Source organism: Zingiber officinale, chromosome 3B (genome assembly GCF_018446385.1).
Source record: "Zingiber officinale cultivar Zhangliang chromosome 3B, Zo_v1.1, whole genome shotgun sequence".
Taxonomy (NCBI): Eukaryota; Viridiplantae; Streptophyta; class Magnoliopsida; order Zingiberales; family Zingiberaceae; genus Zingiber; species Zingiber officinale.
In genome coordinates this window covers 44095849-44167937 of record NC_055991.1, presented here as the reverse complement: position 1 = coordinate 44167937, position 72089 = coordinate 44095849, and the positions used below count along the sequence as shown (strand labels likewise).

At 37.4% G+C, this 72089-nt stretch overlaps 2 protein-coding genes across 3 annotated transcripts in view; one reads left to right on the top strand and one right to left on the bottom strand.

Moving 5' to 3' along the window:
• Positions 1-27356: 27356 nt before the first annotated feature.
• LOC121968247 (polyamine oxidase 3-like) lies at positions 27357-38731 on the top strand. Of its 2 annotated transcripts, none has more exons than XM_042518705.1 (4): positions 27357-27437; positions 38219-38334; positions 38468-38556; positions 38660-38731. In XM_042518705.1, exons 1-4 carry the CDS (start codon positions 27407-27409, stop codon positions 38727-38729), a joined length of 306 nt encoding a protein of 101 aa, XP_042374639.1. In that variant the 5' UTR covers positions 27357-27406; the 3' UTR covers positions 38730-38731. The 2 variants fall into 2 exon arrangements, 1 of the variants encoding a protein (XP_042374639.1); XR_006108020.1 differs by lacking the exon at positions 27357-27437 and adding an exon at positions 27609-27682.
• A 32020-nt stretch (positions 38732-70751) lies between these two features.
• The window catches only part of LOC122056444 (zinc transporter 4, chloroplastic-like), a 1847-nt gene continuing 509 nt past the window's right edge, over positions 70752-72089 (bottom strand). The window contains exons 3-5 of the mRNA XM_042618404.1: positions 71596-72089; positions 71356-71505; positions 70752-71273 (exon numbers count right to left, since the gene is read on the bottom strand). The exon at positions 71596-72089 is cut by the window's right edge and continues 171 nt beyond it. Of these exons, the coding sequence (XP_042474338.1) occupies positions 70968-71273; positions 71356-71505; positions 71596-72089 (950 nt within the window). The 3' untranslated portion in view covers positions 70752-70967. The remainder of the gene's footprint in view (positions 71274-71355; positions 71506-71595) is intronic.

Sequence of the window (72089 nt, the reverse complement as noted above, 5' to 3'; positions counted from 1 at the left end):
CAGATATTAGTTAATAGACGAGATCCATAGATAAAAATCGGACGATTTTTATGAATCGGCCGAGATAAAGATCACTCAAAATATATTGACCAAAGGCTCATTATAATAAGGCCAATAATATACACTATAATAAAACCCCGTGAGACTCAATTACTATGTGAAAAAAAAAAAAGACATGAAGACACAAGGGTAAACCGGTCGAGTAAAATAAATCGACTAATATTAAGGATAGCATAATAAAGCTGTGTTAAATCGAGCGAGATATGAATAAACTATGAAATATCGGGCGATATTTATCGATCCTAATATATATATCGATCAGTCATCAAGAAACGAGCTGTTGGGAAAGATGGTATGATGACAAACCAAGCAACATTGAACACATTCATACAGAATAGATAACTAGTGAGGGTAAGCCGATCAATTAAAAAAGATCGACCAATATTAGGAATACCATGATAGAAATATGTCCAATCGGGCGAGACATAACTAAGCTATAAAATATCGGGCGGTATTTATCAATCTTAATATATACCAATCGATCATCAAGAAACGACCCGTGGGGAAATGTCGCGTTATGATAAACCAAATAGCATTAGATACATTTACATAAAACATATAGTTATCCTGAGAAAGAGTAAGATTAACAACCCAAAGGGGATAATCAAAGTCACACGAGCTTATCGGATCATCATTACAGAATCTCGATAACTTGAATTTAAGTTAGAGTCAGCCTAGGGTACAGATCAGGGGGTTTGTTCTCAATCAGTCTGCGCCTATTTAAGAAATTAGGAGGAGGGTCACGAGATAAGTAACTCTCTTCTCTTAATTATTGAATTGCCCCTTGAGCTCCTGTAGTAAAAGCAGATAGGATGGATCTCACGATCGGTCTGTTGAATTCGGGAGACTCAATCATGGTCGTGGCTCGTTCCTTGTAACAAACATCCTCGTTCCCCTTGTAGACTACCAGCGCCATCTGAGAGGTTTTTAATTCATCTTCTTTGGCAGAAGCCTCGGCTTTAGCTGAATCAAGGGAGGTGGTCAGAGATGCTACCTCATCCTCTTTCAGTTGCAAGGCTTTGAGCTTCTCAGCCAATTCTGCTTCATAATTATCTTTTAGCTCACCAAGTTTTGAAGTCAGTTCCTGGTTGAGGTCCGTAGCCAGTTTAAATTGTGCTTCAAGACTTTCCATCTGAGCCTCAAGCTGTTTCTTGGCGGCAGCAGAAAACACAGCAGAAGATAACTCAGCAACCTCTTATTTCAGCTTATCATTTTCATATCTCAGCCTCTTATTCTCAGCGTATAGGTTGTGTAATAGTCGAGAAAAACCCATATTTTCTATCCATCGCTGGAAGTACAACGGAAAGCCATAAGATATTAGTTGAAAAATAGAAAATATGCGTTAACAAGCATATACCTGATTCTCCTTATGAGAGAAGCGATCAATTGCCTCAGGAATAGAGAGCTCTTCAAAAAGGGGACGAACTTCGTCCCAAGAATTGGCAAAAGAACCCCCTAATAGTATGGGGAGAACAGGAATGTTGGAGGAACCAGTCGAGAAGGAAGAAGTAGGAATAGAAGGGGGAGCAAAGACTAAATAGGAAGAAGACGAGGAAGGTAAAGATCCAGAAGTTGGTATAGATAGAGGAAAAGTGAAAGAAACATCCCCAGAAGCTCTGGCACTGGAGAAAGGCGAGGCTGGAAAATTGAGAGAAGGATAAAGCTCCGCCAGCGTCGGCTCATCGGAAGGAGTTCGATTACTGGGGTTATCAAGAGATGTGAGTTCGATTACAGGGAGAGCAGTAGAAGAAGAAACGGCAACAGCTGCTGGAGAAGTAACAGTGGGTACAGGATTGGGAAGGATCTCCGCAAAAGGGTCTCTAGGAGCTCCAAGAGCTTCAAGAGCACCCAAAGAACTAGACACTTCAGCCAAAGGAGTTGACTCTTCGATTGGAGGAGGAAGAGCAATTGCAGCCAGAAGTTCAGGCTCCTTGGCGCAAAGTATGCCCTCTTCCACACGTAGTTCTTCGTCAATCAAAGCATCATAAAAGCTATCCACTACAGAAAAAAGAACAACAGTTCAGTCAGTTAAAAATAAGGAGAAAGAAATAGGGTATTACCTAAAGGAACTCGAGTATCAGGTCTGATAGGGCTTAAACCAAACAAGTATAGGAGATCAACCCGTAGCCACTTAAGAATGGAAAGCCGCTGATTTAACAATTTCTCATAATAGAGGGGGAAAGAAGGATGAAGATGAAACTCCTTGACGTCGGGCAAGGGGGGCAAAAAAGATTTCCAAGCATGAGACCAAGGAATAGGTCCTGGAAACTTTAGGAAGAAAAAATGAGATTTCCAAGCTTTGAGAGATGAAGGCATACCCTCAAAAAGAACCAGTTTAGTTCGTGAATGAAACAGGAAAACACCCGGTTCTGAGCACTTGGGATAAGAAAACATGAAGAAATTTTGAGGAGCAGGAGGAATATCCCATAGACGAAACAACATGTAAGTACCGCATAGATAATGAAATGCATTAGGGGCGAACTGCTGCAAAGGAATATCAAAGTACCGACTTATTTCAATCAAGAAAGGAGGAATGGGAAACCTTAAGCCCCCTATCAACTGGTCCCTGAAAAAAGTCACGCAGTCATCAGGGGGACGATGAGGTCGATCATTCGGTGTTGGGATTATGATGCTATATTCCTTGGGAATTTCATATTGGCGTCGGATGGATACTCTAGCATTCTTATCAAAGGAAGAAGACATATGAACATACCAAGGAGCAATTGCTTCCGCAGCCATGAACAAAAGTATAGGCTAGTGAAGCAACAGATTACTTACTGAAGACAAAAGAAGAGATCGTCGAGAAACGGTGAGCCCGGGATATGGTTGAAGGCAGCAGCAAGAAAAGAACTCTAAAGAAGGAAAAAGAAAGGACAAGGTTTAAAAGGAGAAGAAAGGTTTAGGGTTTGGAAGACACACAACCGTCGTTAGATCAAAACATTTTTGCAGCCGGCGCGGAGGATCACAATAGAAAGGCAGAAGACCCACATAACGTGGCGGTCAGAAAAAGTGCGTGTCATACCATCATAAAAACATTTATATCAGAAGTGACAGGTCGGATCATGCTGGGGTTGGTAGCGTCTCGGGGTACATTTTCAACATTCTCTCACCTGAAGAAGAACCAATGACTAGCTAGGAAGTTTCGAAAGAAGACGTGAATAACTGGGTATAATAAAATAAAAAGGACTAAACTTTTGACTAAACTCAGGCTAAAGACAAAAATATTTAAGGATGGAGGTTTAGGCGAGTGACAACTTTTAAATTAATATCTTTATAAAATATGAACTAATATTTATCAAAATAGTTTTATACTGATATAACTATGATTATGCTAGATAAGTATAGTGTTGACTATGATCAATAAGACAATATTGGCTGGTATAACATTAGTTATAATGTGAAGATGTTCCGGCAGTTAAGATAGCCTTAGCTATAATAAATGACACACAAGATATACCAAGGAACGATGAATGCCACATCACAGTTAATCTGGTAAATTACAGAAGGATTCAATAGAACCACTTAATTCGACACAAAAGTTTGTTTTTACACTTAGAATCTGATCAGGGTATACAACATTACATTTTCCCTCAGAACAGTAAAACCTCAGCTAGATAACAAATATTACAAACATAAACTCTTAGAATGTTCAGAAAATTTCAATCCCACTAGATTCAAACTTACCACGGAGCGGAGATAGAGATAGCTCACTTCGTCCAAGCTTATCAAGGCTCATAAGTGGCAATATGCTGCCTAGGACGAAGAAAGCAACAAAAACAGAAAAGCTCAAGGGCGACGAGACAGGGAAACATTTATTCATTCCATGATGGAAAAGTAAATGTAAAAACCACTTCCCCTCTCAAGCCCTAGAGCTCGACAAGTGAAGCAACCAAGTGTAGCCCAAGGGTAACGTGTGTTGTTCCCTTCACACAGCACCCCTGGGTCATTTGGCTGCCCCTCTATGAGTAGCAAAAACCTCTCTGAAGTCCCTTGAGTCCTTCAGAGCATCCGTATCTTTGGATGAAAAATCTGAACTGTGAAGCTTCCTTTCTTAAGACGATCCCTTGAACCCCTGATGTAGCCGAAGCAAAAATCCCAATAAACTCATATATAGATCTCACCTTGTCCGACAAAAGTGGCCCCCAAAGAGGAGAATTCACGACCATGGCCTTAGCAATAAAAGGTGGCAAGGAAGGAAAAGAGTTGAGATGGGTTGTCGATGAAGAGAAGGTTGTAGCCCTATTTAAAGGAGTAAAACGTTCACAGGAGTGCTATACTTGAGTTAGAGGGACAGTTGTACATAAAATCTGTGAGGTCATTTCAATATCTGGAGCAGAGTCACGGGCAGGAAAAGACAAAACCAGACTTATGTCTAGTCAGTCGTCTACACCTCCTTCGACTAGACTTGAAGGGAAGGCTAGTGATATGGTAAGGTTTTATAGGTACCTGATAAGAAGATAAAAGGGGGGTAAGGAAACTAAGAAGATAGGCTAATATCGGCCGAGACATACCTCCCAGGCGAAGTTAGGCTAATATCGGCCGAGACATACCTCCCAGGCGGAGTTAGGCTAATATCGGTCGAGACCTGCCTTCCAAGTGGAGTTAGGTTAATATCCACCAAGACATACCTCCCAGTGTAACGCCCGCCCCTTTATACTACTACCACTCCTGCCTAGTGAGGGCGGGGTTACTTTCTTACCCTTAGACTTAGTAAATTTAAACATTCATACATACATACAGCGGAAGACATACCAAGCATATGAATATGAAATAACATGGTTCAACTTAAATAGTCATAGTATCCATTTCTAGCACATGCATAAGGAATCATAAAAGACATCACATAACATAACATATTATTCTAAGTTTATTTCAGCAGGTCATTTTATTTCTTTAGCCAAGTCACCATCACACATCTCTTGCCCCTTCCCGCTGCTCCTCTAGTTTCTCCATTCTTTACCTTTATCTGTGGTACAAGGAAAAGTATCTGTAAGCACTCAAGGCTTAGTGAGATCCTTTCCTACTCACAAAAACCAACGAAATCATGCAACATCATCAAATCATACATTAGAGTAATTGATGCTCATCTCATCATGAAATTAAAACATATCATATCATGGCATGAATCTCAATAATAACATGACTTAAGGTAGACAACATATTATGGCATAAATCTTATCATAATACATGTAACATCATATCCTAGCATGAATCACATCACAACATAAGAAATCATCATATCATGGTATAGTTCATATCATAGCATGGAGGCACTAACATAACATAAGAAAATCATCATATCATGGTATATATCATATCATAACATAAGTGTACATCATAGCATGAGTAAATCATCATATCATGGTATAGATCATATCATAACATAAGTGTACATCATAGCATGAGTAAATCATCATATCATGGTATAGATCATATCATAACATAAGTGTACATCATAGCATGAGTAAATCATCGTATCATGGTATAGATCATATCATAACATAAGTGTACATCATAGCATGAGTAAATCATCATATCATGGTATAGATCATATCATAACATAAGTGTACATCATAGCATAAGTAAATCATCATATCATGAGCATGGATGCAAGATGTCCTTTAAAACATGAGAAATGTCATGTACAATATGCCTTTCAAAACATGATTTATGTTGGATGTCTTAAAACAATATCATATAGTACTTGAAAATAATCTCAACATGAAAGGGGCCCTGGCTTAGTACCACATACATACATAATGCGCGCATCCTAAGTAGACCCAAGGTAGCTAGTCTTGAACCTACTAGGAAACTAGGCCCGTAGCTCGACCTAGGGGCATGTAAGGAGCCCACCCTTTACTAGGCCCGTAATTCGACCTAGGGGCGCATGAGGAGCCCACCCTTTTGGTACAAGTCATTCAAAGTAAAATACATGTCATATCATATCTCTATCATTTAATAATATAATTATGTCGTTCATAACATATCTTATTCATGTCATTCATAGCATATCATGTTCATGTCATTCATAGCATATCATGTTCATGTCATTCATAACATATCATATTCATGTCATTCATAGCATATCATAATCATGTCATTCATAGCATATCATGTTCATGTCCTTCATAGCATATCGTTGTCATTCGTAATATATCATATTCATGTCATTCATAAGGTATGCATAAATGGGCACATAGCCATGCATACTTGGGCACACAGCCATCATACTTGTCTTGGGCACATAGCCATTTTTAGATATCATTCTCATGCATGGTTCATAAGCATATTCAAATGAGCAATATGACACAAAAAGAAAACATAATCATGCATGGTTCACAAGTTAACTTCTTCTAATTCATGTCATGGCAAGGGAAGTACATATTGAGTCATAACTTAGTCTAAATTCTCAACCCACTAAGGGTGGCCGAAACATGCATAGGCTCACTTAGGTTTCATGAAATCATACAAGCAAATGAACCCACATTCATTTCCATAACATTTAACATAGGGAACATCATAAGCATATGTGATTTTAAGTTCTATGCTTCCTAGGGTTTTAAACCCACCTTGGCTGAAACATACAAGGTTCCAACTAGGTCACATATAGCATGTAAGCATGTGATTCTAAATAAGCATTCACATGAGCATATTAGGTTAAAGTTCAAGCTTCCTAAGTTCACCAATGTAAGTGGCCGAATGCCACCAAAGCATGGATTCTAGACATGTGGGTACTCATAAATTTTATAGCATACATGGAGAGGAACATAAACATGTTAGGGTTGAATTTAGGCTTGCCTAAGCCCTACATTTCATGGTGGCCGAATGTTTAACATGTGAAAAACATAACCCTAAGCAACTTGAAAATTCAAGTGCATAATGTTATCTTCATATCTTTTCATAAGGTAAAACATAAGCAAGCTAGATTTGAGGTTGAGCCTCACTAAGGTATTTAAATCCCTACATGGTCGAAACCTTGCGATAGGGTCCTCCTAGTTCTAAGCAACATACAAGTTATATACAACAAGAGAACATTAACAACATATGGTGAAAAACTTCATACTTAATACCTCTTCTAGAATTTACAAGCATGTGAGTACCTTATGAATTTCATAGCATATCATGGGGAGGAACATAAACATGTTAGGGTTGAATTTAGGCTTGTTTAAGCCTTACATTTCATGTTGGCCGAAAGGTTATCAAGTAAAACCTAACCCTAAACAACATGAATCCCAAGTGCTTTATGTCATTTTTCATATCTCTTCATAAAGAGAAACATAAGCAAGCTAAATTTGAGGTTTAACCTCCTTAAGGTATTAAGTCCCTTCATGGCCGAAACCTTAAAGTAGGGGTCTACTAGTTCTAAGCAACATACAAGTACAAACATCAAGAAAACATTCATATAACATCATAGAATAGGTCATAGACATGTTAGTTTTTAACTTGAGCTTTCCTAGGTTTTTAAACCTCTTCATGGCCGAACCCTAAGGTAGGGTATTACCTAACCCTAAGCCTTATACAAGCATGAAATATCAAGGTTATATTCATAACATATCATGAGGAAAACTTAAGCTTATGGATTTTGGTTTTTAAGCTTCCATAACTTCACAAGCATCATAACCGAAATTTCTAAAGGAGAGCTCTAGGTTAAAATTTCATATAAACTCAAATGAAAACCATAGAACCACTTGTACCACAGGTGAGGGGATACTCACATCCTCTTGCTTGGTCTTTTCCTAAGAGAAGGTACCCTTGGTGAAAAGAAAGAAGAGAGCTCCTCCTCCTAGTGCTCCTTTGTGTTTTTATTGCTTGTGAGAGGTAGATCTTGAGGGTTCCTCCTTGTAGTTTGGTTTTCTTAGGGAGAAAACCTTAGTTAGATTTTTGGGAAAGAAAAGAGGGGGCTCTAGGTCACGGCAAGGTGACGGAAGGGAAGAAAAAATGAAGTCTCTTCTTGATTTTTCCCTTTATGCTAGGTGGAAGTAAGAAGAAAAAAGAGGCTTTGCTTTCCCCTCTTCTTAACTCATCTTTTAGTCTCTTAATGATGAAGAAATGTCTTCATTCATCCCCCTACTTCCTCTCCTCTCCTTCTCTCTTGTTATCCACGAAAATGAAAAGAAGAAGAAGAAGACAATTTGTCTTTTTCTTGCTTTCTTCTCTTAATCATGGTCATACCTTTATCTACAATATCCATCCTCTGTTTAACAATAACTCATGATGGTCTAGTGGTAATTCTATAATTCTTAGCTTAAGAAGGTTCAAGGTTCAATCCTTGACTAATTCTTTATATATATATATATATATATATATATATATATATATTTCTATCTTATTTTCTTTTATTCTAAAAGAAATCTTCACCTACTTAGCTTAAGAAATTCGTGGGTGTTACAGTACCCCATACCTCATAAAAAGTTCATCCTCGAACTTTAAAATAGCGACATCAGGTGGCACCAGACTTCCTGCTGAGTGCATCAGCCACTTTGTTCGCCTTTCCTGGATGATAAAAGATCTCGCAGTCATAGTCTTTGACTAGTTCGAGTCATCTACGTTATCTCATATTCAGGTCTTTCTGTGTGAAGAAGTATTTCAGACTCTGGTGGTCGGTGTAAATCTTACACTGGGCTCCATATAAATAATGTCTCCATGTTTTGAGCGCAAAGACCACGGCTGCTAGTTCTAGGTCATGGGTGGGGTAATTCTTTTCATGCTCTTTAAGTTGTCTAGAGGCATAGGCAATAACCTTGCCGTCTTGCATGAGTACAGCTCCCAATCCTAATATGGAGGCATCGCTGTACATATCGAAGCCCTTGTCACATTCCGGAAGAGTAAGGATCGGCGCACTAGTCAGTCTCCTTTTTAATTCTGTGAAACTCTTCTCGCAATCATCCGTCCATTCATACCTTTTGTTATTTTTGGTGAGGTATGTCATAGGGGTTGCAATTTTAGAAAAATCTTCTACAAATTTCCTATAATAGCCTGCTAGTCCGAGAAAGCTCCGGACTTCGCTGGCATTCTTCGGCCTGTTCCAGTTAATTACAGCTTCAATCTTGCTTGGATCCACCATTACTCCGTCTTTGGAGATAACATGACCCAAGAATGATATTTGATTAAGCCAGAACTCACATTTGGAAAACTTTGCATATAATTGTTTCTCCTGAAGGATCTGTAGAACTGTGTTCAGGTATTCAACGTGTTCTTCTGGGGTTTTGGAATAGACGAGGATATCATCAATGAAGACAATCACAAATTTGTCGAGATACGCCGTAAATACCCGATTCATCAGATCCATAAATGTAGCAGGAGCATTAGTTACGCCAAAGGGCATAACTATAAACTCATAGTGTCCGTATCTTGTTCGAAATGTCGTCCATGGAATATCACCCTGTTTCACTTTCACCTGGTGATAGCCGGATCTCAGGTCAATCTTTGAGAAGACAGTTGCACCCTTCAATTGGTCGAACAAGTCATCGATTCATGGAAGAGGGTACCGGTTCTTGATTGTTACCTTATTTAGTTCTCGGTAGTCTATACACATTCGCATGGATCCATCCTTCTTCTTTACGAACAGTATCAGAGCTCCCCATGGGGAGTGACTAGGGCGAATAAGTCCCTTGTCAAGTAATTCCGATAGTTGTCCCTGTAATTCCTTCAACTCTGCCGGCGCCATTCGATAGGGTGCTTTAGAGATCGGTTTAGTGCCAGGAATCAATTCAATCTCAAATTCTATCTCTCGATCAGGGGCTAATCCTGGTAATTCATCGGGAAACACCCCTGGTAATCCTGGTAATTCTCGATCAGGGGCAGATATTATTCTTCATCGAGGCAGTAGGTTTTTTCCTTCTAGCTCTCCATTTTGTCAAGCTTCTCAGACAGGATCACTTCAGATTAAGCTTACGTCTATTCTGCAATTCTATGGGAGTAAAGAGTTCTGACTTGGAAGTTACTATGTTCACTTCTGTTTCCAGAGTATATCCTAAAAACAAATTTCTAAATAACTCATCATTGATCTAATCATTTCCATAAAAGTCTTATTCCTTCATTCCATTACACCATTCTGTTGGGGTGTACCAGGTGTAGTCAGTTGGGATTGAATCCTGACTACTGATAAGTGACTCCTAAACTTTCCTAAGAGTACTTGCCACTACGATCTCACCATAGTGTTTTGATACTCTTACCTTGACACTTCTCCACATCAGCCTTGTACTCTTTGAACTTATCAAAGCACTTAGACTTGTGGCACATCAAATAAATGCACTCGTATCTTGAATAGTTGTCTATAAAATAGACGAATTATTCGAAACTACCTCTTTCCTAGATAGTCATAGATCCACACAAATCAAAATGAACCAATTCCAACACATCTTTGGCTCTATACCCCTAAGACTTAAAAAGCTTCTAGGTTATTCTTCCTTCCAAGTAAGACTCGCAGGTTGGAAAGGTTTCCACTACCAATGAACCCAAAAGTTCATCGGCTATTATCCTTTGAACCATACTCAAGTTAATATAACCTAGTTTTAGATGCCAAAGATATGATTGATTCAAATCCGAAGGTTGCTTTCTCTTATTAGAGTTAGAAGATGTGCTATTAATTTTCATTTGTTGCATCGTGGGATTTATTGGATTTATAAATTTCCAACCAACGTACCAGAATAGATAACTTCCCTTTTTTTCTTGATAACAACTTTGTTATTAAAAGAGGTAGAATATCAAGTTCTTTGAATAGCTTAGAAACTGAAAACTAGTTCTTTCTAAACTTGATACGTAAAGACAATTTCTCAAAAATCCATGTTTTATTCCTATCGGAGGATAAACATCTCCCACTGCAACAGCTGCTACTTTTGCAGCAGTGCCCATGTAGATGATGATTTATATAGTTGTCGGGTTTCTTAGAACCCCTGCAATGAATTGCAGACATGATCAGTGGTTCCTGTATCTACACACTAGATACCGGTATATAACACCACTAAACATGTTTCAACAACTAATAAAATACACCGTTATTGTTCTCAGTTCTATGAGGATAGTCTACCTTAATGTCCAAGTTTTCCAATTATTATAATTGGGACTACTAAGTCTATTCTATAGTATAACAGGTAGGGGATTTACTAACATTTGAAAACCTAAGAATCACAAAAATATTTGGTCAAGAGCAACATCTCAAAATCCCTGTGAATTTTGTATACCACGATAGTGTGGACGTATATGAATTCTAAAATATTTTATCCATTAATTTTATTATCTTGTCAACCTATGACAAATAAAATTAATAGTTGGTTTGTCTTTGATCAAATATTTGGTCAAGACTCTAAATTTAAAATAATATTGATTCCTCAAACAATACTATTTAAATTTACCAACACCTCAAAACACCGTGAATTTTGCATGCCACGTTAGTGTGGACGTATACAAAATCAACATTTGTAAGAGGAGGGTTTTACCCATTAACTATCTTATCAACCTAAATTTATGACAAATAAAATTACCTCAAACACCGTGAATTTTGTATGCCACGTTAGTGTGGACGTATACAAATTCAAACATTTGTAAGAGGGAGTTTTTACCCATTAATTTTATTATCTTGTCAACCTAGTTTTATAACAAATTAATAGTTGGTTTCCCGTTGGTCACACAAGTAATAGCAGTGACTCCGTTGGGGAGGATACTATTAGATGCATCTAAGTGTATATCATTACTTGATACTAAGTCCATTAAATAGAATTGTGCCCCTTCAGTTGGAGAATATCACACACATCCTAAATAATTTCCTATAACCATCCATAAAGGAAGTTTGATCTAGTGATCCGCAAACAAACACATCCGTTGTGGAGGGAGGCACTCAGAGCCAACACGCAAGCTTGCTACATCACTTACAAACCAGTAATGGAGACCGTGGAATTCATATACAAATCCCTCTCCCACTCAGTTATTTAAAGTGAGGAATTTTAACCAATGCTAGCATACATTACATGTACACACACATCACAGTAAATAAATGTTAGAGTGTATACTAAAAGCCTAGCTTTTGTAAATATCTATTTTTGAAATAAAAGAATCACATTGGTCAAATGTCTATATTTATTTGTTAAATATAGTTGTTCAATTGATTTATAAAGTAGATAACATAGTGTGTGGTGTCACACACAGGAGATCATGTTATCAGCTCTTTATAAATTATAAACATTTGCTCACGATTGAGATGGAAAGGAACAAACCATTGGTATAGTCGTAGTGTAATTAGGTATTAGTTTATCTTGACTAATAAATTACACTAGTACACTCTAAGTGTATTGAGTAGGACCATTTTAGGTAAGTTCTTTTTATACTGACTTAATAAAAGAACTAGACCTTAGTTATTATGGAAGTGTGTACTCTTAATCTTAATATAATAACAAGCATATATATTTAGTATCTATTTCTTTAACTTATCAAAGGGTGAGATTTAGCTTGATAAATCAATAGGCCCGATAAATTGGGAAATAATATTACTTATAGTGTGTGTTGTTGATTATAGAAGGAAACTGTGTCCTAGTTATCTAGGTTGAGAATGTCCCCAAGAGAAGCTCATAAAGATTGTCATGTTAAACCCTGCAGGTGGACTTAGTCTGACATGACAATGAAGTTGAGTGGTATTACTCTTGGAGCTAGATATTAATTAAGTGAGTTGTCAGTAACACTTAATTAGTGGACATTCGTTATCTTAAACACAGGGAGACTAACACACTCATGATAAGCAGGAGCCCATAATGTAATTTGGGATTGGTGCGGTAGTGCGATAATAACTCTCTAGTGGAATGAGTTATTATCGATGAACTTGAGTTGTGTGTTCGGGGCGAACACGGGATACTCAAGCTCATCGGAAGGCCAAAACCAATTTCTCCTCTAGGTCCCTGTCGTAGCCTCATTAAAGACTCATGTCCATCCAAAGAAAGGCCCATCTTGGTGTCCAAGAAGTGGGCCAGTCCATTGCTTGGTGACCAAGCAATGGTCGACCACCATATTCTCTTAAGGGGTCGGCCCCTTGCTTGGTGCCCAAGCAAGAGGGGGCCGACCACATTAATTCAAACAAGGAGGGGTGTTTTGAATTTTTAAAATCTTCTCTTTTTAGAAAACTATAAGTTTTAAAAGAGAGATTTTAATTTTAAAATTTTTCCTTATTTGAATTAGGCCACATGGTTTAATAGAGAGTTTTAAAAGTTTTAAAACTTTCCTTTTTTAACCATCCTCATGGTTTTAGAAAAAAGGAAGAGAAGTTTTAAAAATTAAAATTTTCTATTCATGTTAAAAAAGGAAATTTTTTAAGAGAAGTTTTAAATTTTAAAACATGGTTTTAATTTTTAAAAACTTTCCTTTTTAACATCCACTTTAGGAAAGAGAGCTTGTAAAATTTTATAAGAGGATTTCCTCTTGTAAAATTTTATAAAAAAAAAAATTTCTTCCTCTTTAAGGGGGTCGGCCACCCTTGCTTGGTGCCCAAGCAAGGTGGTCGGCCAAATAAAAAATTAAAATAAAATCATCATCCAATGATTTGGTGATTGATTCAATCAAGAGGAAAGAAAAGGAAAAATAAAAGGGAAAAGGAAAAACTAGAAGAAGATTTTAATTTTTGTAAAAATTCTTCCCTTATTTGCCTTGGGCAAGTAATATAAAAGAAGGGGTGAGGAGGCCTCATGAGACACAACTCTTATTCTCTAGCTTGGTGGTTCTCTTGGTGTGGCCGACCCTCTCTCTTCACCTTTTCCCTTTGCTCTCTTCTCCTTGGTGGTGATGGTGGCAGGATTTTAGAGGAAGAGGAAGAAAGCTTTTGGGTGGTGTTCATCTTGGAGGATCGTCGCCCACACAACGTCCTAGGCGAGGCGAGGAATATGGCAGAAGATCTCGAGGTCATTAGCATACAAAGAGAATGTATAATTAGCAATTGTTTTCCGCATCATGCTAGTTATTTTTCTTTGTATGAATTCCAAACACAAGAGGCATTAGATCTAGTTTTTCGAATTAGAAATTCTTGTTTGTGTTTTTTCTTTGTTTTTCGAATTTGTGATTCGATTGTTCTTTTTGGTTAAACCTAGAGTTATATAAGGAAATTAAATATTAGCTTTCCTTAAAAGGCTTTGTCTAGGAAGTGGTGGTTGCTCCCATATCCAAGAAGGCCTTGTGCCTCGCCATGTTTAACCTGGAAGCCAATTTTGGAAATTAATATTTAATTGAATTTATAACGTAGGTGGGTTTGGATCAATAGTGTTAAGTTCCGCTTGCGATCCAAATCTAAACCATCAAGAACAGATAAGTTAAATTTGGAATCAATGATGTTAAGTTCCGTCTGCGATTCCTAATTTAACTTCTAAAGAACACAATAGGTTATTTAAGGAAAGGTTCGACACTTGTACAAAATTTTTATAAAGTGGAACCGGTACGATTTTCCTAGGACTAACCAATAATAAAAGCAATAAATATGAAAATTAATTTTCCAACTATTATGGCTTCTTCCATCACTGTCCTTCGCATGTTGCTAGCCTTCAGGTTCATGTCGTCGGGTCCATCGAGCTTCCTCTGGTCCTCTAATAGCACCACGCCTCGCAAGGATATGATCCGTGACAAAAATAGAATTTTTACATATATCGATCATATATTCCATAAAGGAATGTATATGTAATCTAGATCGAAACAAAAAATGTAAAATTCTAATAACTAATACAGCTCCTGCTGTATTTAATTTTACAATCATGCACACACAATAAAATGCCCTTGACATATCCAAGGGTCCAATCACACACAATATCTATATGTCATAATAGTTGGAGCCTGCAACCACAAAGTTAGCACATCCTACTATTATCCTGCCTAAATTATGTATGACATGTGCATAATCTATTTGAAAACCAAACGCACAGAGACAAACTCTAGCTCTGATACCGATTGTTGGTTGATCCTAAGAAGATCGTACCGGTTCCACTATACAAAAATTTTGTACAAGTGTCGAACCTTTCCTAAACAACCTATTGTGTTCTTTAGAAGTTAGATTAGGAATAGCAAACAGAACTTAACATTATTGATTCCAAATTTAACTTATCTATTCTTAATGGTTTAAACTTGGATCGCAAGCGGAACTTAACACTATTGATCCAAATCCACCTATGTTATAAATTTAATTAAATATTAATTTCCAAAAATTGGCTTCCATGTTAAACATGGCGAGGCACTAGGCCTTCTTGGATATGGGAGCAACCACCACTTCCTAGACAAAGTCTTTTAAGGAAAGCTAATATTTAATTTCCTTATATAACTCAAGGTTTAACCAAAAAGAACAATCGAATCACAAATTCAAAAAATAAAACAAAAGAAACACAAGTTTGAAACAAATCCAAAAACTCTAGAATCATATGCCTCTTGTGTTTGGTATTTCCAAAAAAAACTATACAAAGAAAACTAGTATGATGCGGAAAACAATTACTAGTTATACCTTTCTTTGTAAGCAAATAACCTCTTGATCTTCTACCGTATTCCTCTTCTAATCTCGGACATTGTGTGGGCAACGATCTTCCGAGATGAGAAACACCTAAGCCCTTCTTCTCCAAGCAAGTTTCGGCCACCACCAAGTCTCCAAGAGATGTAGAGGTTCGGCCGCCACCACCAAGCTCCAAGGGATGCAAGAAACAAAGCCTTCTTTCTCTCCTTCTTCTCCAAATAATATCCGGCCACCTTCCAAGCTTCAAAGGATGAAGAGTTTCGGCCAAGGAGAAGAAAGAAAAAGGAGAAGGGAAAACTTCTAGGGTCGGCCACACCAAGGAAGAGAGGAGGAGAAATAGAATTGAGTTATTCTATCATGAAGGCACCTCTACCCCCTCTTTTATAATCCTTGGTCTTGGCAAATAAGGAAATTTAAATAAAAACTTCCTTAATTCCTTTGCCATGAAAAGGAAAATTTATTTAATTAAAAAACAATTTCCTTTTCAATATTAACATGGCCGGCCACCTTCTAATCCCAAACAAGGAGAATTTTAATCAACACAAGAATTAAAACTTCCTAATTTGTTTCCGGAAATTTATAAAAATTTCTCCAATAATTTTCCCTTCATGGTGGATTGTAAAAGGAAATTTTATAAATTAAAATCTTTCTTTTAAACATGTGGATGATTTACAAAAAGGAAAGTTATCTCAAAAAATTAATCTCTTTTCAATCTACAAATAAGGAAAGATATCAAATCTTTTGTAGAAACTTATCAAAGGTAATATTTAATTTTTAAACTCTCTTTTAAATCATGAACATGATTAAAAAAGGAAAGTTTTCTCAAAATTAAAATCTACCTTTCAATCTACATATAAGGAAATATTTCAAATATTTTCTTAATCTATTGTAGAAAGCTATAAAAGGAAAGATTTAAATTTTAAACTCTCTTTTAAAACCATGGAATCCACATAAGAAAAAGTTATAAATAAAATCCCTTTTAATGTGATGTGGACGGCCACATCATGCTTGGATTCCAAGCATTGGCCGGCCACCAACTTGGCTCAACCACTTGGTCGTGGCCGGCCCTAGCTTGGGTTCCAAGCTATCTTGGTCGGCCCCCTTGGGTTGGGTAAGAAGTGGGTATGTGGTGGGTATAAACCTCTATATACAAGAGGCTACGATAGGGACCGAGAGGAGGAATTGGTTTTAGTCACCCGATGTAAAATACCAAAAAAAATGGCGAATAATGATAAGGGAATTTTCCGGAATTTTTAGAAATTTTTCGGGAATTTTTCAGAGCTCGTATGGACGAGTTTACGAGGATAAAAATGGGGCCCGGGGAAAGCCTGTTTAGGTTACCCAATTTAAGCGAGGAAAAGTTTCATTTTTCCTTTTTATTTTCTTTTTCTTTATTTTCTTTTTCTCCTCCACTTCCATCGTCGTGCCCCAAATCCCCCGCGTGCCTTCTCTTCCCCTCACGCTTGCCCTAACCGGCGCCGCAAACCGCCGCTGCCTCCCTCTCCTCTACCCGACGCCGACGACGCCAGGGAACAGAGAGCCAGTGGCTGAGCATCTCCTCTCTCCCTCTTCCTTTCTTCTTCCCTGTCTCCGCCACTGAGATCGGGATGCGCCGCCGCCCCTCTCGGCCGGAAGCCACCTCCAAGTCGTGCCCTGGATCACCAATCGGCCACCTCTGCCCTAGCCTCTTCACTGTTGCACACCGCCACCTTCTCTCGAGATCTGTTGCAGCGACGAGACGAGGTCGAGCACCGGCCACCATGTCCGGCACCAGTCGCCTGTGCCCTAGCGTCGCCGCCGCATGGGACAGCGCCGGCCTTCTCCAGCCGAGCCCTAGTTCCCGATCTGTGGTTTCCGAGGGTGTTCGGTTGCTCCGATGCTACTGGTAGGTAGGTGTTCTGCCTTAGATTTTTGATTTGGGTATATGATCTCTGTATGGTTTGATTGGGTGCTTGGTTTGTTGGAAGGTAGTGACCTAGGTTGGTTCCGGCTACCATTGCATCATTAGCTTGTGGTTGACTCTGCCCGATCCATGGCTCTTGGTAGCTGCTGAAGAGGAAGAGGTGGTGAGAATAGGTTATTACTAGAATTAGGTTGTTGCTTGAATTAATGATCTCTAGTCTTGTTCTGATCTGTGATCTTCCTGTTGATCTCATCTTGATCTGTTGAGCAGGTAGGTTTCCAGCCAAGTGTTGTGCGCTGTAGGGAAAACTTCAGCAAGGAGGTCTTGCTGTGGTATACCTTGTTTCCAACAACAATCAGCTCACCTTGTTCTGTGTTCAACAGCGGTTGAGCTTGAGGTATGGTGTAGGAATTTGGATACGTATTGTAGTTGGATGATGTGATTAGTGTTTTACCCTAAATTAGTCGTAGGGATTTTATTTAGCTACTTATTGAATTTTAGCTAAATAAAAATATATATATTGGTGACACCAAACTTTGACGCGAGACGAGCATCTCGACGTCGGATTGGACCTTTCTATTGGAGGCGGGTACTTTGACTTTATGTCATTTGATATGCATAATAATGTCTTTAACAAATAGCTACGATTGTGTTTTCTTATTTGCTTCGGTTGATCACTACCTGATCTGTTACATGCTTATTTGTTTATTTACTATGCACCTCATGTTAGTATTTACCTGATTATGCATATTTATAGAGGTAGTGACACAACCCTGTTATTTATCATGTTCAGGACCTAGGGTTTTTTTTTTGATACCTTATCTGGTCTGTGTACCTTGATTTGATTCATTTTCCTATGGTACACATTTTATATTTATATATGGATATTGCCATGCTGATCCGGATATTTCCATGTTTAGTGTCATGCATCATCTCGCATGATTGCATACTGCGCGATAGTCTGCTCCATTATTGTCGAGCACATCGTCAGTTACATGTATCCATACACACCACCACTCATGGGTTAGTGGTATATCAAACAGGTGTGTGACAGTTCTGCTGTTTGGCTCCGTTGGTCTGGTGACTCAGCGTGGTAGCCGGCAGACAGTTCTGCTCTATTTGGCTTCGCTGATTTAGTGTAGCAGCGTGGTAGCCGGCAGGCGGTTGGACTCTGTTTGGCTCCGTTGGTCCGCTCATGGGTAGTGTGACGCAGCGTGGTAGTCGATAGAGATTTCCTCCCCGTCATCGTGTACCGGGAGATGAGAGCATTGAGCTCCCCCATTTATGATTTGGGATAGGAGGATAGGTGTACTCCGACAGCATCCCATCCACTCGGTCACTCATCAGGAGCAGTGACGTCAAAGTGCACGGTTGTCACAGTCCTACCCACTCGGTCTCACCATTGTGTGTGACATGGCTGACTGGCGTCAGGGGTGACCATGACATTTGCATCATATGCATGATGCATTTATTGCTTGTATTTGTTGCATTTACTTGTTGCATTTATATGGATGCATATGATTGACATGCATATAGGATTTATGACACTCTCGGTCTAACGACCCTGTTGTACTTATACCCTGGTCCTGGTTAGTACAATTTTCTCCTGCTTATTTCAGTTTCATTTACCCTTCTTGTATCAAGAGACTATACGCATGATTAGTGCTGGTTATTATTTGCTTTATTATGCATATCAGTTGTTACCTGCTGAGTTGTTGAACTCACCCCCGTGGACACTATCTTTTCAGGTACCAGGTTGTTTATGGAGTCGCTTGGAGTATCCTACCTGCCGGTCCCCACGTCACATCAGATGGCCTGTCTCCGTTTTTATTTATTTATATTTTGGTAGATGAATGTGTGTATTTGGCTTTGTGTTCTGGTTTTATTTTCGGAGTGTTATATTGTTGTGTGGTGTAAGCCTAGTCGGCTAGCAGTCTTATAAATTGGTTTGTATTTGGTTTTCTATTGTATTCCGCTGTGTTTGGTTTTGGTACAGCCGAGTGGGCTGTTAGATTTATATATAACTGTGTGGTTATGTTTTATCAACCGAATAGGTTGTATATAAACTGCGTCGTTGTGTGTAGATTCCAGCCGCCTGTGGCTGAGGTATATTGTGCATGTAGAAATGATTCAGATTGTCAGTCGTGCAGGGGAGGTGCTGCCGAAATTTCTTCAGACAAGGACTCCCCCGGGGCGTGACAATTTAGTGGTATCAGAGCCAGGTTCGAATACTTGCTATGTGTTCTGGATTTTTGAGATTTATCTTATACCAATTTATTTGGTATCAGATCACGATTTACGAGTTTTATATCCCGTGTTTTGGATTTCATATTTTAGTTTTCTCGATGTGACTTTTCGGGTTTTGGGACCTGGCAGCAGCAGGACATCTCAAGCTATAGGAGGTATGTTGGTATACTGTTATCCTACCTTTTTGTTAGTATATGCACCGTTGACTATTACAGTTTATGACATGTATTAACATTCTTTATTAGTACCTGTCTAGTTGATATAGCATATATTTTATGTGTTAGGTAAACCCCTGATCATGGTCGACTTTAATAGAGATGGAGGATTACAGTCTCTGGTGATTTTCCATATCATATCACCAGTAGTTTTAGCTTCTGTTACTACTAGTTGGTTAGAGGTTGGAGACACATACCACTCTCTGTTGTTATTGGCTAGGTGCTAGGTAATGACTAGTAAGTACATATTTTTGTTGACTCAGCCAGTAATGTACTGATATACTTTAGTTAGTTTCGTCAGTAAATAATTGATTTACTCTGGTTAGATTGGTCAATAGAAGACTGATTTATGCTGTCGACTTGGGTAGTCGTAGATCGATTTACCTTAGTTGCTTGTGGAGGATTTGTGTACATTCATTAAATTTAAATAGTCAATGTCCGATTCATTTGTTTTGGTTGGTCCGATCAGTAGGGGATTGACTTACTCTATTTTATAGAGATGATGATCTTTGGGTTATTTGTGCTTAGGTTGGTATCTAGAGCACATTTGAGTACATGTTTTGTACTGACGTGGAAAAGACTGAATTGATCGTATACCATTATCGATTTCGGTCAGTCTATAGAGGATCGATGTATCCTATTCCATGTGGACTTTAATTTTTGACTGTATGTACCTAGTTGGATAACTTAGAAGGTGACCCTGTCGTTTCAGAATGCAAGGTTGATTGGATTAAATATGCTGATTTTGCATATCTATGTGGTGGGTACATATGATTGTTATGTGTTGTAGGAGTGTTATGATGGACGGTCTAATTGCATGTAGTGGGTGTATACTTTTCCAGTTATGATTGTTGTGGGATTCTAGTAGATTATACCCGGTGGTCTGATTGGTTTATTGGAAGTATCTTGTCGATTAAATTGGTGTTGTGATATGTACACATGTGTTTGGTGTGGTATTCGAGGTAACTTGCTGATTATGTTTGATTTGTGAGTGCACTCGGGTTTAGTATGCTTTATTGGAAGTATATGTTGACTATACTTATAGGATATGTGTACACATGTTTGGTGAGTATTCTTGGACGTGTATGTCGATCATACCTATGTTGTGTGTACACGTGTGCCAGGTGTATTGTTGGTAGCATCATGATGATTCTACCTATGTTGAATGTAGGATGTGGAGTGCCTACATTATATCATTTGTTGTATTACCCCGTCAACTAATTCTCCTATCAGTGGATGACCCACTAGGATGTTGATAGAGTTGACGATGGATTTGATTTGCTTACTAGGTTGTTATACCCTTGACTACTCATAGTGATTTGTAGCAGAGTGATCTTGTGCAATCACTAGTTGGATAGTTAGGTGTCTTGGACACTTATGTATTGTTTGTGGTGGAGCGTAGCTCCCACATATTATTGTTTGTTTGTGGTAGAGCGTTGCTCCCACATATTTAGGGATTGTTTTGTGGTGAAGCGTTGCTCCCACATATTACGGATTGCTTGTAGCGGAGCATTGCTCCCATATTTATTGCAGATACATATTACAGATTATTTGTAGTGGAGTGTTACTCCTACACATATGGAGGATTTCTTGTGGTAGAGCGTTGCTCCACATGTGTGGTATTTCATGTGATGGAGTGTTGCTCTCACACTGGAGGATATATTCTTTGGTGATTTATATCGTTGGTGATCAGATTCCTGACTTGTTGTCGGGGATCTTATGGTTAGGAATGTCTGTGATACGGACATTATGTGTCTTAGTTTTACCATTAGGGCTTGCGGAGCCTTAGATATTTTCAAAGACTCGATGAATTTGGTATTTCTAGGATGTTTGGATCGGTTTCCATTGTCTTTATTGATGATGTGGTGATCTATTTCGGATCTGAGGTGAGTCACGTACACCATCTTCGCATAGTTCTAGAGATGTTTCGACAGAAACGTCTATATGTGAAGATCAGTAGTGCGTATTTTGGTTGTCTTCTGTGAGATGTTTAAGACACACGGTCACCAGTAGGAGTATACCGTGGTTCCACAGGAGATAGAGGTTGTTACCGTTGGGAGTAGACGGAGTCTATACATGAGACTCGCAACTCCCTTTGTCGAGCTAGATATTACCGGAGGCTCGTTGGGGGTTTTCCACGCGTTGATATGCTACTGACACGCCTGACCAGGAAAGGCGTGAAGTTCACGTGGTACGAGGACTACGAGACCATCTTCCAGGAGCTGAAGCGGAGACCAGTGTCCGCTCCGATTTTGGTTTTACCTTCTGAAGAGGACGTATTCCTGCTCTATACCGACGCATCTCTACAGGGTTTGGGCGTTGTTTTGATGCAGCACGGCAGGGTAGTCTCCTACTTCTCAGCATTTGAAGGAGCATAAGGAGAACTACCCAGTACATGACTTGTGGCTGGCCGCCATTATTTTGCCTTGAAGATTTGGCAGCATCATCTATTCGGTATTACATTTGAGATTTTCACTGACCATAAGAGTCTCAAATATCTGTTCACTTAGAAAGAAACTTAATCTCCGACTGAGGAGATGGATGGAATTCCTGAAAGATTACGATTTGTATCATTAGCTATTACCCGGGGAAAGCTAATGTGGTTGTCGATGCACTCAGCAGGAAGTCCAGAGGGACTTTGGCTTGCCACCGAGTTTCAGTTACAGACTTGGTTCAGGGTTTCTCCGAGTTAGACCTTGAGGAGAAGGGACAGACAGAGCAGGGTATTCTGGTTACCATGGTTGCTCAATTGTCGATCAAGACAAGGATCCGAGAGGCCCATGCTGGTGATCAGCATTTACAGTCCATTGGCAGCCGGATAGCTTCCGGGTAGCAGACTGAGTTTCCCCGAGATGAAGAGGATATTATATACTTCCGAGGCAGATTATGCGTACCTCAGTCTCACCCGGTCTTACAGGAGCTACTTCAAGAGGCTCATCGTTCTCAATTTGCTATCCACCCAGACGGTACCCGATGTATCGAGGTTTGAAGTGTTGTATGGTAGGCCTTGTCGGACACCCATCCTCTGGGATGAGGTTGGAGAGGCCCAGCTGTTGGGACCTCATAGAGCTCAGCAGGAGACAGAGTTGGTCCGTATTATCGGACGGAGGATGTTAGAGGCGCAGGACCGCTAGAAGAGTTATGCTGATCGGAGATGCAGACCCTGAAGTTCTCTACTGGAGACTATGTTCTACGGGTCTCCTTCACGAAAGGGATGAAGAGATTTGGCCTCAGAGATAAGCTAGCTCCGCGATACATTGGACCTTTCCAGATCCTGGAGAGGATTGGAGTAGTAGCTTATCGGCTGGCACTACCACCATCCCTAGCAGGCGTTCATGACATATTCCATGTATCTATGCTAAGAAGATACGTAGCCGACCCAGCATATGTGCTGACAGATATCTCAGATCCCATTCAGTCTGACGTCACTTATGAGGAGGTTCCGGTACGGATTCTGGACCGGAAAGAGCGTCAGTTGCAGAACAGGACAATCCGACTGGTTAAAGTCAAATGACAGCATCATTCAGACGAGAAGGCTACCTGCGAGCTCGAGGATACGATCCGAGCTCGATATCCCCATCTTTTCACTTGAGGTATGTGATTTAATTTACCGTTCAGCATTTACACTATTTACCTGTTGTTAGTATTTACTGATGGTAGATAATGAAATTTGGGAACCAAATTTTTATTAGTGGGGGAGAATATAAAATACCGAAAAAATGGCGAATAATGATAAGGGAATTTTCCGAAATTTTTATAAATTTTTCGGGAATTTTTCAGAGCTCGTATGGACGAGTTTACGGGGATAAAAATAGGTCCCGGGGAAAACCTGTTTAGGTTACCCAATTTAAGCGAGGAAAAGGTTCATTTTTCCTTTTTGTTTTCTTTTTCTTTATTTTCTTTTGCTCCTCCTCTTCCATCGTCGTGCCCCAAATCCCCCGCGCGCCTTCTCTTCCCCTCACGCGTGCCCTAACAGACGCCGCAAACCGCCGCTACCTCCCTCTCCTCTGCTCGACGCCGACGACGCCAGGGAACAGAGAGCCGGTGGCTGAGCATCTCCTCTCTCCCTCTTCCTTTCTTCTTCCCTGTCTCCGCCACTGAGATCGGGACGCGCCGTCGCCCCTCTCGGCCGGAAGCCACCTCCAAGCCGTGCCCTGGATCACCAATCGACCACCTCTGCCCTAGCCTCTTCACTGTTGCACACCGCCGCCTTCTCTCGAGTTCTATCGCAGCAACGAGACGAGGCCGAGCGCCGGCCACCATGTCCGGCACCAGTCACCTGTGCCCTAGCGTCGCCGCCGCATGGGACAGCGCCGGCCTTCTCCAGCCGAGCCCTAGTTCCCGATCTGTGGTTTCCGAGGGTGTTCGGTTGCTCCGATGCTACTGGTAGGTAGGTGTTCTGCCTTAGATTTTTGATTTGGGTATATGATCTCTGTATGGTTTGATTGGGTGCTTGGTTTGTTGGAAGGTAGTGACCTAGGTTGGTTCCGGCTATCATTGCATCAGTAGCTTGTGGTTGACTCTGCCCGATCCATGGCTCTTGGTAGCTGCTGAAGAGGAAGAGGTGGTGAGAACAGGTTATTACTAGAATTAGGTTGTTGCTTGAATTAATGATCTCTAGTCTTGTTCTGATCTGTGATCTTCCTATTGATCTCATCTTGATCTGTTGAGCAAGTAGGATTCCAGCCAAGTGTTGTGCGCTGTAGGGAAAACTTTAGCAAGGAGGTCTTGCTGTGGTATACCTTGTTTCCAACAACAATCAGCTCACCTTGTTCTGTGTTCAACAACGGTTGAGCTTGAGGTATGGTGTAGGAATTTGGATACGTATTATAGTTGGATGATGTGATTAGTGTTTTACCCTAAATTAGTCGTAGGGATTTTATTTAGCTACTTATTGAATTTTAGCTAAATAAAAATATATATATTGGTGACACCAAACTTTGACGCGAGACGAGCATCTCGACGTCAGATTGGACCTTCCTATTGGAGGCGAGTACTTTGACTTTATGTCATTTGATATGCATAATAATGTCTTTAACAAATAGCAACGATTGTGTTTTCTTATTTTCTTCGGTTGATCACTACCTAATCTGTTACATGCTTGTTTGTTTATTTGCTATGCACCTCATGTTAGTATTTACCTGATTATGCATATTTATAGAGGTAGTGACACAACCCTATTATTTATCATGTTCAAGACCTAGGGTTTTTTTTTTATACCTTATCTGGTCTGTGTACCTTGATTTGATTCATTTTCCTATGGTACACATTTTATATTTATATATGGATATTGTCATGCTGATCCGGATATTGCCATGTTTAGTGTCATGCATCATCTCGCATGATTGCATACTGCGCGATAGTCTGCTCCATTATTGTCGAGCACATCGTCAGTTACATGTATCCATACACACCACCACTCATGGGTTAGTGGTATATCAAACAGGTGTGTGACAGTTCTGCTGTTTGGCTCCGTTGGTCTGGTGACTCAGCGTGGTAGCCGGCAGACAGTTCTGCACTGTTTGGCTCCGCTGGTTTAGTGTAGCAGCGTGGTAGCCGGCAGGCGGTTGGACTCTATTTGGCTCCGTTGGTCCGCTCATGGGTAGTGTGACGTAGCGTGGTAGCCGGCAGAGATTTCCTCCCCGTTATCGTGTACCGGGAGATGAGAGCATTGAACTTCCCCATTTATGATTTAGGGTAGGAGGATAGGTGTAGTCCGATAGCATCCCGTCCACTCGGTCACTCATCAGGAGCAGTGACGTCAGAGTGCACGTTTGTCACAGCCCTACCCACTCGGTCTCACCATTGTGTGTGACATGGCTGACTGGCGTCAGGGGTGACCATGACATTTGCATCATATGCATGATGCATTTATTGCTTGTATTTGCTGCATTTACTTGCTGCATTTATATGAATGCATATGATTGACATGCATACAGGATTTATGACACTCTCGGTCTGACAACCCTGTTGTACTTATACCCTGGTCCTGGTTAGTACAGTTTTCTCCTGCTTATTTCAGTTTCATTTACCCTTCTTGTATCAGGAGACTGTATGCATGATTAGTGCTAGTTGTTATTTGCTTTATTATGCATATCAGTTGTTACCTGCTGAGTTGTTGTACTCACCCCCGTGGACACTATCTTTTCAGGTACCAGGTTGTTTATAGAGTCGCTTGGAGTATCCTACCTGTCGGTCCCCACGTCCCATCAGAAGGCCTGTCTCCGTTTTTATTTATTTGTATTTTGGTATATGAATGTGTGTATTTGGCTTTGTGTTCCGGTTTTGTTTCCGGAGTATTATGTTGTTGTGTGGTGTAAGCCTAGCCGGCTAGCAGTCTTATAAATTGGTTTGTATTTGGTTTTCTATTGTATTCCGCTGTGTTTGGTTTTGGTACAGCTGAGTGGGCTATTAGATTTATATATAACTGCATGGTTGTGTTTTATCAGGCGAGTAGGCTGTATATAAATTGTGGGGTTGTGTGTAGATTCTAGCCGCCACTACAATAAAAAAGCCTTACAACAACACTCAAACGACAACGGTTTTATACCAAACCGTTGTCTTTTTGCCTTTTAACAACGGTTTTAACAAAAACCTTTTCCTTTAACAATTTTTTTGGCCTACGACAACGGTTTTTAAAAACCGTTGTCTATTTATGTTTTTTTAAGACTACGACAACGGTTTTTAAATGCTACAACAACAGTTTTTGAAAACTGTTGTCTATGTGCGCTTTTTTTGGGATTACGACAACAGTTTTTAAAAGCCGTTGTCGATTAAGTGATGTTGAATACTGGTGTTTTTTTTCCTTCGCCAATTTTTGCCCCGCTTTTTTTCTTTCCCTCTCCCCGAAAGTTTTTTGCCGCCGCATTCCACCCATTTATCTTCTCAATCCGTCCCTCTTTTCTCTTTTCTCACAATCTCTCGCTCACCGGAGCCGCGCAGGAGCAGCAGCAGTCCACGAGTCCATTAAGGACGCCCTCACCGGCAAGACCTCCGACATGAAATCCACTAACAGTAAGTGTCCTCTACTTCTTCCTCCTGCATCTTCTCGTCGAAAACCCTAGATGCTCCACTGCCTTCCATCCTAGATGGGCCTCAGGTTCACTTCTGCCATATGCGTCGCTGCCGCCTCAACTAAAAGGCCTCTCTATCATGCACTCTTCAACATGTGACTTAGTGATCAAACACAAACCCTAATGAAAACGAACCTGCGATGGAGGAAGAGATCTCTGCTGCTCTTGGACAAACTTCTTCTCCGCGTACTCGCCACTATCACTGACACCCTTCGCCTCCCCACCTCCCTCATTTTCAAATCATTTGAGGGGTTTTGTTCCTTACATATATTTTATGCTTGTTTCTGCCCAAATAGAGTCCTTTTTGTGACCTATTTCTGTGTAAATTTTTAGTCACAAAATCTTCAATTTTTTGACTGATTTCAGGTCGATTCTTAGGGCTTCCAGTCGTGAGATGTTGGTGTTCAAGCTTAGTAGAGTTTTGAATCTACTCATCCCTTTTTCAATGATTTCCAGCATCAATTTGGATTTTTCTGGTGAGTATAGCCTCCTGCTCTATTCCAGCTTTCGGTATATCAAGTTTAAAGATTTTTAAGAGCTCGATTTCAACCTCTAGTGTGAAATCGCAGAAGGGTTTCGTGAGGTATACAGGCTGCCAAAATGGGAATTTTACCTACTTCGATTTAAATCTATTCACTGCAATGATTTAGCTCATGATCAAAGTAAACTTAAAGGATTAATCCAGAGCCTATGGGAACTTTCTGAATTCATTTTATTTAAGGTATTCTTTCCTTTAATGGTCATCCCTTTAGTTTTCTTTGTATCAGTATATTGTTATGTTATATATCTTTTTTTTGTGGGAATACTGAAGCTAGTTACATGATTATCTGTCATAATTGCAAATAAAACTAAATTTTTATGTTTGGGGTGTTTTTTGTTGTCAGTCTTATTATTGGGGTACTTTCTGAATTATTTTTATAGTTCAACCATGTGGAAGGAAAATACATTTGGTAAATATATATACAACACGACAGAATATGTTGCTTGTTCTTGTGTTGGATTTATTATTAATTATGTTTTTTTTCATGGTGTTAAAATATATTCTAGTTTGCATTTTACTGCTTCACATCAACATATATATCTATATATATATTGACTTAAATTTGTTGGTGCGGGAAGCATCCGACGATCGAACTCGTGTTTTGATAACGGCAAAGAATTCAAAGTTAAGATGTTTTTTAGTCTAACAAGTCTACTTGAGGATTTCAGGAAAGTCCTAGCTGCGGTTAGGCAAAGGGAAAACCCTAGGGGGCGGTAACCCTAGGTCATAGGGGGTGGTAACCCTATGCGGAAAGTCTTGGCAGGTCGAGGGCTTCAGGCAAAAGTCCTAGGGGGTGGTAACCCTAGGTGAAAAGTCCTGGTGTCACGAACCAGGTGAAAGACTGGACTAGCCGGGGAAGCGGATGTCCAGCAGAAAGTCCGGAAGCATCGGGTGCTGAGCAAAAGTCCAATCGATCTGGAGGATCGGCTGACAACAGGTAAATCTCCTGAGTGGAGTAGGTGAGGACGTGTTCCCCGCAGAGGGAACAGTAGGCGTCGGGTCGACCTAGGGTTTCCGGCTGGAAATCCAAAGTCAGACTCGGACAGTCCGAAGACTGTCGTTTATTCCTTACTATGTTTTATCATATTCTAACACTATCTTGCAGGGTATTTTGCTCGGACTAACCTTTGTTTGCAGGTGAGGAACCTGCTGGAAAAAGAGTGTCTGGGCGCCCGGAATGGATCCGGGCGCCCGGGACCAAAGTTTATCCCCTGCGCGACTTCGCCACGTGGAGCATCCTGGTTGGTTGGCCACGTCACACTCCAGGCGCCTGGAAGGGATCTAGGTGCCCGGAACCGCATATAAAAGGAGGGTTGAGGTGCAGCTTCAAAGAACAACTTTCTAAAGCGATCTTCTGCAACGTGCTGCGAATACGACCATCCTGAAGTGCTGCAAGTACACCCCGACGACCCGGAGCTCAGTCTTTTCGATTCTACATTGTTGTTGGTATATTTTATTAGTTATTGTACTTGCAATCTGTAACTATTTAACGGATTTATAGTTGTTGCCCACCGAAAGCGATCAAGGATCGCGGGCCTTCGAGTAGGAGTTGCCTTAGGCTCCGAACGAAGTAACTCCTTCGTGTCTGTGTCTCTTAACTTAATTTCCGCTGCATTAACTCTTACGTTTTACGATTCCGATAATCGAACAATTTTAGCCACGAGCGCTATTCACCCCCCCCCCCTCTAGCGCGGTCTCGATCCAACAATTGGTATCAGAGCGGGGTCGTTTTGAATTGGTGCAACCACCTTTCAAAACAAATTTTTTTCGTGGTATTTTTTTTTTTTTTTTTTTTTAAAAAAGGTCAATTAACATTTAGCTTTATAGCTATATTTTAATTCTTTTATCGAATCGTTTTTTGCTCAAAGTTGGTCGATACCACTATTCGTGTTTTTGTACTTTTTCAGATCAAAATGTCTCAACAAGAGGGGTTCAGTACTGTTCGTCCCCCACTATTCTCCGGAGATGATTTCGGTTACTGGAAGGGAAGAATGGAGACGTATCTGAAGATTCAATTCGAAACATGGATGATCATTAAGACGGGACTTCAGCTACCATCCGATGACGACGGCAAACCGACTCCCTGCGAGAAGTGGGACGCCTCTCTAATCAAAAAGGTGGAAGCCGACGCCAAAGCTACCTGCACCCTCCAGTGCGGCCTTACCAAGGAAGAGCTCAACAGGGTCGGCCCATTCACCTCCGCAAAGGAGCTCTGGGAAAAGCTAATCGAACTCCACGAAGGCACTGACGACACCAAGGTAAGTAAAAGAGATCTTCTACTTAATAAGTTATATAATCTAAAGATGCAGGAAGGCGAGACGGCGAGTTCTGTACATGCGAGAATCCAAGACATCCTCAACTCTCTTCACGGAATCGGGCAGAAGATAGAGAATCGGGACGTCATAAGGTATGCTTTAAACTCATTTCCAAGGAATACATTGTGGGCATCAAAGGTAGATGCCTACAAAGTCTCTAAGGATTTGTCCTCCTTAAAATTAGACGAATTATTTAGTGAGTTTGAACTCCATGAACAAACTAATGCACAGCCATCCGAGAAAGGGATTGCTTTGGTTGCAGGAACGAGTCGAACACGGGAATCAAGAGGACGGCGAAAAGTTGAATCGGAATCAGAAGACGAACCCGATTCAGAAGATTCAGAAGATGAACTGGCCAGCGAATTTGTGAATCTTGTAAAGAAACTCTACAAGAAGAAGAAAGGCTTCAACAAGAAAGATCTGAAGAAGGCAGTTCAATCCAAGGAGGCTCAACAGAACTCAAAGACAAAGTTCGAAGTCACTTGCTACGAGTGCAACCAAAAGGGGCATATAAAAGCCAACTGCCCCAATTAAAAGGAAGCCAAGAAGCAAAGAAGAAGGAAAGTCCTAAAGGCAACCTGGGACGAATCTTCTTCGGAGGACGAAGACGACGAACTCGACCAAACGAGTTTACTCGCATTGATGGCCCGGGACCAGATCAGCGAATCCGAGAGCGAGTCAGAATCAGACTCCGAACAAAGCCACGGATCCGCATCCGTTTCCGAAGGGCCAGACTCCGCTGTAAGTATTCCTAGGCTTAATAATTTAGTCAATTATTTACTTCGCAAATTAGCCAAGTCAAATTTGAAAATTAAGTCACTTTTAAAAGAGGTAACCATTCTTAAAGAAGTAACTAAATCAAAACCTTTAACTGAAGATTCAACTCAAGTACAACAACTTGAGGAAGAAAATTTAAATCTGAAAAATCAGTTAAAAGATTTAAAAATTACTTTAGAAAAATTCTCTCTGGGCTCCAAGAATTTGGATCTAATTCTTGGGACACAAAGAGCCGTCTACAATAGAACTGGGCTAGGATATAAAAAGAAATATAAATCCTATTTATCCTTAATAAACAAACAAAGTAGTAAATCAGTCCAAGCATGGGTCCCCAAGTCCAAATTGATCAATCAAATTGGACTTGGCCAATACTGGGTTCCGAAGGATCAAATATACTACCTCGACAGACCATATCTAGGCCGTGATCCAGGGAAAGCTAAAATGAAAACGATCTTAATTTAAAAATTCGAAATTAAAATTAAAAAACCAAATTCAAAATTCAAAATTCAAAATTAAATTAAAAATCAAATTCAAAATTCAACAAATCGAAATTGTGAAAAGTAGATGGAGGATCCAAACTAGCTGGCACCTCCAACTGAAATACCCGACAGGGTAACTGAACCTAATTTACCCGGAATGGGTAAAACAAGAGTAGACTACCCAGTAGGGTAATTAAGGATAGATTAAAAAGGGTTAGATTTAACTTGAAAGACAGTACTGGTGAAATTTTTTGATGATAGTACGTTAGGGAAACTTGGGCATCGCATGTCTAGGAAGATATGGCTTCGACCTGGTGCATTTGGCCAAGTGGAACTGACCGAAGCTACCCTTAAATGGATCCTAACTAGTTAGACCAAGGGTTAGTATTAAGTTCAGTGGGTAGGACTATTTGGGAAACCTCGAAGGCATGGTTACTTTAATGAGTTCCTTGTGACTCACCATAGCCCAGAAGTTTATCCAAAGAATGCCTACTTGTTAAACCCAAAGCTAAACCTGAATCTAACACAAAGTTAAACTAAACCTGTAACTTGAACCTCAATTCATCTCACATCAATTATAGGATTCCCTGATTGACAATGTAGATCGGGTGAGATGACTAAGGAATAAAATTGTCTTTTCAAACAAATTTCAAAATTATTTAAAAATCTTTTCAAAAATCAATTTCAAAATTATTCAAAATTATTTAAAAATCTTTTTCAAAATCATTTCAAAATTATTTAAAAATTATTTCAAAATTACTTAAAAATCATTTCAAAATTATTTAAAAATCTTTTTCAAAATCATTTCAAAATTATTTAAAAAACATTTCAAAATTACTTTAAAATCTTTTTCAAAATCATTTCAAAATTATTTAAAAATCATTTCAAAATTACTTAAAAATCTTTTTCAAAATCATTTCAAAATTATTTAAAAATTATTTCAAAATTATTTAAAAATCTTTTCAAAATTAATTTCAAAATTATTTAAAAATCTTTTTCAAAATCATTTCAAAATTATTTAAAAATCATTTCAAAATTAATTAAAAATCTTTTCAAAATTATTTAAAAATCTTTTCAAAATTATTTAAAAATCATTTCAAAATTATTTTAAAATCATTTCAAAATTACTTAAAAATCTTTTCAAAATTATTTAAAAATCTTTTCAAAATTAATTTCAAAATTATTTAAAAATCAATTTCAAAATTATTTAAAAATCAATTTCAAAATTATTTAAAAATCTTTTCAAAATTATTTTAAAATCTTTTCAAAATTAATTTCAAAATTATTTAAAAATCAATTTCAAAATTATTTAAAAATCTTTTCAAAATCAATTTCAAAATTATTTAAAAATCAATTTCAAAATTATTTAAAAATCTTTTCAAAATTATTTAAAAATCAATTTCAAAATTATTTAAAAATCTTTTCAAAATTAATTTCAAAATTACTTAAAAATCTTTTCAAAATTAATTTCAAAATTATTTAAAAAACTTTTCAATTTCAAAATTATTTAAAAAACTTTTCAATTTCAAAATTATTTAAAAATATTTTCAAAATTAATTTCAAAATTACTTAAAAATCTTTTCAAAATGAATTTAAAAATTACTTAAAAATCTTTTCAAAATTAATTTCAAAATTACTTAAAAATCTTTTCAAAATGATTTTCAAAATTACTTAAAAATCTTTTCAAAAATAATTTCAAAATTACTTAAAAATCTTTTCAAAATGAATTTCAAAATTACTTAAAAATCTTTTCAAAATTAATTTCAAAATTATTTAAAAATATTTTTCAAAATTATTTAAAAATCTTTTCAAAATTAATTTTAAAATTATTTATCTTTTCAAAATAAATTTCAAAATTATTTAAAAATCTTTTCAAAATTAGTTTCAAAATTATTTTAAAAAAAAATCTAAAATTAATCATTTAAAATCTAAAATTAATTTCAAAATCATTTGAAAAATCTTTTAAAAGTTATTTTAAACTTAAAATTATTTTAAACTTAAAATTATTTGAAAAACTTAAAATTCAAAATTATTTGAAGACCTTAAATCTCAAACTCAATAAACATAGTGTCTGCTTCAATCACGCTATCTCCATTAAAAAGAAACCAATTCAACTACTTCATGTGTAGGAATTGGATCAATGGATGTTGGATAGTGGATGCTCCAGACATATGACTGGAGATAAATTGAAGTTTACCAAACTCAAGTACAAGAGTCTAGGATCAGTTGCATTCGGCAACAACGGTAAACTTAAAGTAATCGGAAAAGGTAATATTGAACTTAGTTCCGATTTCATTATTCGAAATGTTTTATTGGTTGAAAATTTTAACTTTAATTTACTAAGTATAAGTCAATTGTGTGACAGCGGATACCAAGTTAATTTCGATAAATCTGAATGTCTAGTTAAAAATATTGAACATCCAGAAATTAAACTTAAGGGACTTAGAAAAAATAACATCTACACAATTGATTTATCAATTTCCTCAATAAAGTGTCTCCTGACACAGCAAGAGGAAACTCAACTGTGGCACAGAAGGCTGGGTCACACACACACAAGACTTATTTCAAAAATGAGTCAAAATGGTCTAGTTAGAGGTTTGCCCAAATTAAAATTTATTGAAAATTCAATCTGTGATACATGTCAAAAAGGAAAACAAACCAGGTCAACCCACAAGTCAACTAACCTAGAAAGATCCAACACCATACTTGAGCTTCTTCACCTTGATCTATTTGATTCACATGGAGCCAAATCACTAAACAAGAACCAATATTGCTTAGTAATAATTGATGACTACTCTAGGTACACTTGGGTGAAATTTCTAAAAACAAAAGATGAAACCTATGAAATATTTAGTAATTTTTGCAACTTAACGGAAAATGAAAAAGATACTAAAATTAAAAGAATAAGAAGTGATCACGGAGGGGAATTTGAAAATCATAAGTTCACCCAATTTTGTAAAATAAATGGATACCAACATGAATTTTCATATCCTAGAACCCCCCAACAAAATGGCCTAGTGGAACGTAATAATAGAACTTTACAAGAAGCAGCTAGAACTATGTTAAATGAATATCACTTAAATCATCAATTTTGGGCTGAAGCAATAAATACTGCAAATTACATTCAAAACAGAATTTTAATTAATAAATTTCATAATAAAACAGCATATGAACTCTACTATAATAAAATTCCCAATCTAAACTATCTAAAAGTATTTGGGTGTAAAGTTCACATTTTAAATACTAAAGATTACTTAGGAAAATTTACACCCAAATCTAACCAAGGAATATTCTTAGGATACTCCTCAACCAGTAGAGCCTTTAGAGTATTTAATCAAAATACCTTGAAAGTTGAAGAAACAACTAATGTAATATTTGATGAAGAAAACAATTTACCTAATATAAATGAAAATATTGACACTAATCCTAGAGCAGCAGACGATGATGAAATCCAACCTAATCTTAATGAGTCAGAAGAACCAGTTTCTGACTCACAAATAAGACCAACTAGAATAAGCTCCTCTCACCCACCTGACCAAATTTTGGGTGACCCAAACCTAGGAGTCAGAACTAGATCGTCCTATAGAAACCTTAGTCAGATTGCTCTAATTTCTAAAATTGAACCTAAAACTATAGAAGAAGCCCTGCCTGATCCAGACTGGATCATTGCGATGCAGGAAGAATTAGCCCAATTTGAGAGAAACCAAGTCTGGGACCTTGTACCTAAACCCATAGATAAATCAATAATAGACACTAAATGGGTTTTTAGGAACAAGTTGGATGATCACGGTGATATAGTAAGAAACAAAGCAAGGTTAGTAGCCAAAGGGTTTAGTCAAGTCGAAGGCTTAGACTATGATGAAACTTATGCTCCAGTAGCTAGACTCGAGTCCATTAGGATGTTATTAGCCTATGCAGCCAATAAAGGATTCAAATTGTACCAAATGGACGTTAAGTCAGCCTTTTTAAATGGTTTTATCAAGGAAGAGGTCTACGTAAGCCAACCTCCAGGGTTTGAAGACATAGACTACCCTAATCACGTATTTAAATTAAAAAGGCACTATATGGACTAAAACAAGCCCCTAGAGCATGGTATGAAAGATTATCTAATTACTTAATATCCAAAGAATTTAACCAAGGACAAATCGATCCTACTTTGTTCGTGAAAACTATAGGAAAAGACATCTTTATAGCCCAAATTTATGTTGACGACATAATCTTTGGTTCAACCAATTCAAAATTCTTAAAAGAATTCGTCAAATTAATGGAAAATGAATTTGAAATGAGTATGGTTGGAGAACTTAATTTCTTCTTAGGTTTACAAATTAAACAAACTAAAGATGGAATCTACATTTATCAAACTAAATATGCTAAAGAGTTAATTAAAAAATTCTGTATGGAAAATTCAAAAATAATAAATACTCCAATGGCAACCAACATAAACATTGACTCTGACCCTGAAGGAAAACCAGTTGACTCAAAATACTATAGAAGTGCCATAGGTAGCTTACTCTATCTAACTGCAAGTCGACCCGACATATTATTTGCAGTAGGTATGTGCGCTAGATACCAATCATGTGCAAAAGAGTCACACCTATCTTATGTCAAAAGAATACTTAGGTATATTAAAGGAACTCTAAATGTAGGACTTTGGTATCCAAGAACTTGCACTTTTGACCTTTATGGCTATTCTGATTCAGACTATGCTGGGTGCAAGCTAGACAGAAAAAGTACAAGTGGTGGCTGCCAGATTCTAGGTCAGTGCCTAGTAAGTTGGTCAAGCAGAAAGCAACATTGTGTTGCTCTATCCACTACAGAAGCTGAATACATAGCTCTAGGAGAATGTGCATCTCAATTGTTATGGATGATGCATACACTAAAAGACTATCAACTAGACTATAAAAATACTAAAATCTTTATTGATAATATCAGTTCAATTAATCTGACCAAAAATCCTATACACCACTCTAGGACCAAACACATAGAGGTAAAACACCACTTTGTAAGGGATCATGTAGCTAAAGGTGAAATTGCACTCAACCACGTTGAGTCCAAATCAAACCTAGCTGACATTTTTACAAAACCCTTACCTGAACTTGAGTTCAGTGGACTTAGAAGGCAAATAGGAATGTGTTGGGTAGAATAGATATCTTACTATTATTATTTTGTTTTCAAATTCTAGGAAAAATAGTTTTCAAAACTCCAATTTTGTTAGATTTTTAAAACTTTCTGGAATTAGCCTAGCCTTTCCCCCTAAATATCATGTTCCCCTAGAATTAAGCCAGAGCATCTCACAAACACCTAGGTTTACCTTGATTGTGATTAAAAAACATAGAACGGTGTGAGATGCATAGGGTATAGCCTGGACTCAAGAATGCTTATATCTGTGCATCAATATGATTCTGGGCGTTAAATATGCAATAGACATTAATCAAGTTAAAGTTCTCCAACTCTAGTCAAATCTATCTGGACCAAAAAAAAAAAAAAACTTAACTTGACTAACCTAGTAAAAGCTATTGTCCTATAGACAATCAGCAAGTAACTAAAGGTTAGACAGTTGGCAAAAGACACTCAATTTCTATGTTCAAGAATGTTTTGTTCTCTATGGCTCTGATACCTAACATATAAACATGACTTATGCTTGGACTTAAGGACCAACTGAACTTAAATGAATAATCCTGTCCACCTTAACTTCCAAACTCTGTTGAACATTGCTAACTTTAATCATGTACAACCCCTTACACATTGCCCATTTTTTGAGTTATGGCAAAGGGGGAGAGTAGCAAAAATATAGTAAATATAAAATTCAAGTTAAAAATATAAAATTCAAGTTAAAAATTAAGGGGGAGCAAAAGTTAAGGGGGAGCCAAAACTTAAGGGGGAGTATATAGGGCAAAATTTACTTTAGTTACCTTGTTCATCTATACTTAGCAAATTTTGCCTATGTTTAAAATGACTATCTATTCGCTTGTTTACTTAACTTTGAATTTGTGTTGCCATAATCAAAAAGGGGGAGATTGTTGGTGCGGGAAGCATCCGACGATCGAACTCGTGTTTTGATAATTGCAGGAAAGTCCTAAGTCTACTTGAGGCAAAAGTGCTAGCTGCGGTTAGGCATAGGGAAAACCCTAGGGGGTGGTATCCCTAGGTCATAGGGGTGGTTAACCCTATGCGGAAAGTCTTGGCAGGTCGAGGGCTTCAGGCAAAAGTCCTAGGGGGTGGTAACCCTAGGTGAAAAGTCCTGGTGTCGCGAACCAGGTGAAAGACTGGACTAGCCGGGGAAGCGGATGTCCAGCAGAAAGTCCGGAAGCATCGGGTGCTGAGCAAAAGTCCAGTCGATCTGGAGGATCGGCTGGCAACAGGTAAATCTCCTGAGTGGAGTAGGTGAGGACGCATTAGGCGTCGAGTCGACCTAGGGTTTCCGGATAAATCCAAAGTCAGACTCGGACAGTCCGAAGACTGTCGTTTATTCCTTACTATGTTTTATCATATTCTAACACTGTCTTGCAGGGTATTTTGCTCGGACTAACCTTTGTTTGCAGGTGAGGAACCTGCTGGAAAAAGAGTGTCCGGGCGCCCGGAATGGATCCGGGCGCCCGGAACAGGTCCGGGCGCCCGGGACCAAAGTTTATCCCCTGCGCGACTTCGCCACGTGGAGCATCCTGGTTGGTTGGCCACGTCACACTCCAGGCGCCTGGAAGGGATCCAGGCGCCCGGAGCCGCATATAAAAGTAGGGTTGAGGTGCAGCTTCAAAGAACAACTTTCTAAAGCGATCTTCTGCAACGTGCTGCGAATACGACCATCCTGAAGTGCTGCAAGTACACCCCGACGACCCGGAGCTCAGTCTTTTCGATTCTACATTGTTGTTGGTATATTTTATTAGTTATTGTACTTGCAATCTGTAACTATTTAACGGATTTATAGTTGTTGCCCACCGAAAGCGATCAAGGATCGCGGGCCTTCGAGTAGGAGTCGCCTTAGGCTCCGAACGAAGTAACTCCTTCGTGTCTGTGTCTCTTAACTTAATTTCCGCTGCATTAACTCTTACATTTTACGATTCCGATAATCGAACGATTTTAGCCACGAGCGCTATTCACCCCCCCCCCCTCTAACGCGGTCTCGATCCAACAAAATTTTCTTGCAGCATCATTCTATCAGAAGACTGAAGCAAGGCAATCTCACTCTCCTTCTGCCATTGTCATTGGTGGTGGATTTGCAGGGATTGCAGCTGCTCATGCACTGAAAAATGCAGCTTTTCAGGTGTTATGTCGATATAAATTAACAGTTTTTTCAGTTGCCTTTACATATTAGATTCTAATTTATGATATGAATGCAGTGTGTGAAGTGGCTGGGTAAATTTGTATCACATGGAAGTTTATTTTTTATTCCTTAGGTTGTGCTTTTAGAATCTCAGGATAGAATTGGTGGTCGAGTTCACACTAACTACTCATTTGGTTTTCCTGTTGACATGGGAGCAGCCTGGTATGCTTCTTTTTTTTGTGTTTTTGTTTTCATTCCTTCTGAAGAGGATTGTGGCCAGCCTTCAAAATTTCAGTGACTAGAAGTTTTAATTTGGACACTTCAGGTTGCATGGTGTCTGCAACGAGAATCCATTGGCATCTTGGATTGGAAGACTTGGTCTACCAATTTATTGAACTTCTGGTGACAATTCTGTCTTGTATGATCATGACTTGGAGAGGTAATGGTTAACTGAATAACTAACAGATATCACTGATCATGGAGACTATAATCTTATGGAGACAAATTTACTTCTATTTTTTAGCTACGCACTCTTTGATGGTGATGGACATCAAGTGCCTCAAGATCTAGTGGAAAAAGTTGGTAAGGTGTTTGAAACCATTCTGGAAGAGGCAAGTTCTTTATTAACCTTATATCTGCAGTGCTGATAACTTAGAAATATTTCTCTTGTGAAATGACTGTTCAACGTTTACAGGCTAACAAACTCAGGTATGAAACAAATGAAGACATGTCTATAGCACAAGCTATTAAGCTACTCATGGAGAGGCATTCAATATGATGCATTATTAATGAATTAAGTCTACTTTATGAGATTTCAGATTTTTTTTATTATTCATAGGCATTTAGTTTAGATCAAGTGACATTTCTTTTTCTTCTTCTTACAGGTGGAGTTTGAAGGATTAGGAGAATTAAGAAGCAAGGATGAAGAAGATGAAGGATTAGGAGAATTAAGAAGCAAGGATGAAGAAGATGAAGGCATTTAGTTTATCTTCTTTCTTTATCTACTTGGTCCACTTCGATCCAAGTACGATGCAAACATGGCAAGGATGAAGAAGATGAAGGATTAGGAGAATTAAGAAGCAGTGTTTTGTTACTCTTCTAGTGTTGTACATGGTAAAAGTAGTTCAAATGATCCAACTCTTCAAAATTGGATATCAAGATTAGGATGTTGTGTTACTCTTCTAGGATTAGGATGTTGTGTTGTTCTACCTTTGTTTTAATAGTGTCGTTGTCATTTTGTTGGCTGCTTTTGAAATTTCTTCGGAATGTTGTAAATATTATTTTTGAATGTTAGAAAATTATATGTTAAATTTTATTTACAAATTTAGTATTTTGAATGATTTATAATACTAGAAAATTGTATAATAAATTTTAATATTTTTTTTATTTTTTATCAAAAAAAGACAACGGTTTTTCACTGTTGTCGTAAATAGTTTAAAACTGTTGTTGAAGACCCTGTTATTAAAGGTAGACGCTCAAAGACAACGGTGAAAAACTGTTGTCTTTGAAGGAAAAGACAACAGTTTTTCACCGTTGTAAAAACTGATGTCTTTGTCTTCAAAGACAACGGTTAAAAATTGTTGTCTTTGAGTATCCCCTTTAACAACACAGCCTTTAAAAACAGTCCGAAAGGGGCTACGACAACGGTGAAAAACCGTTGTTGTAAGGCTTTTTTCTTGTAGTGCGCCTGTGGCTTAGGTATATTGTGCATGTAGAAATGATTCAGATGTCAGTCGTACAGGGGAGGTGCTGCCGAAATTTCTTCGAACAGGGACTCCCCCGGGGCATGACACCCGATGAAATTAAGCTTCCAGTGTTCGCCCCGAACACACAACTTAATTTCATCAATAATAATTCATACCACTAAAGAATTATTATTGAACTACCGCACCAATCCCAAATTATATTTTGGGCTCCTTCTTATTATGAGTGTGTTAATCTCCCTATGTTTAAGATGTCGAATGTCCACTAGTTAAATGAGTTACTGACAACTCATTTTAATTAATATCTTAGTCCAAGAGTAGTACCACTCAACCTTATCGTCATATCGGACTAAGTCCACCTGCAGGGTTTAACATGACAATCTTTATGAGCTCCTCTTGGGGACATTATCAACCCAGATTACTAGGACACAGTTTCCTTCTATAATCAACAAGACACACTATAAGTAACATCATTTCCCAACTTATCGAGCATTTTGATTTATCGAGCTAAATCTCACCCTTTGATAAGTCAAAGAAATAAATATTAAATATATGTGCTTGTTATTATATTAGGATTAAGAGCACACACTTCTATAATAACTAAGGACTTGTTCTTTTATTAAGTCAGTATAAAAAGAACTTTCCTTAAATGGTCTTGCTCAATACACTTAGAGTGTACTAGTATAATTTATTAGTCAAGATAAACTAATACCTAATTACACTAAGAATATTCCAATGGTTTGTTCCTTTTCATCTTAGTCGTGAGCTACTGTTTATAATTTATAAAGAACCGATAACACGATCTCCTGTGTATGACACCACACACCGTGTTATCTACAATATAAATTAATTGAACGACTACACTCAGTATATATAAATATAGATACTTGACCAATGTGATTCTTATTTCTAAATAAATGTTTATACAAAAGCTAGGCTTTTAGTATATACTCTAATAGGTGCCTTTGCTTGCGCAATGGCTTTAATGTTGTCTTAGTAAATAGGTAATGCTTCAACAGTGGATAGAACCACACCAAGTTTTGTAATGAACTTTCTAATCCAAACTATTTCATTTGCTGCTTCCGAAGCTGGAATATATTCTGCCTCACAGATAAAATCTACAACAGTGTCTTGTTTGAAACTTTTCTAACTAATTCCACCTCCATTTAATATGAATATGAATCCAGTCTGAGACTTAGAGTCATCCTTGTCCATCTAGAAACTGGCATCCGTATACCCGTATATGATCATATCACCATCTCCATATACTAAGAACATATCATTATTCTTCTCAAGTACTTAAGGATTGTCCTAACAGCCACACAATGATCCAATCCTAGATCTGACTGGTATCTACTCACAACACTCAGAGCATATGATATATCGGGCCTTATATATAACATAGCATACATGATAGATCCTATTGCGGACGCATAAGGTATCTTGCCTATCAAAATCCTCATCTTTTGTGTGTGGGCACATAGACTTCGAAAGGTGAATTATATGCCTCATAGGTATGAAACCTTTCTTGGATTCAGATATGCTAAACCATTTTAGCACTCTATCTATATATGTCAACTATGAAAGACCAAGTAACCTTTTCAGTCTATCTCTATAGATCTTCATCCCTAGGATGTAAGTTGTTTCTCCCATGTCTTTCATAGAGAATGTCGTAGACAACTAAACTTTCACCGACTATAGAACTAGCACATCGTTTCCCATAAGTAATATATCATCAATATATAATATTAGGAATACAACCACACTCCCACTAATCTTTTGGTATACACAAGGTTCATCTAGATTTTATGAGAAATCAAACTCTTTGATCACCTCATCAAAATGGATATTTCAACTTCTGGATGCTTGCTTTAGTCCATAAATGGACCGTTGAATCTCGCATACTCTATTCTTGTTAACAGATGTGAAACCTTCAGGCTACATATCATATACACGTTCACAAGAAAATTTTCATTAAGGAAAGTTATTTTCACATCCATTTGCCATATCTCATAATCATAATAAGCTATTATAACTAGAAGTATACGAATAGATTTAGGCATGAATACAGGTGAGAAGGTTTCATCATAGTTAATGTCTTACCTTTGACGATAGCCTTTCACCACCAACCTTGCCTTGTAGGTAATTACATTACCATCCATGTCAGTTTTTTCTTAAAAACCCACTTGCACCCTATAGGTGTAATGCCTTCAGGTGGATCCACCAAATTCCAAACTTGGTTTTCGTATATGGAATACATTTCTAACTTCATAGCTGTAAACCACTCATCCTTCTCTAAACTATTAAGAGCTTCTTCATTATCAGTAGGTTCCTCATCCTCAATGAGTAACACGTCATTCAATTCTCTTATAAGAGATCCATATCTCTAAGGAATATTGTGTGTCCTACCTAATCTACGAGGAGGTTATGTCATAATTGGTTGCGATTCTTGACTAGACATCTCACTAGTATCTATTAGAGTCTCTTGAAATTCATCAAGTTCAACTATACTCCCACTTGCTTCCTACAAGAGAAACTCTTTCTCTAGGAATGCAGCATGCCTTGAAACAAATACCTTTTGTTCCAAGGGGTGATAGAATTAGTAACTCTTAGTTTCCTTAGGGTATCCAATAAACAAACACTTATCAGACTTAATGTCCAACTTGTCTGATACAGTCCTCTTCACATAAACAGGACATCTATATATCTTCAAATAATATATGAGGGGTTTCTTACTAGCTCATACATCATATGGAGTAGTTGAGATTGCCTTCGTCAGGATTCTATTTAGCAAGTAAACAAATGTCATGACTGCATAACCCAAAAGGTTTTGGGAAGATTTGTACGATCCATCATTGACCTAACTATGTCCAACAGGGTTCGATTACACCTTTATGATACACAATTATATTGTGGCATATAAAGTGGAGTCCATTGAGACAATATATCATTGTCCTTTAGATAATCTTGAAACTCTTGGCTTAAATACTCACCATCTCGATTAGATTAAAATATTTTAATACTTTTACCAAGTTGTTTCTCTACTTCATTTATGAATTCTCTAAACTTTTCAAATGCTTCAGACTTGTGTTTCATTAGATACACATACCCATAACAAGAGTGAACATCAATGAAAGTAATGGAGTGACTATAATCTCCTAGTGTATGAGTTGGCATTGGTCCACATATATCAGTATGTATGAGCCCAAGTAACTCATCAACTCATTCACCCTTTCCAGGAAAAGGTAACTTTGTCATTTTACCTTTTAAACATGAATCGTATGTATCAAATGTATCAAATTTAAATGATTTGAGAACTACAATCTTTTGTAATTCGGACATGTATTTCTTGCTTATATGGCTAATGCGACAATGTCACGAGTAAGAGGTTAATTGATTATCTATTTGAACGTGTTTATTGTTCATTTCGATATTGAATACATCACCATATATATCTAACGCGTAGATGTCATTGCATAAAGTTCCTATGTCATAAAGAACATCATGCAAAGTTATATAACAGCAATTGTTAAGCAAGAAATAGAAATAATGTTCTTTATTAATGTAGGAACAAAATAACAATTATCTAGTTCTAAGACAAGTCCACTAGGAAGTTTTAACAAGTATGTTCCAATAGCAACTACAGCAACCTTTGCTCCATTCTCAATTCATTGACTTGATTCTCCCTTGATGAGTCTTCTTCTATTCCTTAGCCCTTATATATCATTATATATATATGAGTCATACCTAGTATCCAATATCCAAGTATCTGAGGAAATAGCATGACAATCAATAACAAAAATACCTAAAGAGGATGAGACATCAGATGCTTTATTCTTCTTCACGGACTCAAGATAAATCTTGCAGTTTTTTCGCTAGTGTCCCATCTTGCCACAATGATGGCATGGGCCTTTTTATATTGGTTCTACTATCTTGGCTTTTTGCTCTTCCCATTAGCCTGATGTTTTAACTTCCTCATAGAACCTTTCTTAGAGGAGTCTACTAGCATCACACTTTTCTGTTCAGCTTTAATAAAAGGCTCCACGGTCTTGAGCATATTAATCATCTCGAGGATGATCAATTCTAAATTGTTCATCTGATAGTTCGTCACAAATTATGAATGAAATTTTTGTTGGTGCAGTGAGCACCAGATGATCGAACCTGAGTTTTGATTATGGCAAAGGGCTCAAAGTTAAGTGGTGGTGTTATCTAACAAAGTTCATGGAGCTTGCAGGAAAGTCCTAAGTGATACTTAGGCAAAAGTCCTAGCTGCGGTTAGGCAGGTGAAAACCCTAGGGGGTGGTAACCCTAGGTCATAGGGGGTGGTAACCCTATGCGGAAAGTCTTGGCAGGTCGATGGCTTCAGGCAAAAGTCCTAGGGGGTGGTAACCCTAGGTGGAAAGTCCTGGTGTCGCGAACCAGGTGAAAGTCTGAATTGGCCGGTGAAGCGGATGTTCAGCAGAAAGTCCGGAAGCATCGAGTGCCGAGCAAAAGTCTAGTCGATCTGGAGGATCGTACTGGCAACAGGTAATCTCTCCTGAGGGGAGTAGGTGAGGACGCGTTCCCCGTAGAGGGAACAGTAGGCGTCGGGTCGACCTAGGGTTTCCGGTCGGAAACCTGAAGTCAGACTCGGACAGTCCGGAGACTGTTAAATACTTCATTTATAATATTTATTGTATTATGTGCTAACTTTGTGCTGCAGGGTAGTGTTTGGGACTAACGTATCTTGCAGGTGCAAAGGAGCAACTTAAAGCCTCGGATGAACAGTGTCCAAGGCGCCTCGGATGCAAGGCTGGAGCTGGCTGCGAGAAGCTGTTCAAGGCGCCTTGATGAACAGTGGAAGGCGCCTTGAACAGATGAAGGCGCCCTGTGAACAGTGGAAGGCGCCTTGAGTCTGCGATAAGATTCGACCAGTTTGCTCCTCATCTCCGCGGCTGACTCGGCTGTTCAAGGCGCCTTGGTGAACAGTAGAAGGCGCCTTGAACACCCTTTATAAGGGGTTTCGACCAGCAGCTCTGAATAACAATTTCCAAGCGATCGTTCTGCTACAAGCTGCTCACGAGACGATCCCGAAGTGCTGCTACGAGACACCGACGACCCGGAGCTCCGAAATCTTCAGATTACGATATTGTTGTCGGTATAATTGTACCTTTTTATTGTACTTAACTGTTATACTTGTACTCTTGTCGAGCTATTAGTTGTTGCCCACAGAAAGCGATCAAGGATCGCGGGCCTTCGAGTAGGAGTCGTCACAGGCTCCGAACGAAGTAAACGACCGTGTCTTTTTGTTTGTGTCTTACATTTTCCGCTGCGTATTTTACTTTGATAGTTTTACGATTCCGATAATCGAACAAAATAGCCGCGAGCACTATTCACCCCCCCTCTAGCGCGTCTCGATCCAACAATTGGTATCAGAGCGGGGTCGCTTTGAACTGGTGCAACCACCATTCAAGCATTTTTCGTGGTTTTGTCGTTTATATAGGTTGAAAATATAACCTTACGCCTTTCGTTTTTTCCCTCCAAAATTATTTTCGAAAAATTCATTTTCATCTTTTCACGGTTTATTAGTATTGATAAAATATTGAATTTGGCGAAATTTGAAATAATATTTTTTAAATATTTTTTAATAATATTTTATTATTATTTTATTATTTTTTCTCGAAACTGGTGAACTTCTATTTCTATCCTTCCATACCACACTGCTAATCCAGGATCAAGTCCTGGTACATTTTGTTTGCTATTTTTTTTTATGTGCAAGGTTCTTTTAAAATGGCATTCCAAGAAGGCTTTAGCACTTTTCGCCCCCCGCTCTTCTCCGGCGAAGACTTTGCCTATTGGAAGAACCGGATGATCTACCATCTCAAGACGCAAGTCGAGATGTGGATCATCATCCAGACCGGTCTCGAGCTACCACTTGACGGCGCTGGAGAACTCGTTTCATGCACTAACTGGGATACCAGCATAAGTAAGAAGGTCGAAGCTGATGCCAAAGCAACCTGTATGCTGCAATGCGGGTTGACAAAAGAAGAACTGAATAGAGTCGGACCATTTTCAAGTGCGAAGGAGCTGTGGAACAAACTAATCGAGCTGCACGAGGGCACGTCAGACGCTAAAGTAAGTAAGCGTGATTTAATTTTAAATAAATTATATAATATTAAAATGCAGGAAGGTGAGACGGCGAACCAGCTTCACGCACGCATCCGGGACCTACACAACGGGCTTCATGAGATCGGCCAAAAGGTGGAAAACCGCGACGTAATAAGGTACGCACTAAGTGCTTTTCCGAGGAACACTTTGTGGGCATCCATGGTTGATGCTTACAAAGTTTCCAAGGATTTATCCTCAATAAAACTAGATGAATTGTTTTCTGAATTAGAATTGCATGAGCAGACTAATGTACGCCCGGTCGAGAAAGGTGTTGCTTTGGTTGCAGGTACTAGCAGAACGCGTGAACCGACGTCAAGGCGCAAATCCAAAATAACAGAGGACGAAGACGATGAATCAGACGCAGAAGACGAAGACGAAGTTATTTCCAAGTTGATAAAACTCGTACGGAAGATGTGCAAGTCGAAGAAGGCAACTCAAATGAACACAAAGGACAGATCAGATGTCACCTGCTACGGCTGTAACCAAAAAGGTCACTACAAGCCAGATTGCCCAAACAAGAAGAAAAGAAGAAAGGCATTGAAAGCAACCTGGTCCGAGTCGTCAGACGAAATCGAGACTGACAAGGAAGAAGAACCAACGAGCTTTCTCGCGTTACCGGCGCAGGCTAACATAATTGACAAAATCGAGTCCAAACTCGAGTCCAAAGCCGAGAACGAGTCAGAAACAGAGTCCGAGCGAAGCCACGGATCCGCATCCGTTTCCGAAGGCCCGATCCCCATTGTAAGTTCTTTTCTCGCCGAAACTCAAATAGATGACTTAAGAAATTTAGTTCCTTATTTGCTTAAAAAATTGGCTAAATCCAACATCCGGGTTAAGTCGCTCCAAAAGGAAGTAATAGCCCTTAAGGAAGCGACTGACTCGAGTTCTTTAACTGAGTCAGTTCAAGTTGGAAGTTCAACTCAAGTCCAACAACTTGAGGAAGAAAATTCCAATTTGAAAACTCAAATTAAAGAACTCAAGGATACGTTAGAACGTTTCACGTCGGGTTCCAAGAATTTGGATCTGATTCTTGGAAAACAGCGTGCCGTTTACAACAAATCCGGACTTGGATTCAAGCCCAAAACTAAATATAGATCATATCTGTCGTTGGTAAATAGAAATAAAAGGAACATAATTCAAGCATGGGTCCCCAAGTCCAACCTCGTTAATCAAGTTGGACTTGGACAATATTGGGTCCCCAAGGATCAGGTCCACTACCTCGATAGATCATATCGAGGCTATGATCCAGGGGGAGCAAGAAGGAAAACAATTTTAATAAATTAAATTCAAATTATAAATTAAAATTTGAAATTAAATTCAAAATACAAATTACAAATTCAAAATTCGAAATTAAATTCAAAATTCAAATTACAAATTAAAATTCAAAATTAAATTAAAATTCAAAATTCAAATTATAAATTCGAAATTAAATTAAAAATTCAAAAATTCAAAATTCGAAATTAAATTCAAAATTCAAATTACAAATTCAAAATTTAAAATTTAAAATTCTAAATTCAATAGAAGGAGGATCCAGAATAGCTGGCACCCCCAACTAAATTACCCGACTGGGTAACCGAACTTAATCTACCCGAAATGGGTAAACAAGAGTGGACTACCCGGCAGGGTAATTAAGGTTAGATAAAATGGGCTAGGTTTAACTTTACTAACAGTACTGGTGAAGTTTTTGGATGATAGTACGTTAGGGAAGCTTGGGCATCGCATGTCTAGGAAGATATGGCTTCGACCTGGTGCATTTGGCCAAGTGGAACTGACCGAAGCTACCCTTAAATGGATCCTAACTAGTTAGACCAAGTTTTAGTATTAAGTTAAATGGGTAGGACTATTTGGAAAACCTCGAAGGCATGGTTACTTTAATGAGTTCCTTGTGACTCACCATGGCCCAGAAGTTTATCCAAAGAATGTTTACTTGTTGAACCCAAAGCTAAACCTGAATCTAACACAAAGTTAAATCAACCCCTTAAACTGAACCTCAATTCATCTCACAACAATTATAGGATTACCTGATTGAAAATTTAGATCGGGTGAGATGACTAAGAAATTAAAACTAAAATTAACTTAAATCAAGTTAATTCAAAATTATTTTATAAAACTTCATTTCAAAAATCTTTTAAACATTATTTTAAAATCTTTTAAAAATTATTTCAAAAATCTTTTAAAATTATTTCAAAAATCCTTTAAAAATAATTTTAAAAGTCTTTTAAAATTCCTTTCAAAATCATTTCAAAAATCTTTTAAAACTTCATTTCAAAAATCTTTTAAAAATTATTTGAAAATCTTTTAAAATTATTTCAAAAATCTTTTAAAATTATTTCAAAAATCCTTTAAAAATCATTTTAAAAGTATTTTAAAATTCCTTTCAAAATCATTTCAAAAATCTTTTAAAACTTCATTTCAAAAATCTTTTAAAAAATTATTTGAAAATCTTTTAAAAATTATTTCAAAAATCCTTTAAAAATCATTTTAAAAGTCTTTTAAAATTCCTTTCAAAATCATTTCAAAAATCTTTTAAAACTTCATTTCAAAAATCTTTTAAAAATTATTTGAAAATCTTTTAAAAATTATTTCAAAAATCTTTTAAAATTATTTCAAAAATCCTTTAAAAATCATTTTAAAAGTCTTTTAAAATTCCTTTCAAAATCATTTCAAAAATCTTTTAAAACTTCATTTCAAAAATCTTTTAAAAATTATTTGAAAATCTTTTAAAAATTATTTCAAAAATCTTTTAAAATTATTTCAAAAATCTTTTAAAAAATTATTTGAAAATCTTTTAAAAATTATTTCAAAAATCTTTTAAAATTATTTCAAAAATCCTTTAAAAATCATTTTAAAAGTCTTTTAAAATTCCTTTCAAAATCATTTCAAAAATCTTTTAAAACTTCATTTCAAAAATCTTTTAAAAATTATTTCAAAATTCTTTAAAAATCATTTCAAAAATCTTTTAAAACTTCATTTCAAAAATCTTTTAAAAAATTATTTGAAAATCTTTTAAAAATTATTTCAAAAATCTTTTAAAATTATTTCAAAAATCCTTTAAAAATCATTTTAAAAGTCTTTAAAAATTCCTTTCAAAATCATTTCAAAAATCTTTTAAAACTTCATTTCAAAAATCTTTTAAAATTATTTCAAAAATCCTTTGAAAAATCATTTTAAACTTAATTTCAAAAGCTTTGAAAAATCCTTTGAAAAATCATTTTAAACTTAATTTCAAAAGCTTTGAAAAATCCTTTGAAAAATCATTTTAAACTTGAAAAATCCTTTGAAAAATCATTTTAAACTTAATTCTAAAATCCTTTGAAAAATCATTTTAAACTTAATTTCAAAAGCTTTGAAAAATCCTTTGAAAAATCATTTTATACTTAATTTCAAAAGCTTTGAAAAATTCTTTGAAAAATCATTTTAAACTTAATTTCAAAAGCTTTGAAAAATCCTTTGAAACATCATTTTGAACTTGAAAAATCCTTTGAAAAATCATTTTAAACTTAAGAAACATCATTTTGAAGTTGAAAAATCCTTTGAAAAATCATTTTAAACTTAATTTCAAAAGCTTTGAAAAATCCTTTGAAACATCATTTTGAACTTGAAAAATCCTTTGAAAAATCATTTTAAACTTAATTCTAAAAATCCTTTGAAAAATCTTTGAAAAACTTATTTAAAAATTATTTGAAAAATCTTTGAAAAACTTATTTAAACATCCTTTGAAAATTCATTTCAAAAATCTTTTGAAAATTCTTTTCAAAATCTTTTAAAATTAATTCAATTACTGTCAAAATATTTAAAAGAATTTAAAAATATTTGATAATTTAGAATCTGCACATGTTTAATAAGCTGCACATGTTTGATAATTTAGAATGGATGAGCTGGAATTAGGATAAAATAAAGTTCTTCTTATGTTTGTACTCTAAGACCCAAAGAATTCATTAAGACATTAATTAAGGGGGAATGAACAGAGTCATGCTAGTACTTTAAGTCTAAACAAATTCCTTTAGGGCTCTGATACCCAATCAAGTTAAATAATTTAATTTGACTCATGCTTGGACACATAAACTCAAAGAATTCATTAAGGCATTAATTTAAAATTTAAATTATCTATGCAACAATTCTTTTCAAACACCTTATGAATTGAGCTAAGTACTTCACCTAAATTTTTTTTAAAAGTCTGAGTACTTAACTATGCTACCCTTTAGGGGGAGCTTAAATTAACTAGACTATTTCTCTCTTCTTAATTCTTTTTGATTTATGTCAAAGGGGGAGAGAAAAGTCAAAGTTAAGAAATCAAGAATGAAAGGATGAGCATAAACTTTAAATTTTTTTATGCATTGATGCTTCTGGTTAACTTTCATTATTTATTCCTTTATTTAAATGTTATATTTTACTTAACTTTGAACCAAGATTGCCATAATCAAAAAGGGGGAGATTGTTGGTGCAGTGAGCACCAGATGATCGAACCTGAGTTTTGATTATGGCAAAGGGCTCAAAGTTAAGTGGTGGTGTTATCTAACAAAATTCATGGAGCTTGCAGGAAAGTCCTAAGTGATACTTAGGCAAAAGTCCTAGCTGCGGTTAGGCAGGTGAAAACCCTAGGGGGTGGTAACCCTAGGTCATAGGGGGTGGTAACCCTATGCGGAAAGTCTTGGCAGGTCGATGGCTTCAGGCAAAAGTCCTAGGGGGTGGTAACCTTAGGTGGAAAGTCCTGGTGTCGCGAACCTGTGAAAGTCTGAACGAGCCGGGAAGCGGATGTTCAGCAGAAAGTCCGAAGCATCGAGTGCCGAGCAAAAGTCCAGTCGATCCGGAGGATCGAGCTGGCACAGGTAATCTCTCCCGAGAGGAGGAGGCGTCGGGTCGACCTAGGGTTTCCGGGCGGAAACCTGAAGTCAGACTCGGACAGTCCGGAGACTGTTAAATACTTCATTTATAATAGTTATTGTATTATGTGCTAACTTTGTGCTGCAGGGTAGTGTTTGGGACTAACGTATCTTGCAGGTGCAAAGGAGCAACTTAAAGCCTCGGATGAACAGTGTCCAAGGCGCCTCCATGGAGCTTGGAGGCGCCTCGGATGCAAGGCTGGAGCTGGCTGCGAGAAGCTGTTCAAGGCGCCTTGATGAACAGTGGAAGGCGCCTTGAACAGATGAAGGCGCCCTGTGAACAGTGGAAGGCGCCTTGAGTCTGCGATAAGATTCGACCAGTTCGCTCCTCATCTCCGCGGCTGACTCGGCTGTTCAAGGCGCCTTGGTGAACAGTAGAAGGCGCCTTGAACACCCTTTATAAGGGGTTTCGACCAGCAGCTCTGAATAACAATTTCCAAGCGATCGTTCTGCTACAAGCTGCTCACGAGACGATCCCGAAGTGCTGCTACGAGACACCGACGACCCGGAGCTCCGAAATCTTCAGATTACGATATTGTTGTCGGTATAATTGTACCTTTTTATTGTACTTAACTGTTATACTTGTACTCTTGTCGAGCTATTAGTTGTTGCCCACGGAAAGCGATCAAGGATCGCGGGCCTTCGAGTAGGAGTCGTCACAGGCTCCGAACGAAGTAAACGACCGTGTCTTTTTGTTTGTGTCTTACATTTTCCGCTGCGTATTTTACTTTGATAGTTTTACGATTCCGATAATCGAACAAAATAGCCGCGAGCGCTATTCACCCCCCCTCTAGCGCGTCTCGATCCAACAATTTTGACAAATTATGTAGAATTAAGTCACTACTTAACTTATGATCTATAGCAAAACTGAGTGATGCTAAACGCTCTATGTAGCCATTCATCTTTAGTACAAATTATACAAAACACAAATCCTCCTGCATCTTTGAGCAAAAGAGAAACTTAGAGACCTCAAACCATTCAGATCTAGCTTGCTTATCAAACAGCTCACGAAGATAATAGATAATATCATAAGCATCCAAATGCTAATGTTGTTTCCATAGTTCAGGAGTCATAGCGGCTAGCATGATACAACTTGTAAGTACAAAATCATTCTTATATTTTTTATGGACCAACAATTGGTCCGCAGTTGCATCGGCATGAACTCTTATGGGAAGAGGCTTATCAAGGACATAAGTTTGCTTCTTAGCTTTAAGAACAATTCTCAAACTTCGAAACAAGTCCAAGAAGTTTGGCCTAGTTAGTTTGTTCGAGTCTAAAATTGAACGCAAATTAACAGAAGTCATAATTAAATGATTAACCTAAAAATATAAAAATGAGAATGTTTTAGAGACATAATTTTATTTATGTAAACAATTTACATGAAATAAAAGCTCGCTTATTTATTAAATTCAAATACCCTTATTTTAAATTCTATAGATGGTAGGTTTTCTCCAAGTGGGTTGATATCCTCCATAGATTAAAATAACCTTGACTTTGGCCAACAAGTCATTCTTAGCTATAGTGGTAGGTAACAAGTTTACCGATTGCATATCGCTTATATACAACTATCACATTATGCTAGTAACTAATTGATTTTTGTATAAATATCAGGTTGTTAACACATTAACAAGTATACAGCAAATACATATCACCCAACTTCACCTCTATCCACATTGATCATGGCTTGGGCACAACAAATCAACTCTTCAACTTTAAAATCAACCCGTTAATCATTAGATTGTATCTCCATAGTTTGAATATATTTAATTTCAAGTTAAGCTTGATTTTGACTAATAACTCAAATGAGAACTTAAACTCTAGTTCTTACCATATTAACAGAAGGTGTAGATTTTAATATTGTATAAGGGATTTGGTCTCATCTACATCATGCAAATATTCTATCTACATGACATATGCATAGCATAAATGATGACATGACACATTGCACACATAACATAGATGATGACATGACACATCACACGGATGGCATAGCATGACACATCATACATATGACAAGATCTAATTATATTGCACACATGGTAAAATCTAATCATGTCATAATTAATGAATCTATATGGCATACAATAATACATAAATATGGCATAAATTAAAATATATTATAATTCCATTTTAAAAATAAAAATATGTTATAAATCTAATTTTAATAAATCAAGATTTATCTAATTAAATTAGGAAACTAATTTCTAAATTTAATTAACATATTTCATCTAGAATCTTTTTATCAATCGGTAATATTTAATTATTTTAGAAATAAATTTATAAATTAATTCCCTAATAATTTAGAAAATAAAAAATTAATATTTCTTAATTTATTATAGAATAATTCAAATCTAGATTTTGTATGATTTTTCATATCTTTCCAAATTTGGTATTTCCTAACAATTTAGAAAACTTTCTAAAAATAGAATATTTTAATAAATATAAAAAATTTATAAAAGATAATTTTTATAATTTAATTTAGAATATCTCAAATCTAGATTTTTAAATAATTTCAAACCTTTTCCAAATTTGGTATTACCAAACAAATTAAGAAATTTATTAAAAATAGAATATTTCTTAAAATTCTAGAAATGATAATTTCTAAATTAACATAATATTTCTAAATTTAATATTCTAAAATTATTTCAGAAACTTTCTAAAAGTAGAATTTCCTAACAATTTAGGAAACTTCTAAAAATAAAAAATTCTTAATAATTCTAGAAAAATCCTAAAAATTAATTACAATACTAATTATGAACCGTAAAATAATTTTATGATCATGTCAAAGCACAATTAGGATCTAATACCACTATAAGGTTATGTCTGATGCGGTGTGTGCTAAAAATATGTTTCGTAAACATGCACGGCGGAAGACTTAACGAGAAATAAACTAATTTATTACATCACACACTACACGCATGAAAGATATAATCGTGCAGATAAGATCAAAAAATAAAATAAAATTGAATAACAATTATTCTAGGTATACCTTACGGATGAGCTATAATGAGAAGGGCATCAACCTTTTATGATGTTATCGAACCTCACCTTTATTTGTATCCACGCCGAGCTCTTCAAGATAACTCCAAGAGAATAAGCTTCACCTTCAGAAGGTGCTAGTCACGAGTGAATAAGAATGATCAAGAAGAGGAAGAAGAAGCAAAAGGAAGATCTTCTTCCTTTGGATGGCTCACGACAACAAGAGGAGAAGAGGTATTGGGTTTAGGTTTTCAAAATCTAATCAAGCTAATAATGAATTGTGCGTTAATTCTCTCTTAACCATCTCAATATATAGTCTTATTTAATGAGTTGGATTAGAAAGCCCAAATCTAACCCATTATGCCTTAACCAAAAATTTTCCATGAACCCCTTGGTTTGGTTTCCAACTAAAGTAAGTTGGTTCATAGCTAAACCAAATTGGTTCATAGATAAACTAAATTGGTTCATGACTTAATCAAATAGGGTTCAACTCTTTCATAAGAGATGTGGCTCATCCGCGCTTCTGTTCCGACAAATATTTTCATATTTGTCTTATGTATGGTCCAACCAAACATTTATCTCTTAATCTAAAAATCTTTTTCTCTAACTTATTTTATGTCTTTTAGAGACTCACAGTGCATGTGATCCAATAGGTTCTCGGTTTATCTTGGCTATCCATAATTAACTACTTACTTATGGAATGATCATTAGTGGCACCTGGTAGTACATCATGATCCCCAATTAACTAGAAAACCACAGTTAATCTTGGAACTAATTAATTCTGGATCCTTCAGTAACTATAGTGAGTCGTGTCTCGTTCCTTTTATTCATCTTACACCTACTTAGTTCAGGACATGGTTAATGTGTCTGTCCCCACTAAGATGACTACGTCACACCTAGTCCAAGTAATACTTTCTCGTTCTATGGATTTAAATTACTCATAAATGTGTACAAGAGTCTCATACTCTTAACATGTGATGCTTTGGCCAAATATTTTGAGTAATAATCCTAACGATTAGCCATAGGGTATATGTCTCCTCGCAATGAGTAGTAAATCCTTTGTGGGCTATCCAAAAACCTTCAAGCACTTCAACTTATACCTAATCATCTCGGGTCCACACCTCCAAGAGATGTTTGCTTAAGATGTCAAAGTATAAGTTTGCATGTCCAAGATGACTTATATACCTCAAGTCAAAGGAAACTTGCACTAGAGCTACAGTAAGAACTTCACAGACATATGGGTATATGTAGAGAATCATATGAAATTTTATAGCAAGTTACTCCAATGAACTGGTTACCATAACTAGCATCCACATTTAACTCTCGATATCTCAATATCTCCAGCTAATGAGAAATAGCTGCTTGGTTGAACCAAGGAGTATAACTCTTGCTAGTCTTATGGAATTGATGATTTTTGAATGCACCAATTCAATAACTAGAAAATTTCCAATATGTTCATAATTGCACATGATATGAATTGTATTGCAGGTATTCAGTAAATGAGTTTAAGACTATTCAAATATATAATATGTATTCAAATAGTAAATTTATATTTATCAAATAAATATTAAAACCATAAGGCAATTTCCTTAGGACATCCCTCAAAATCTAACAAGGGTGAGAGTGACAAGATTTCTCACAATATGGAAGACGGAATAGGAGGCGACATCAAACCGCATGAAGGAGTCGTCGTAGTGGTGGAGGTCTGGGGTGAGTGCGCAGAACCTACAGGCAGCAAGGCCAAGAATCTAGCGCCGCCACGAGTACTAGAGCTCCGAGAAGCCATGGACACCAAACAAGAGAATGTAATCACCCTTGTGATCAAAGATTACATAAAACTTTTGACCAAACGTAGTAATATAATATTAATTACGTTATATTACATTACAAATTTTATTACACTACAAGCTTAATTACATTACCTCTAATTAAACATAGCATAAGATTTTTCAAATCTCGATACCCTTCGTTTGGTAATTGAGTTGTAATTGATTTTTTACTAAATAATTTACAACAAAATAAAAATATTTTATATAATTCTTTTGAATATATTAGTCATTTCCTATCATTTTTTTCTCTATTTGGTAATTTTTTAATATAATTAATATTTTCATGATTTTGAAAAGAGATATTGAGATAATTGGACATTTTTCAACTAATAAACCTATTAAATTTGTGTTTATATTTTTCATTTTACTGAATCATATATATTTTGAAGAATAATTACATCAATATTATTAAAAAACTTATCTTCAAGATTTATTAATTCAACTTCTTCTTCTTTTGAATTACTATTATCTTCTTTGTTAATATTAATATTTAATGAATTAGATTTGTTATTATTAAAAAGTTTTTAATAGATTTCTTTATCCTAAAGTATTATCTTCTAGCAAAATTTTAATTGATTTTTCATTTAAATTTTTAATTATATTATTTTTTATGTTTTGATTTTTAATATTAGTAACAAATCTATCAAGTGCGCCTTTTTGAAATTAAATAAATTCTTTTATTTTTTATATACTTTTTTCATATCTAGAATTATATTTTTTTTAACAGGCATATTTATATTCAAATAAAAGAAAATAAAATATAAGTCCCTAATATTTTATAAAAAAAATTGTCTAAAATTAAAGGAACAATAAAACTTGATTTATATTGTGTAGTTTCAATTTGATGATATTTTAAAGTTCAATTATTACTTGCAAAAATATAATAATATATAAATATTAATTTTTATTTTGAATTATTAACTTAAGCAACATAATCTATCAGATAATTTTTACATAAAAATTGAATAGAATATAAAAAAAAAAAAGAGCACTGAGATCTATAGCATATTACATATTATCAAACAATAAACAAAACTTTATGATAAGTAAGATGGACTTTGAAATACAAAAGTGACAATAGACATGCACCTGAATGACTAATCAATCGAAATTTAAGAAAAACTATATAAAAAATTATTCTCAACCATTAAAGAAGAATCAATAAGTATCAAGTTTTAATGAATCATGCTAAATCAGATATTATAATTAATAAAAATCTAGAGTTCCCAATTTGGATAAGTATTTATCATCATAAGAAAACTTAAAAAAGAAAAATAATTAATTTGGTATTTAAAAAGTCTAGTATTTTATTTATATTGTATGGATAAAAAATCTATAATTCATATTTTTATTGAGAAATAAGAAGAAAGAGCTAGGAAGGAATATTATCAATGAAGAGAAGAAGAAGAAGAAGAAAAAAAAAAAAAAAAAAGAGGTGTTCTCTAATAATTTAATCAATGACGGAGAAGAAATGTACATAATAGTTGATTAGGAAGAAGGAAAAAGTCACGAGATCAATAGCGTGTTTGAGAGAGATTGAAAAGGAAAATTTTATTAGGTAGGCATATAATTAAATGGTATAGTGTTTCCTGATTGCAAAAGGCAGTGGAAAGAAGAAAATAACAACACTAATAAATAAATACACCAAATAAGAATGAATTGTATGTACTTGTAAAAGAGAATTTCATATAAAATTGAGAAACACAATTAAAGAGGAAATAAGGGACAAGTGGAAGGTCACCGAAACAGTGAAAATGGGAAGCGGAGTTGGCACATGAATTAATTGAGAATTGGACAGGGGATCGCCGACCAAGCAGAATAGGCATGACATTTATTAATGTGGGCACGTGTGTTCACATAACGAATTCATTAATGTGTATTCGGTGGTAACGCTAAGCATCTTCACTACAAGTTTTATTAAAAAGTTATCTCGGCCTTACGATGTTACAGTAAAATATTTAAATTATCATTCATATATCTATTATTTAAATTCTATTTATGATATATTTATAGAAAAAAAAATTTTAAATAAGAGGCGTAATTAAAAGATGTTGAACTTCTGAGTTGATCATCGCGTGCACTTCTCGATTCATACTGGTGGACGATGGAAAATTTCCGTAGGACTAGATCAATCACCCCAAGGATAATCAATAACACTAACTGGAATTATTATTTTTTTTAAAGAAAAGTTTGTAAAATTTTAAAAGCTAAATAAAATTTTTTGAATCATTATAGAGATGAGATTTGAGATTTATAGTTTAAGATTAGTAGTAAAAATATAAACTTAAGTCATACAACTTATGGAATAGAATTATACAAAAGTTCATCTAGAACTTTGACCATTAAAAATATTTTAATAAGTTTTCATATTATTGATATTATTGATGTGATATATTAAAATTATAAAATATATATATATATATATAATGTTCTAGTCAATTAGAGATGCCATAAGATGTACAGTGAAATACACAAAATCTCATGTCTGCAAATTGATGGCTCAAGTATTTTAAATAATGGATCCTAATTTTATTGAGCCCTATGCATGTTTTAATGGTCTATGCTTTAAGTCGAGCTTCCAATCAACTGACAACGATCAATCGGGTTGTGTAGTTGATTCGAAAACATTCTCTTTAAACCTTTAATCAATTGACTACAAAGTTTGACTATTAAAGTTTTTGTGCAAACCATCTTCTTTATGAGTTTGTTCATCAATTGATTGATAGATCCCATTAACCAACTGTTGCTAAATTCCTAAACGCCAACGGGGTTCAACTATAGCAATCATTTGATGTTACATGCATTTGACTGATGTTAAAATCCATCTAACTTTGGGGTTTGACTATTTCAATCTGTTGGGCTCCGATTGAACCGGCTAGAAGGGGGTGTAATAGTTTTACAAAAATTCAAAACAAATTTTTTTCGGACTTTAAAAGAATACTGGCGTAAAACTAATTAAAGCAAGAAATAAACAAAAAATAGAGGCTCAAGGGATTTACTTGGTTACAACCGGAAAAGTTGTTAATCCAAGGAAATGAAGCGCACTAAAATACTCCTTCAGGCGGAGAAGCCTCTTATAGCAGTGAAATCACAAAAATGAGGAAGCTAAACAAAAATGGAAAGCACACAAGTGTTGTAAATGAAATTGCTTGTTGTTCTTTAGCTTCTGGACTAAGGCTGTATTTATAGTCTTGGTCGGGACGCCTGGAAGGGTTCCAGACACTTGGAAGGGGATAAAACTTTATTCCCTTCGCAACGGATCGCGGTCAAATACAATCTAGATAGAATCGGGTTCCGGGCGCCCAACCCTTAAAGTCAACAAAGTTGACTTTTTCGGTCCTGGCTCTCTGCTCCGGTACTGCTCGCCTCAGTTCGGGTCTCCCGCTCCGGCTCCGCTCGCTTGGGTAATTTCGGCCAATCAAAATAAGGTTCACCCGAACCCAATTTCGATCTTCTCCTCGAGTAGGCTTCCGCTCCGGTTTCTCGTCCCTCGAACATCGTGCACGTTCTTCTCGTCCACCGGTGTACTCTTCCGTGGCGCCTCGTCCCTCAGACGCACCGAGCCCGTCGGCTCTCTCCCGTGCCGTCCTTCTCGCTAGCCGCGTCTTTCGCTCGACTTCCTGTGCTCCTAAGCTCTTGCACACTTAGACACGGGGATCAAAAAATCACATAACATAACTTAACTTGTTTGATCACATCAAAACAACCTTGGGGTTCAAACAATCTCCCCTTTTTTAATGTGAGTAACCCAAGTTAAGCTAGGGTAAACATTCATAAAGTTAAAACGATAAATTCTGTAATAAAATACAAAAATTAAAAAATTATTTAATTTGAAAATCTATCTCCCCCTAGACTTAATCTTTTCCTTCTCCCCCTTTAATCACATAAAAATGGGGTATTAAGAAAAATCTAAGGGTAACAATTTTGAAAAACTTTAGAAATTTTTAAAAATTAAAAAAGTTTGGCATAATTTTTAGAATATTTTAAGTGTTGCAGACAATAATTTCTAAGTAAGAAAATTTTAAACATAAAAAATTTTAAAAAATTGTGCACTGTAAAAATAAAGTTTGGTAAAGCAAAGTTTAAAAAATTTCCTGAGTTTTACCAGTAAAAAAAATCCTAAGTTAAATAAATTTGCAAAAGAAACAATATATATATAGAGAGAAAGAGAGAGATTTGATATGCTCAGCGACGCTTTGTGCGTGACCGTGAGCGAAATCCGACGTGGGCTATCTAATGTGGCTAAAACCCGATTTTTTTAATCTCTCTCTCATCTGCATGCAATAACTTTTCTCTCTCATTTGCATGCAACAACTATAAAATTCTCATTTCTCTCTTATTTGATTGCATGCAACAATCATTATGCTACTAATTTTTAAAAATGATGTAGTTGTTACAACGTTGTAGCAGCTACTACACAATAGCAGCTACACGTTGTAGCAGCTTCTGTATCGTAGCTGCTATAACGTGTAGCAGTGTTATTGTGTAGCTAGTATGTTGTAGCAGTTACTACACCGTTGTAGCAGCTTCTATACCATTGTAATAGCTTTTGCACCGTTGCAGCAGTTACTGCACCGTTGTAGCAGCTTCTGCACCGTTATAGCAGCTTCTGCACCGTTGCAGCAGCTATTGCATCGTTGCAGCAGCTTCTGCACCGTTGCAGCAGCTACTGCACCGTTGCAGCAGCTACTGTACCGTTGCAGCAGCTACTGTACCGTTGCAGCAGCTACTGTACCGTTGCAGCAGCTTCTGCACCGTTCTAGCAGCTTCTGCACCCTTGCAGAGCTTCTGCACCGTTGTAGAGCTTCTTCACCGTTGTAGAGCTTCTTCACCGTTGTAACAGCTTCTGCATCGTTGTAGCAGCTTCTGCACCGTTGTAGCAGCTACTGCACCGTTGTAGCAGCTTCTACACTGTTGTAGCAGCTTCTACACTGTTGTAGCAGTTTCTGCATAGTAGCTGCTACAACGTTATATCATCATTACCACAATAATTTTTTGCATTTAATAATAGGAGAGAGAAGATAAAATTTTATTTTAATTTAAAAATAAAGAGAGAAAAGTTGTTGCATGCAGATGAGAGAGATATTAAAAAAAAAAATAGATTTTAACTGCGTCAGATAGCTCACATCGGATTTCGCTCACAATCGCGCACAAAGCGTCGCTTAGCATATCAAATCTATATATATTGTAAGTTAACCAAATTTGTAAAAAAAATTTGAGGATTTTCCAAAAAAAAAATTTGGTAACTATTTTAAGAAATTTCCAAGTAGAGAAAAATGTTTGAAAAACTTTTTAAGGCATTATCTAATTTCAATTTAATGCTTTATCAGTTAGTGAATTAAACATATTATTTCAATATTTGGCTTTCAGACCGTGGCGAGACACTAGGCCTTCTTAATTATTGGATCATCAACCACTTCTAAACAAAGTTGTATAAGGAAATTAAACGTTTAATTTTCTCACTGAAAGCTTTAAGCCTAAATAAGGCTCAAGTTAGGCAAGACCAGGGGACCCAATATAGGTTCAAGCCAATTGGATTGATTAGGTATTTCTTAGGGACATATTTCTTTGAAATATTTTTAATTTGTCCTTTGTGGTATCTAAAATACCAATTTAGGTTATTGAATTTTCTAAAACGTGTATTATTTGAGCATGCATGGTTTTTCAGGTTACTTATTTCTTTTTGCAAAATTTCATTTTCTAATTTTATTTTGTCAAACTCTTCTAATGGGCAAGATTTTGCTAAAATTAATTTAAAATTTTTTATTTCTTTTTCAAGTTTGCAACAATCTTTGGTTAATAATTTTACAAACCTAAACAACATGTCAGGTGGGAGAGATCGTATCGGACTTACCTTGTCGACATCGTTATCCGTAGCTCCCCCTGAGCTGTTGCTTTCTTCCGATGTAGCTCCCCCTTCATCGATGCTCATTTCGGATGAGCTTGCTTCGTGTTCATCTTCTTGATGACTTACCATTAATGCAAGTCCAGAGAAAGCCTCGACTTCATATTCGGACGACGTATAGTCCCACGTCGCCTTTAGTGTATTGTACTTGTTCATTTGAACAAGCTTCTTTCCTTTGTCCTTGTCCTTGTTCCTTAGCTTGGGGCAGTTGTCTTTGACGTGCCCTTCTTCGTTATAGTGGTAGCATCTAATCGTCCTTTTCTTTCTACCCTGTAGATGGTTAGTTTTTCTTGAATTACATAACTTTTTAAAATATCTTACCATCATCACCATTTTCTCGTCGTCGAGAGAAGATTATGACTCATGTTCATCTCTTGTTTCCTTGAGGGCAATGTTGTGCTTCGGCTCCTTCGTACCTGCACATCTCGATTCATGCACTTCAAAGTTGAAAAGAATTTTTCTAAGGTAATAGATTCTAAGTCCTTAGAGATATAGAAGGCATCTACTAATGATGCCCATTTGGTATTCCTAGGGAATTCATTAAGAGCGTACCTTAGTGAATCTCAGTTACTTACATTTTCTTCGAGATTCGAAAGACGGGTGATGAGCTCCTTAGTCCTCGAGTGAAGATGTGCAATCGTTTCGTCTTCTTCAAGTCGTAGGTTCGTCAGCTAGTTGCGGAGTAAGTCTCGTCTCGTAAGCTTGGTCTCGGACGTCCCTTCGTGTAGCTCAAGGAACTTCTCCCAAAGTTCCTTTGCTGAGTTGTAGGTGCCGATCCAGTTGACTTCTTGTGGCGGAAGGATGCTCAGTAGATGGAATTCTGCTTTGCCATTTGTCACGTAGTCGGCCTGCTCTTTCTTCATCCACTGGTATTCTTCCTTACCTTAGGGTGTTACAAAACTGAACTTCATTATTAAAATTAATTCAAAGTCGGTTTTAAAGAATACTTGCATTCTCTTTTTCCGGCTAGTGAATTCCCCCTCGAACTTCGGCGGGTATATGCTCGGTCCGGCTATCGTCTTTGCTTCGATCGACGGTTAGTCCTCCTGAAACGTCCTGGCTCTGATACCACTTGTTGGACCCCGGTTGGGCCGGTTAGAAGGGGGGATGAATAGCCTTGCAAAAATTCAAAACAAACCCTTCTCGGACTTTAAAAGAACACTTGCATAAAACTAATTAAAACAAGAAATAAACAAAAAACATAGGCTCAAGGGATTTACTTGGTTACAATTGGGAAGGTTGTTAATCCAAGAAAATGAAGGGCACTAAAATACTCTTTCAGACGGAGAAGCCTCTTACAGCAATGAAAGAACAAAAATGAGGAAGCTAAACAAAAATGGAAAGTGCATAAGTGTTGTAAATGAAATTGCTTGTTGTTCTTTAGCTTCTAGACTAAGGCTGTATTTATAACCTTGGTCGGGGTGTCTAGAAGGGTTCCAAGCGCTTGGAAGGGGATAAGACTTTATCCCTTTCGCAACAGATCGCGGTCAAACGTGATCTTGATAGAATTGGGTTCCAGGCACCCAGACCCTTAAAGTCAACAAAGTTAACTTTTTCGGTCCGGGCTCTCTGCCCCAGTGCTGCTCGTCTCGGTTTGAGTCTCTCGCTCCGACTCCGCTCGCTTGGGTGATTTCGGCCAACCGAAATAAGGCTCACTCGAACCCAATTTCGACCTTCTCCTCGAGCAGGCTTCCACTTCGGCTTCTCATCCCTCGAATGTCGCGCACGTTCTTTTCGTCCACCGGTGTACTCTTCCGCGACGCCTCGTCCCTCAGACTCATCGAGCCCGTCGGCTCTCTCCCGTGACGTCCTTCTCACTAACCGCGTCTTTTGCTCGACTTCCTGTGCTCCTAAACTCCTGCACACTTAGACACAGGGATCAAAAAATCACAGGACCTAACTTAACTTGTTTAATCACATCAAAACAATCTTGAAGTTCCAACACAATTAACTATTTAACAACATCAATAGACTAATATACAAACCCCATCAAATTCATGATTTGACTCAACAATCGATAACTGTATCATGATAGTCGACTGTTGTCAACACTTCAGCTCGAGTTAAGGTTTTTCAAAATCTAAACCCTCAAAGTTTAAACCCCTTCACTTCTCTTGCGCATCAGTCAATTGATACAAGAATATCAAAAATATTGTATTGTTCTCAGCCATTCTAATGACTGAGCTCACTTAACTTTGACTACCTTCAACTATTATTTACCTTGTGCTAGAGGAACTCTATTCCTTGGGCTTCCATGCTTGTAGATTTTTCATATCTGAGTCTTCATCCGTCCTATATCCGATCTCCTAATATGCTTCGACTTCCTTTTTGCTAAGAATTCAGCCTTCTATTTCCATGGTCTTTACCATCTTGCATTTGATCACCTGACCAACAAGGATTTTCTCTGGTTAAGAATTCAAACTTCTTAGATTTTGTGCTTTACATTCAGTTATAGACTTGCTAGGACTTCTTTTGTCAAGTAAACCTTTCTTGCACACTTGGCAACACGTAAGACTCCAATGCATACATGTGCATTACATGATTACACCAACATTAAGTATATATTTATATAATTTTAAATGTATCTTTTGAAAATTTCTCTTAACATAAGTATAATCTTAACTTTCTATTTAATATTTTAATTTCTTATCTAGTCTATTATCATATATCTATAAGTATATTTTAACATTCTTATTTTTACAATTCTCATCTTTTATTTATGTGTTTGAATCATAATATAATTAATATTGAACTTCATATAATATAACAAATCTAACTATCATTTATGTCATTTTTTTTAATTTTAAAGATATTTTAAGATACATCTAATATTATTAAATTTAAATTTCATATATAGCCTCTCTTTAATTTTTTCAGAATTAAAATTTTATTTTCACTTTCAATATTTTTTTATTAAAATTTAAATTTAACATTTACTTTTTTACTAACTCATCTATCAATTGTGGTAAAAAACTTATTTAAAACTAGCTCATCTATCAAAATAATATACTTACTTGACTATGTAACTTAGGGGGTGTTTGGTTTGCGTTTTCCACGCTATTTTCTATTTTCATTTTCTGAGAAAATGGAAAACGTATTTGGTTTGCATTTTCCACGTTCATTTTTAAGAAAATGAGAGAGTGTTTTCTAAGAAAACGAAAAATGCGGAAAAGTCATTTTCTAAAAAACGAAAAACGTGCATTTTTCAGAAAATGAAAATGAAAATGGGGCAAACTAAACGCACCCTTAATTTTTTACATTTCAAATACCAGATTAATTTTCACAAAGCATTTGAACATAAATTATATGGATAATATATATGCGGATTGATCCATCAACTTTTATATTTTAAATATTTGGATCATTGGTCTGGGTTAATTTAGATACCATTTCGAATATTTCCTGAAAGTGAGAAACAAAAATAAAAAAAAAAATAACGGAGATCGGAGCGGGAATAGTGGAATTGATCGAAAGTATATGGCAGAAGTAGACCCGACCCCAGGCCTAGCTCGGGCCCGTAATCGGGTCGGTTTTCCATTGACCCGATTCGTCGAGTCAAACCAGAACTAGCCCGACAAGCCTTTGGTGAAAACCCGACAGACTGCAGGTTCGACTCGTTGGTTCAAACAAATTTTTTTTTTACGGTTTGAACCACCGGTTAATCGGTGGTTCCTAGCCGTTGGGGGGGGGGGGGGGGTTGGGTTGGGTTTTTTTTTTTAACGGTTAGGATCATTTGATCATTTTTTTTTATCAATGACTATGATTTAGTGTCCGTTACTATCCAAACTCTATAAATAAAGAGCTCATTTATCATTTTCACACACATCTTCTCTACTCTTAATCTCAATTTCCTATTCTTTATACGCTTTCGTTTTCAATTTTCAATTACAATGGAAGGAGACCGTGGAGGTAGATCATCTCGAGCTCGGAAGAAAAAGGAAATAATGAATCCGTGGGAGGAGAACCCCAACATTCAATCCACCAATGATGAGATCGAGCACCTTCCAAATCCGACACCCAAAATATAAGGAAGTAATGATGCAATTACTTCTAAGGTTCGAGAACTTCCTCCTCTAAAGGCTTCTATTTTTACTAAATATTTTGAGAATGTCACTTTTCAGTCAAGAGAAATGCGTGTAAAATATAAGCACTGCAATTATTCCTACAAATTTCAAGTTGGGCGGCAGTTATGGGTTGTTGAAACGACATGTAGAAATGAAGCACACGATGGAATATGGACTCGACCATTCTCAAACACAATTATCAAAATTTTCTTTAACTAGCGGTAGTACTGATTCCGATTTATTTTTATATTCGAATAATAAATTAAGAGAATCATAAACTAAATTTATTACCGTAGAACATCTTTCTTTTAGTTTTGGATCTAAATGCACATTTAAAGATTTTTGTAAAGAATCTCTTAATCCATGTGCTAAACGTGTTCCTAAAACTACACTTAATCGTACAATTAAAAAATTAGTAAAAAAATAAAAAAAAGAATTTAATTGATGAATTTAGTGAATTAGATAATAAAGTTTATTTATGTTCTGATATTTGGAGTGATTATTAGCAAATACATTCGTATATGGGTGTGACTTGCCATTGGATCGATAACTCTTGGAATCTCCAAAAAAGATTGTTATCTTATAGAGTTTTTGATGAATTACATAATGTTCATAACATCGTACAATTATTATGTTTAATTTTAGAATAATATACCTTAACTCATAAAATATTTTCAATATTATTAGATAATGCTAGTTCCAATACCGCTTCTATAGATGATCTAAAATTTGTTTGTCAACCTATTATTGACGGTTTATTTTTTCATATTCATTGTGATCCTGTCCGAACCAGGAGTCAACGGACACTGGGCACGTGGCGCTCCCTGCTGGATCCTCGAGCGCTCCGGCGAACCTGCAGTAAAACCGAGCCGGGAGGGGTGTCCCGGCGACGGCCCTCCGACGCTCAAGTCAGGCGAAGAATAACGAATAGGTGGCCTCAAGATGAAGATTTTTGCATACCTCCGGTGAAGAAATGGAGGCCTTATATAGACCTCGCGAAGAAGCCTGGGCGCGCCAGTCAAAGCAACCACCTGCCTTTGACCATGCCCAGGTATGGGTCTGTCAGAAGGGCCATGCCCAGATATGGATCTGTCAGGAAGACGTCCGTGAGGCCATACTGCTACTGTATCAACCTTCCCATGATGTGACGGCAAGATCCTCCATCGTGTGATCTTGTGTACGGCCTAATCATCAGACATGCTTCTGCTGATATCCCATAACCCGAGCCGAGCGCCTAGGCCGCTCGGCCACCTTTGTACCCTCGCCCTTATCCTAGCCGAATGGACCACCCGATCGGCCCTTCGGTCCCAGCCGAGCGGACTTCCGCTCGGCCCTTCGATCTTCCTGCCTTGGCGTCGGAAACCCAAGCCCATGGATGGGTTATCTCTAGCTCCGCTCGGACCATTACCCGCTTGGCCAGCCCTCCATCCGTCCTTAGGTTGGGACCCTTCAGAAGGTGGGCCCCGCATTCTTACCGCCGGATCACATTGTATATGCTATGTTTTAAATTTATGTGCTCAAGATGGATTAAAAATTTTAGAAAGTTATATTAAACCAATTATAATTGTAATTTCTTATTCATGGTCTCATCTATCTATAATGAAATAATGAGGTAGGTCTTGTAAAACTAATGGAATGAGACCTAAAAAATTTCCACATGATGTACTAATACGTTGGAATTAAACATACCAATTATTACAAGATTCATTTCAATATAAAGAATTATTATGTTCCTTTTTTATACAAAATACTAATACTAATATATCTTTATTTTCACAACAATGAAATATTTGTAGTAGTATTTGTGACAGTTTAAAAGTATTTAATGATGCAACCGAATAACTTTCCGGTGTTTATTATCTCATTGCTCAATTAGTTTTAAAACAAAATTCTAATATAATATTAGTTTTAAATGAACATATTAATAATGAATCTTTATCTCCTTGCATCTTAGCTATGAAAAATAAATGAGAAAAATATTTTTATTTTATTTTTTAAATTTATTTAATTACATTACTTTAGATCCTAGATCTAAATTAGAAGTTTTACAAGAAATGTTAACTTTATATTATGGCGCTTTAATTCCAACTAAAGATTTTTCTTTTCCTTATCCAATTAATATTATATATAATGTTAGAATTTATTTATATGTTATTTATAATCAGTATTATGTAAAATATGGAATACAAATTAATATTTCTTAAATATAACAAATTACTAGTAGTAATTTAAAACTTACAAAAGCACAACTTTTATTAAAAGAATGGACAAAACATCCACGAGGATCATCAAGTTCCACACAAGAACTTAAGAATTTTTTTACGACTTCTTTTAATTTTAATGAAGCAGATAGGGAAAATTTTGATATCTTAAAGTGGTGGTCACAGAAGGCTCAAAGCTTTCTTATACTCTCCGTGATCGCTAAAGAAATTTTAGCTTGTCCAGTGTCAACTGTTACTGTGGAACAGACGTTAAGTGCCAACGGCAACATATTAGATGAACAACGATCAACTTTGTCTCCCGACTCATTGGAAGCCCAAGCATTACTGGACGATTGGACCAGAGCGGAAAAAAGAATCCAAGGAATGCAACTTTCAGATGACGAAGTTGAAGATTTTGATACTGAAGGAATGAATACGACAGGAACGAGAAATAGAAGTGAGTGACAATGTAAAGGGTAAAAATGTAAAAGAACTACGTGAGCTTTGATTCCCCTATATCTTAAGGGGATACGTAGGCAACATAAATAAGTGCAAATCCTTTTTTACAATAAATTTATAATTTATAATTTTTATTAACATAATATGTTAGGGTCGATTTGTGAATAGCTCTTCGTGCTTCGTTGACTTGCTTCGTGATGATGATGTGCAGCGAAAAACACTCAAGCAATGCTAACGCTAGGATTTACTTGATATCCACCTCAAGAAGAGGTGATAAATCCAAGGATCCGACCCTCACTCACTCATCCACTAATAAAATACTCATTCTCGGTAACTACCGAAGGCGGAGAAACCTTGTACAACCTCACAATACAAAAAGAAAGAAAAACAAGATTATACAATACAAATCTTACAAGGTTTACAAAACCCTAGCTTGTTTCTCCTTGTATGGAACGTCTCTTGACCTTGGAAATACATCAAAACTTTACTCCAAGAAGCTTCAAGATCTGGCGTGAACCAGTGAGAAATCATCGCAAGAAGTGGAGAGGAAGAGATGCGGAGGAAGACGCTTGCCAACGACTTTATCCTGTGTAACGGTCGTCTCCCAATCGATCAGTCGATCGATTGGGGAGGCTGAATCGATTGGCTGATCGATTCAGCCTTCTTCTATGCTCTATGGAAAATGGCATGAATCGATCAGCCGATCGATTCAGCTCTCTCACGTCACACGCAATTTTCAGCCCACAATTGATCGGCTGATCGATTGGCGGTGCCCAATCCATCGGCTGATCGATTGGCGGTGCCCAATCAATCGACTAATCAATTGGGGACCGTCCGGTGCTCGCGACATTTTTTCCCAATCGATCAGCTAATCGATTGGGATGCTGTTTGTCGCAGCACTATGCCAAGCTGATCGATTGAGCTCGATCCAATTTAATCACTTGATCAAATTGACCAACCCTAGCTTACCCAAGTCAAGTCTAAGGTGCCCCAGACCCAACATCCAGTCAACCGTGACTTGTTTGGACTGCTCGTGCCTAACATCCGGTCAACCTTAACCTACTATGACTCATTCACCAAGTGTCCGGTCAACCCTTTGACCCACTTGGACTTTTCTCCTCTTGTCAAGTGTCCGGTCCTCCATGACCCACTTGGACTTCCACCAGATGTCCGGTGACCCTTGACCCATCTGGATTTCCTCGTGCCAAGTATCCGGTCAATCCTTTGACCTACTTGGGCTTCCCAACACTAGGTGTTCGGCCAACCTTGACCCACCTGGATCTCCACGTGCCTGACTTCACTCACCAGGTCTTTCCATCTGCCTGATTTCACTAATCAAGACTTTCCATCTTCATGGCTTCACTCACAGGACTTTCACCTAACTTTACTCACTAGGGTTTTCACCTGGTTTCACTTACCAAAATTTTTTCACTACCCGACTTCACTCATCGGGGCTTTTCCACTGTCCGGCTTCACCCATCGTGATTTTCACTTGCCTTGCTTCACTCACTAGGTCTTTTACCTGGCTTTACTCACTAGGATTTTCCAACTACCTAACTTCACTCACTAGGTCTTTCACCTGGTTTCACTCACTAGGATTTTCCCTTGCCTAACATCTTGTTAGAACATCCCAGTCAACATTTGACCTATTGACTCTTCTTCACATCTAATTGATCAATCCTTTACCAGAGGAAAATTGTATCAACAATCACCCCAATCAGACGATTACATCTACAATCTCCATGCATTGTCAAACATCAAAACCTAAACATCAAGACTCAAACTTGAGTCAACTCAAGCTTAGTCAACCAGGTCAGTCTTGACCTAGAGATATTGCACCAACATAATAATCTTAAACCGTGATGAACTGTGACGAACCGTGAATCGAATCATGAACCGGTGGTTTCAAACCGTGAACCATAATCGTCTTGGACGATTAAAATTAAGCGACCTACTTGGAACCGACAGTTCCGAACTATTGAATCGACAATTCCGAACCGTGATCAGATCTAGGCAGAAGATGCAGAAGTTTGAACATCCAAATAATTAGGAGAAAGTACATAAATGATACTCCCACCTGTCCCTCATTAATCAATTAAATATCACAAATTCAATACATGATATTGATATGCCCCCTACGACACACAAGAAAGAAGGCTTCTAGCAAAGCACGAGAAGGAAGATGAGATGTGGCAAATACTAAACCTCCCCCCTAATAGTTCTTTTCTTATTGAACGATTAATGATATAGAAAAACATTAATTCACAGTATTTAACAATCCATAACTAAAATTTATATTTTCTCAGAATGAGAATGCTTCCTGATGTTGATCGTTATGTTTTTACTCATACAAACAAGTACAAATTTGGCACTTCGTCGGACGTCGAAGATAAAAAGTTCGCGGATGGAAACTGGAGAGATGTCATGCTGTGCTACTGCCCTGAGCACTAGACGACGTTCTTTTCAAGCCCAAATAGCGACCGCCGACATGGCTCCGGCGCCGAGGAAGAGCGCGAGGTAGCACACCACCTGAAGCCGCACGTTGCACTTCATCGTCTGACTCAGGAAGTCCGCAGCAATCAAGTCCACCAATGCCATGTAGATCAAAATCCCCGCAGACATCGAATCCAGCAACCCTTCAACCACCAGCGCCCTCGGGCTGTTGCCGTCGTACCACGACGCCACGGTCGCTCCCACCCCGATCCCCGCCGGCGTCGTGATGGCGAAGAAGCACGCCATCATGGTGGCCGCCGCGTTCTTAAACTGTGCCTGGAGATGAAGATCGTTAATTGATCACAAGCGCTAGCTGGCTACAGAGTTGCATCAACTAGTCCACTCGGTTGCTCAGTACCTGGGCGATGCACCCGCCCAACGCGAAGCCTTCGAAGAACTGGTGGAAAGAGAGGGCTACAACGAGGGGTTTTATGGTGCATGGGCTCTGCGACACGCCCAAGGAGAGCCCAATGATCACCGAATGCGACAAAATTCCCAGCTCCAGAATCTTCCGGCAAAACCATTTCGTAAGGTTAATCAATAATCTCGCAATTGTCGTACAAATCATGCTACAAATGTTTGTGATCGGTAAGGTTACCTGGGAGACCACCACGTGCCGTACGTGAGAGGAAGAAGCCTCGCTGTCCTCGTGGCCGTGGGCGTGAGAGCGGACGGGGAGGAAACCGTGGCTGTCGCACGCTCCCTTCACGTGTTTGTGGCTGTGGCTGTGGGCTGCCGCGTGGGCGCGCATCCCGACGATGTGCATTGCGTCCTTCGCGCTCCTCGGTTGATGCTCTGTCGAGGGAGACGGGACGACGACGATGTCTCTCTCGTGATCGTCCCCCGATGTCGTCTCCGAGCGGTGTTTGCGCTCGTAGAACTGGGTCCCGACGAAATCGGCCACGAGCGTCGCGAGCGCGGCCAGCATCGCCACGAAGCCAGAGAAGGGGAAGATCCGCCAGGGGGATTCTGGGAGGCAGGGGTTACTCAACGACGACTCAGCTGCGTGCAGCATGTGCACGAATCCCGTAGCAAGTATCACGCCAGCGGCAAAAGCTTTCGCGCACACGAAGAGCCCCCCGTCGGTCCGCA

Bases quoted from the DNA above. Each gene is read 5' to 3' on its own strand.
- LOC121968247 (XM_042518705.1), top strand. From the start codon at position 27,407: ATGATTTCCAGCATCAATTTGGATTTTTCTG. The intron at 27,438-38,218 runs GTGAGTATAGCC...ATTTTCTTGCAG, and splicing joins CATCAATTTGGATTTTTCTG to CATCATTCTATCAGAAGACT. The intron at 38,557-38,659 runs GTATGCTTCTTT...TGGACACTTCAG, and splicing joins GTTGACATGGGAGCAGCCTG to GTTGCATGGTGTCTGCAACG.